Source organism: Humulus lupulus, chromosome 1 (genome assembly GCF_963169125.1).
Source record: "Humulus lupulus chromosome 1, drHumLupu1.1, whole genome shotgun sequence".
Taxonomy (NCBI): domain Eukaryota; kingdom Viridiplantae; phylum Streptophyta; class Magnoliopsida; order Rosales; family Cannabaceae; genus Humulus; species Humulus lupulus.
In genome coordinates, this window is record NC_084793.1 from 117,939,719 (window position 1) to 118,011,807 (window position 72,089).

The 72,089-nt window shown below is 39.3% G+C and overlaps 1 protein-coding gene across 1 annotated transcript; it reads left to right on the forward strand.

Annotated features, from left to right (window-relative positions):
* Positions 1-4,326: 4,326 nt before the first annotated feature.
* LOC133820457 (uncharacterized) lies at positions 4,327-50,522 on the forward strand. Its single transcript, XM_062253447.1, has 4 exons — positions 4,327-4,552; positions 48,658-48,701; positions 49,613-49,739; positions 50,353-50,522. Exons 1-4 carry the CDS (start codon positions 4,327-4,329, stop codon positions 50,505-50,507), a joined length of 552 nt encoding a protein of 183 aa, XP_062109431.1. The 3' UTR covers positions 50,508-50,522.
* The last annotated feature ends 21,567 nt before the right edge of the window (positions 50,523-72,089 follow it).

The window sequence follows — 72,089 nt, forward strand, 5'->3', positions numbered from 1 at the left end:
TGCCCTAAGGAAAGTTTCCCGCTTCCTAGGATAGACCAGTTGGTAGATGCCACAGCGGGACACGAGCTACTTAGCTTCATGGACCCATATTCGGGGTATAACCAAATACCCATGAGCCCTGCTGACGAGGAGCACACTTCGTTCATAATGGACAAGGGGTTGTACTGCTATAAAGTGATGCCCTTTGCTTTAAAAAACGCAGGTGCCACTTACCAGAGGATGGTGAACAAAATGTTCGCAAATCAAATAGGAAGGAACATGGAAGTGTACATGGACGATATGCTGGTGAAGACAAAAAAAGCGAAAGAGCTCACTAGCGACCTCATGGAGATGTTCAACACCCTTCGCAAGTATAGAATGAAGCTGAATTCGCTCAAATGCACCTTCAGAGTTTCTTCAGGAAAATTCCTAGGTTTCATGGTGAATTCCCGAGGTATCGAGGCTAATCCTGAAAAAATCAAGGCCTTGCTGGAAATGAGCCCACCACGGAGCAAAAAAGAGGTGCAGTGCCTGACAGGAAGAGTGGTAGCCCTCAATAGATTCATCTCCAGGTCGACCGACAAATGCCTCCCTTTTTTCAACATCCTAAAAGGGAACAAAAAGTTTGCTTGGGATGATGAATGCCAGGATGCCTTCACCAAGCCGAAGGAGCACCTTGGAAGGCCACCCCTTTTAGCCCAGCCAAAAAAAGGGGAGAAGTTGTACCTATATCTAGCTGTATCTGAGCATGCCACAAGCGCCGCCTTGGTCAAGGGGGAATAGAAGCTCCGCCTCACGAGTGCATGCGGCGCCTCACAAATACAAATAGCGCCTTGTGCCCATGTAGCCTCGCAGGTGCATGTGGTGCCTCATGCCCATGTGGCCTTGCAGGTGCATGAGGGTCTCGCGCACCCATGATAACTCGCAACCATCTCGCGAGACTATTGTCTCACCACACCTCGGCACACTTGGCAAGGACCTTGCCTCGCCTTGACGCATCCATCATCCACGAGGCCCCTCCCGCGAGGCCATCTCGCGAGGCCATCTCGCGAGGCCATCCACAGGGCCTCACCTTGGCTCAGCGCACTCATCATCTGCGAGGCCATCTTGCGAGGAAATCCCCAGGGCCTCGCCTCGCCTCAGCACGCCCACCATCCGCTGGGCCTCGCCTCGGCTGCGTCCATGCTCCAGCATCCGCGAGGCCACTCCCACGAGGCCGTCTGCAGAGCACGCCTTGGCTAAGCTCACACACCTGCATCCCCTATGATATGAGGATAGGCCCCGCTGATGGGGCCCTTCTTTACTCTCTAAGGAAGGTGTCACCAGCCGGGTATGACACCCCCCTGCTTAGCATACTCAAAGCTGCAAGTACACTTATATTTGGCAAGATGAAAAGGGGTTGGGGCAAGGGCATATCTTGGATACACGAGAGAGACCTTCAAATACAAAGCATGTGTATGGGAACAGGTTGTACAACCAGGAGGAGCACAGGGGCGTGATTATGGGGTCCGTACTAGACAGGTATAGGTGTACAAGTTAGTACCAATGGTAAAGGCACTACCTGTACGTCGTCGACCATGTGTCAGGGTCGACACCACAAACACTTGCACAACTACATCTGTTGCCACTTCTCCTGACACTCGTACTTGGCGAGTAGTGGAGGCACAATCAAGTACTAAAGTGGAGGTGCTCCCACAAACCCTGATCATGTACTGGAGCCAACACCACTACATCTGATACCACTCTCCTGACACCGTACTTGCGTACTATGTGGTCCCCTGGACCACATTGTATCAGGGGCCATTAGAGCCCACTATAAAAGGAATTCCACTTCCACTTGGAGGGGGGTTGGAAAAAACACTGTAGCACTACACCATAAGAAATAAAAATCCAGTTCGCCATTTTCCTTCTGCAATTGTTCTTTGAGTTTCCAATTAGATCTTTGAAGTTTTTCTTTTGATAATCTCTACATTTCTATTTTTCTAACTTAACTTTGTTGACGATTTCTCGCCGTCAATAGTTCTCATAGTTTTTTGTTAGACTAAAACTCTCTATTTCTTCTTTTTTATTCTAGCCATTCTCTGCCCATAATCCAAGTTCTCATGTATTGAGAAATACTTGTGATTCCTAAAATATAAACTCATGTTCTCTATGTGCCCACACACATCTTGAGGTGTAGAGAACACTCTGGAAGATCGTGGTTTGAGTGCTCAAAGCTTTGGATAGGAAGATTGTTAAAAATACAAAAAGACTCGAGGATGCTTGATAGACTTCAAGAGGTAAAAGTTTATGTTCTTGATTTTTGTGTTTATATATTCTATATAAATATATTGTATATTTATATACATATTTGTTGCATGATTAATAGTATTGTATGATAATGTTTCTGGATTGTTTTCTTGGTCATATAAATTGTTTATATGATTAATGATTTTTTTATTGTTGTTGTTCTGTTGTTTATAAACAACAATGGGCCCACAACGCAAAGCTTTCACTACGTGCTCTGAATGGTTTTCCAACAACTTAATGGCTAAATGACAAACAGAAGTGATCGCTTCAAAGTTGATCGGAGCATGTCAACCTAGGATGGCATTATATGTTTTTCGGCAGTCTATTACGATAAACTCGAGCATCTTGGTCATGGTCCAGATCTCATCTATGATGGTTACCACAAGCTCTGTAGTTCTAATTACTATCAGTATTTCCCCTAAAAATTTGTAGAGGGTCTTTGAAGAAGCTTTCAGGTCCCTGACAGAGAGTCCAATTTTTTCCAAGTTGGACATTAATAGCACATTTACTGAGGTCAAATTTTAGATCAGAATTCTCTGGACTCTTCTGTTAGATATCTGAACAATTATCGCAAGCATATCATTACGTGGAAATTGAACATGGTCGGTTTCCTCTTTTGTGAAGATGAACGGTTGTTTATCTGTTTTCTACTACTAAGGCATACATTGATCAAAGTGTATCATGGAATCTCTGCATACCATGTTTGGGAAGCAATCTGATCAAAGTAGATATAAGGCCACTAGAACCTACATGACCATTAATGAAAAATGGTGTTTTTGTGCGTGAACATGTCTTGAGCATAATCAACGTGATGCATGAAGTAGAAATACATGTGGCTGTCACTGATGATAATACTCAAGTAAACATCATACTTGAATCACCCAGTCCTACTTTCTCTGCATTCATAACCAACTATGTGATGAACAAGTTGGAGCTCAACATGACCCAACTATTGAATGAACTGCAGACATTTAAGTCTCTTAACAAAAGTATAACCAAAGAGGCGAAAACAAATGTCATCGAAGAGAAACCATCATCCTCTGAGGATAAAACCAATAAGAGGAAGAAGAACAATGACAAGCACAAGGGTAAGGGCAAAAAGTCCAAGAGAGGCAAGAAGGCACCAAAAGCCAAAGAGAACAAGATTGACAACAACTCCAAAAAGAAGGAATCAAAAGGAAATTTCTTCCACTTCAGGGTTGTAAGTCACTGGAAGAGCATATGTAACAAGTATCTCGCTTAGCTAAAAAAGAAAGGTAAATTTGATTTACTTGTTCTTGAAGCTTCTGTAGTGGAAGATGATATGTCATCCTCGGTCATTGATTCAGGAGCCACTAACCATGTTTGTTCTTCTACGCAGATACTTGAGTCATCAAGGAAAATTTCTATTGGTGAGGTGACCATGCACGTTGGGAACAATCCATTTATTTTTTGGGAACAATTATCTTGTTTTCAACAATTTTTATTTTATTCCTTGTTTTACTAGAAATTTAGTTTCCTTAACTTTGTTGCTTGAACAAAATTTTGATATTTCTTTTAATAATAATATGATTATTATTTCATAGAATGGTTTCAATATTTGTGAGGCTAAACAAAATATTTGACTGTATATGCTCAAAACAACTAACTGTTGGAACACTTCCTATTTCCGAATCCCATCTAGAAGGCAAAATGACTAAACACCATTTCTCAACGAAAGGCAATAGAGCCAAGGAACCACTAGAGATTGTACACAGCGATGTGTGTGGCCCAATAAATGTACAAGTTAGAGGTGTTATGAGTATTTCCTCATTTTTATAGACGACTACTCAACATATGGTCACACTTACCTAATGCTTAGGAAGTCAGAAACTTTTGGCAAGTTTAAAAACTTCAAAGCCGAAACTAAGAGGCGGTTAGGTAAATTACTTAAGATGCTTCAATAAGATTGAGGTGGTGACTATTTCGATTTAGAATTCAAATATTTCATGTTGGAGCATGGCATTCTGTTGCAACTCAAAGCCTAAAACGCCACAAAAAAATGGTATTTCAAAGAGATGAAACATAACCTTGTTGGACATGGTCAAGTCCATGTTAAGCTATTCATCACTTCCTCTCACATTATGGGGTTTTGCACTTAAAACAACGACTTACATTTTTAATGTAGTCCCTTCTAAGACATTATGCAAGACACCACTAGAGTTGTGGAATGGTAACAAACCAACTTTGCGCCATTTCTACATTTGGGGTTTTCCCACTCATGTTCTTAGACCTAAGTTAGGAAAACTTGACTCTAGGTCTGAAGGTGAATTTGGGTAGGCTATGCTCCATATACACAAGGTAGAGGTGACCATGTATTTTTCAACAAAAGGTATTTGTGTCAACAAATGCACCCTTCCTTGAGCATGACTATATGACTAACTATAAACCTCAGAGCAAGGTAGTTGTTGAGGAACTCATTGTTGATCGAAATTCCATTATCATCACCATTAAGGGCTAATCAGCAAACCAAAGAAACACTATTTCTGAAAAGGAAATCCTGGTGAAACGTCGTAGTAGGAGGGTTGTGAGATAATATGTTTGCCACGAACACGAAGCACACGTCCTTGTTTCTGACACAGACAAGGATGACCCATTGACCAATAAAGAGGCAATGGAAGACCCTGAAAATGAGAAACGGCAAGAAGCCATGAACTAAGAGATGGAATCGATGTATACCAATTATGTCTCGGAACTTGTAGACCCACCTGAAGCCGTCAGGCCCATTGCATGCAAATGAATTTTCAAGAAGAAAAATGGTGTTGAGGGAAAGTACAGACTTTCAAGGAAAGGCTTGTAGCCAAAGTCTATACACAGAGAGAGGTTGTCGATTATGAAGAGACATTTTCTCCTGTAGCCATGCTAAAATTTATACGCTCTTTTATCCGTAGCATCAACTTATTACTATGAGGTATGACAGATCGAGTTCAAGACAACTTTTCTAAATGAATTTCTTGATGAAAGTATGTATATGATACAACCAGAAGGGTTTATGCAAAAAAAGGGAAGATCATAAAATGCCCAAGTTGATAAAATCCATTTATCGAATGAAGCAAGCATCCAAATCTGTGAAATTACCTTTCATGAGACAATTAAAACATCCAACTTTGTATAAAATGTTGACGAAGCATGTGTATATAAATATATCAAAGGGAAAGTAGTGGTTTTCTTAGTTCTTTACATGGATGACATTATACTCATTGGAAATGATTTAGAGACAGTGTCAAATGTAAAAAAGTGATTAGCTTAAAAGTTCCAAATGAAAGATTTGGACGTAGCGAGCTATGTTCTGGGAATCCAACACCTAAGGGATAGGGAGAACAAGATCCTTGAACTTTTTCAAGAAAATTACATAGAAAAAGTGATGGAAAGGTTCTTCATGGAGAAATCCAAGAATGGTTAGTTACCGACCAGTCCTGGAATTACTCTTTCCAAAGAGCAATGTCCAAAGACACCTCAAGAAGAAGATGACAAGAGAAAGTATACCTATGCTTCAGTAGTTGGGAGTCAGATGCATGCTATATTGTGTACATGGCCCGACATATGCTATGCAGTGGATATTATCAGTTGCAGTAAAGCACTTACTCAACCATCTTCGGAGAATGAGAGATTCTATGCTTGTTTATTCTAGGGTAAATTAAACCCTACTAGATATACTGATTATGATTTTTCAATCAGACAAAGACAATCGTAAATGGATGTTTGGATCATTTTTCACTCCTAGTGGAGGAGTTGTAGTCTAGAGAAGTATTAAACAATCCAATATTACAGATTCAACCATGGATTCTAAGTATATAGCAGCTTCTGAAGTGGCTAAAGAAGTGGTTTGGCTCAGAAAGTTCTACATTGTTCTGGTAGTAATTCCAGATATAGAGAAACCACTAATTCTATATTGTTACAATGGAGGAGCAGTAGATAATTTAAAGGGACCGAGAAGCCACAAGAGAGGAAAGCATATAGAAAGAAAATACCACATGCAACCATTGAATTGAATAATTTAGTCTTCAAACTTGGAGTAACATCATAATACTTATACAAGAGGAGCATCGTTGTCAAAAATCTATATTCCAAGCCTTTCGAAAGTTGCTTGAGGGATCACCGAGATGGAATGATAAGTGGGATTAAACAAGCCTTTAAAACTCATACAAGTCAAGAATTTCTTGGTGAGTTTCTTGGAGAAAATATACGATCCTTCATAGCTAGAGACAGGGGTTAGAGAGAGAGTTGAAAAGTGTGATCAAGGCTTTTAAACTACAATAACCCTTATTTATAGTGTAGGCACCGTCATTAATTCTAACCAATAGGATTAAAGCTTTTAAACACATCATTTTGTAGCCAAAATTAGGCTTTCCTAAAAATCCCCAGGAGACATGTCACCCAATGGCATGCGACATGCCGTTTATCCAATGTCTTGTATTGGTTTCAAGCTTTGTGGCAACATTTCACCACCTAGGTTATGACATGTCGCTTCCCTACTACCTAGGGTGCCAAAAATCACCCTGAAGCACCTCCAGATGATTCCAAACTATTAAGGTAAGCTTAGAAACCTCATTGAATCACTTTAGACCCATAAAAGTCAACTATTAATTCCTACAACAAAAACTCATATTTTTACTACAACTTAAGTGAAACCGTTGAGTATTTTTCACCGAAATGTGTAAATAAGTTAGCCATTACATTTAACCAATGGAAACATGCCCCTACTAGGTTAAATACAATCATTCTTAACTCAAACAATATTAGTGTATAAAATAAAGCATCTTTCAATTTGAACTTTACCTTAGTGAAGGCACTACAAATCCTTATCGAAGTGATAAGTGCCTTAAAGATTGAACTGAGTACTCCTAGTAATAAGACAGGTAATACCTCACCCACCTCTAGTTGACCATTCATTTTCCCACTTTTAACGCTTTTCACTATTATGGCCATGTGCTAATCCATTTCATGAACTTTCCAGGGAAAAACTCCAACTCCTAGAGAGGTGGCACCACCTTTAAGTTTACATAGGTGAAACTGTTACAACATGTTTGCTACCTATAGAAATGCTTGTTACACTCAACTGAACTTCATTAAAATTCTTAGGATTAACCCACATGTCTGGTAGAAACGAACACAAACCATTTCAAATGGGACTCACAATTGTTTATTGTTGAAAACTATTCAATTATCAATGACTTGTTACCCATTGAACTCTTGCCCTTGATGTTCACAAGTTTAAAGTTGGGTTGCCATCATTGGTGAATCTCTTATTCTATAAGTTTCAGTCCCACACCTTTAGATGTAGAACTTACCAAATCTCTTTTAAGAGGTTTAGTGAACAGATCCGCTAAGTTCTCACATAAGAGATCGAAATGATTCCATCTTGGATCAATTGTCTAACATACTCATGTCTTAGACTTATATTTCTAGACTTCCCGTTATATATGCCATTATAGAATTTAGCGAATGTGGCTTGACTATCACAATGTATCGAGATCATCGAAACCTCATCCACAGAAATTTGAATATCTAACATGAGATCCTACAGCCACTCTGCCTCTTTGTCGGTTGTTACTAGAGCTAAAAACTTAACCTACATGATTGAGTGTGAAATACATGTTAGTTTTTTGGAACCCCAAGAAACTGGTCCTCCTTTGAGAATAAACACCCAACTGGTTGTGGAGAGATTGTTTCACACACTTGATATTGAACATCCATCAGAATATCCCACAAGTCTCTTAGGAAACTGTAGCACCCTGACTTTTCTATTATTTGATAATCGCACAATAATTATAAAAATAACACATATACATCAAAGAACAAACAATCTCTGCTTTATTTAATTTATTAAATGTTACTTAACGAAATTCCAAGTTTTAAAACCAAAAACAACTTAAAGATAAAATAAGTACTTTCAACAAAACATAACAGCGTAGAGTTTTTAACTAACAAAAATTCGGCACATTCTAGATCTCCCCATCAGTGATGCGACCCTCAGAGGATACACACAATTCTAGATTGGTAAAAATTATCGCATCCAAAACTCTTCACTTACTCTTATTTGTAGCATAAGGCAATAAAAGGAATGAGAAACTAAAGACCAGAAAGGAAGTTTTCTCAAATAACCACACATATATCATAACATCCTATCCTAGCAATTATACTACTTTATGTTGTACTCTAAAAAAATGAGCTCAATTATCTAGCTCAGGCCACATCTAACCTGAAATAAATAAAGGAGGCAAGACTTTGGAGATGTTTCATTAACTCCAAACCAAACAGATCGAGGTTGTGCCACTGAGTTCTGAATAGCCCAAGATCTTCCAAACCGTTAGAGAAGCAAATGACAGAGATAGAGGAACCCAACGTTCAGATCACATGCATAAAGACCGAGCATAATCTAAGTCAAGCCATCCTGTTCTAGTCATATCCAGCTCAAGAATGGAAACTAGATCAGGGTGGTTCACCGACACACATGGAAGAATCCTACAGACTCGGATGGCCAATATGTGCAATAAATGCATGCAATCATTGTTTACATTTATTGGTTGATGTAAATGGTAACAGGCTTAGTTAGGGTATTTAAATGTCCATTAATCTGGGAAGATACTCAATATTGAAAATTATCATTTATACTACTGTTACCCAATATTGTCCACCATAATTCCCTATAAATACAAGGGGAATGGACATTAGAAAGGACAAACATTCTGTATGCAAAAACTCTGACGAAATTGTCAAACAAAATTTCATCTAGGGTTCCTAAATAGATCAATAATAGTGACTCATGGACGAGGTGAATTTTAACCATTGAACCACATAAATTGTGTGTGTTTATATTTCCTTACATTTGGTTTACTGTAAGCTTAATCTCTCTATTTAAGATTTCTAAGCTTAATATGGGATACCTGATCAGCATTGAAATGGAGAATGCTCAGCTGAGGAACCACCTTGCCCAAGCTAACAGGCGAATAGACGAGATCGTGGCTCGACTACCTTCTCCTACAACCAATGAGAATGACGGAATGAGGCAAAGCTCTATGACGTCTGAATAGACTCATAGGAATAGCCCACCTGCTAATAATCACAGGAATAGACAAGCGGCTCACACTCATAGATTCAACCTTGCTAGGCAAGGCGAGCTGAGACCACATCGAGAAGGGCTGAGATCCCTGTGAATCCACTAGCGCCTTAGTGAGCCACTCAGATACAACTTAATAACTCTGTGTTGCCACCAACTTAGAAAATCGGAGTAGACAATGGGCGAGCGAATCTGGTCTGCCCAGATGGGACACTAATTACTTCACCAATAAGGCATCCTCCCTCACCTATTCTTCATCCAACACTGCCACGCCCACAGAGGAATGCTTCAGAGCACGGGAATGAAAAGATGCATCCCATACCTGTAGAAGAAACATATGCCTAGCGATCTCAGGCTAATAATAAAGTTCAACGACCTCAACCACAAGTAGTAAACTTCATGGATGGAAGTTAATGGACAGAGAGCCATCGTGGGGGCAGGACCGAGAATACCAGTAACATGAATGTCCATAGGCACAAAGGTGATTTGAGAAATCAACTAGTTTCAACTCATACCTTGTGCTCCAATGTACAGTCCGATCTGCGTGATCATCTAAACATGCAAAGAGGATAGTCAGCTCACTATCATGATCTGAGCTATACTCAATACAGGGGAGATCTGTCTACCGTGCGTGACAATGGGAATATCCCACCTAACCGAGCTTAAGCTTAGAGGAACAATAACCAACCTAACACACACAATAGGATGGGAGCTGGTAACCTGCTCCAAAATAACATAGAGACAAAGGATCCAACCCTCGAATGGCTGGCCCTATTGGAGGAGCAAATGAAGAGGCCCTTATGTAACGACCCAAAATTGCTGATAAGGCTTAAAAGCCTTGATTAGTGTGCTCGGAGGGCATAATTGGTATAAATGTGATTAAATGCATGATTTTGTGGCATGCATGATTATATGATTATATAGATATGATTAAATGCATGTTTATGAGTATTAAATATGCATGTGGGCCTTGTCTAGCTTATAAGGGAATATTTGTAATTTTGGCCTGTTGAGGGCATAAATGTGATTATATGTGATAAACTATTGAGACCACATTATTATGTGGATATATTTGCAGTATATGGCTCGAGACGGTCCTAGTGAGTGGATTGGCGAAATAGTCATAGCGGGGATTAATACCCGGCTCGGGAGAGCCTAGGGGTGTTCCCAGGATTTTAGAGAATATGTTGAGAATTATTAGATATTGAATAAATAATTAGTAATTAATTGGATGCCGAGATTAATTGGTAGATATTAGGAACATTTGAGGAATTAGTGGGAACTGGGGGGGAAATGACTCATTTACCCTTAGAATAATTAAAGGATTTAAAATGATGAGGAGGGGCATAATGGTCATTTTGTTAGCAACGTGATAAGTATAGTAATTCTTAGGATTAACTCAGAAAGTGGTGGAACTCTCTTCAACTCTCTCCTTCTCTCTCACGGTTTACTCTCTCTCACTCTCTTCCAATTTTCTTTGAAGGTAGGAAGGAAAGAAAGGGTAGAAGCTTAGGCTTCGAATTCTTGTCTTAGAAGGAAAGCTAGAGGGGATTCAAGCTGGGAATTGGAGCTGGAAAACAAAGGGAATTCAGTTATAATTGAGGCAAGAACTCTATGTTTTACCCTTGAATTTCGCTAGGGTCCTAGGTATAAATTAGTTATTGAATTTAGTTTAACTGAATAGAATTCAGCTGACTAATCCTGAAGCTTAGAGTAGGTCCAATTCTAGGTTCTTGGGTATGTATTGGGTGATGAATTATGGTTGAGTTGAGATAGTGATTGAAGTGTAATTGTTGAGGTTATGGTGTCTAAAATGGGTAGTTTAATCTTGAATTCGTAGCTGGTTTGGTGTTTAATTGAGGAGATTTGTTGGGGAAAATTATGGGTTTAATCTTGGTGTTCTTTGTTGGGATATGCATGTGAAGAACCCAAATTTTCTGGGTTTGAGGGGGGCGCGCGGTGGCGCGTTTGGCCATTTTGGCCTGGGCGTGGCTTCTGTCTTGGGGTCGCGCCACGACCCACTAGGCCAAGTCGGGGCCCGACTTCCCTTTGGCTTAGGTGCTTGCTCTCTGACTTGGGGGAAATTCGTGACCCACTAAGCCAAGTCGCGGCCCGCCTAGGGATTTTAGTGAGGCTCAAGGTTCGAACCTAGGCTCTCGGGACAATTTATACTACCCGAGTTAGTAGAAATTGAGTTCCCGGAGGCTAGTTTCTTTCTTCTAGGTATTTATTTGGATTAGAAGTTGATGGATACCCATTGGCCTTTGTGACTAGGTCTATCGTAAAGGCTCGGGGCTGAGGATCGTTCTTGGAACCATTTCATTTTCTCCGCTCATACTTAAAGGTAACTGTTTACCGAGTTTTTCGGAAACTATAATAATAAAAGATAAGAGAGATTAAATAGAAAGGGTTTAGAAGTTGTAAGCAAGATTTTTATGTGGATGGGGCATTAATGAGCCTTAGTCCATGAGATCGTTGTATTAGAGCTTAGAGAATCTATAACAATGGAGTTTTTCTCTTAGTTTTAGCAAAGTAACTGTATACATGCACCCAAAAATCCCCTTCCCCAATGCTCTGTTACATGTATTTATAGGTTCACAGGTGCACTGGGCATGGGTCGGGCTGACCCGACCCCAATAAAGGTATAAATACTGCTGGCTTCTCTACCGGAAGCCCAATACAGAAGAATTAAAACACAAAAGAAAAATGCTAACTCGAGCCCATTGGGCCAGCCGAAACCGTATCTATCATCCGAAAAATTTGAGCTTTTGGTCTGGGCATCTCGAGTTACAAGACAGATTCAGGGGACAAGATCGGTTAGAGAAGTGGTGGCACAGGTCTGAACCAGTGGCGTACAATCCCGAGGTGGCCTTTTCCGCAGGAGAAACGTGGGGACGATTCCCACGCTTCATGGGGAGAAGTTAGGGTCACAGATGCTTTTCTCTGCCAACCATGGGGACCCGACCCGGGTTCGTTTACCTTTGTCCCTCTCGGTTTACCGTGAGCCCGGATCATCCATCAGGAGCCCAGATAATTTACCAAGCTTCGGGACCGTTCGCACCGATCCCGACTGTTACCCCTAACCAGTTGTACTGTCTCTCGGATGACCATCCCGGACAATACTCCCCCGGACGCCTTCCGGGCCTAACCTAGCATTGGGCTGTCGATATCCATCATACTCCTTGCCATGGCCCGGACTGGCCCAACCTTAATTGGCCAGCTAGTGGGCCTGGGTTGCAGTCCCGGACCCATGACAGGAAACGGGGATAACAGTAAGAAAACTGCACCCTTGCATGGTTGTGTTGGGACTGAGATTCCCTATATTTGAATACAAATGTTTTATGATTATAATATTCCATTTGAACATGAAATAAACAACCTAATAGAGCTTGGGCTGGTAATTTGTGCACAGGATGTAGCTCGGCCACTGAGAGTTGGGGTCAGCTAGATAAACACTGGACTCAGCCTAAGGGAGTCGGAGCCAGTGGGTTAAATAGAGGATGCGGCCTAAGGGCGTCGACCATGAGTATTGTATGATGATTGTGATAAATTTTCGAATATGAATATGTTCACTATTGTTAATCTGATGGTTATGGCATGTTGAATATCTAGATGATAGACTGGTAATTCATTGATTATGTGTTTGTTATGGCTTACTGAATATCTGGTTAACTACCTTGTGAATTATTTAATTATCATTATTGATTATGCTATGCTATTATGCTTTTCTTGCTAGGCCTTGGCTCATAGGTGCTACGTGGTGCAGGTAAAGGCAATGGTAAGATGGATGAACCATGAGTTAGAGAGCTTTGGGGGAAGGGTGTACATTGTCAGCAGCTCGTCCGCCACGGCTGAGGGATTTGTATAGGGACAAAAAACCTAAAATGTGTATTTTTCCATTAGAGTAGCTTTTGATTGTATATGACTTTTGGAATTTTGTAAATTTGTTCTTTAAACCCTGTTTTTGGGATCCCATGTACTAAACATTTATGTTAATGAAAAATTATATGTTTATTACCAAAATATTTTAACCCTAACTTGTTTATGACTTTAAGATCACATATTTTATTCAAATGACTTCATTAGCAAGTCTTGCACTATCTTAAAGACATAATGTAATGTTCTTGGTTATCTAGGGCGTTACATATTGTTTGGGAAAAATATTGATGATTGTTATTCTGATGAAGAGCTCGAGCCTTTTGCCTCTCATATCGCAGCAGCTCCATATGTTGTTGGCTTCATGATGCCAACTATGCCCACTTATAACAGAACCACTGATCCGTCCAACCACATTGGGTCCTTCAACACTCTGATGATTGCCCACAATGTGAATGTCGACCTACGGTGTGTTCTATTCCCAACTACGTTAAACAAATATAAGAAACACTAATCACGTCCTGAAAAAATTTGTCCTCCGAGTTCAATAAATAGTTTCAAGCTGTAGAAGAGGTTTGGGTAGAGGCTGAGTCACTAGCCAACATTAACCAAGAACCTAATGAATCCCTGAAGGCTTACCTCAATCGATTTACTAAGGCAGTGACCCAAGCTAGAAGCACTGATGACAGTGCCAAGCTCATGGCCATGAGAACATGAATCACTATAGGAAGAGATCTGCGGAAGGAGCTCCAAAGGAAATGAGTGAAAAGTGTAGATGAATTCTTGGATCAAGCTCAAGAATGGATAAATCTAGAAGAGGTATATTCTGTTATCACAGGAACCAGCCATACCCTCGTTCAGCCCACTAGAGTTGTGGCAGATGCAGCAGCTGCTACACAGCCCGCCACCCAGAATTACCAGACGGGGGATAATAAATGAAAATGGAATGGTGAGGGCAACTAGAGTGAGTCCAAGAAAAATAAGAACGAGGAGAAGTACACTTCTATCTTCACCACATAAACTGACCTAACAGATACGCGAGAACATATTTATCTAGCTAATTCTTACTGTCTTCTAGGGAAGAAAGCCCGAGCCCATGAAGCATAAAAGGGAAAAGAGAGACCCGGATAAATTTTGTCGATACCACAATGATATCGAATACAAAAAAGATGATTGTTGTCAGCTAAAGAATTAAATTGAAACTCTCATTCGAGCTGGACAGTTAGCCCAATATGCTCGGAACAAGGTAGCTCCTAACCAACCGATGTGGAAGAACCCTCAATTAGCTCCGAGTAACCAAATCAATCCAACAAAATCTCAATCAACTCAAGGAAGTCAGATAATCCCTCCCCCTATTGAAGAGAGGGACATAGTCACCATTTTAGGCAGACCTCATCTTGCAAGAACGAGCAATGGTGCCAAGGAGAGATATATCGAGGAGCTGAAGACACATGATGGTATTGAGTTCGTTCCGAAGCAGAGGTTATATAAACAACAATAGTGGGATAAACAACCAATCACTTTTATGGAAGAAGACACTTTTCATGTCCAATTCTCTCATAATGATTCGCTGGTGATAACTATTCAACTAGGAAATTTGAGGGTGCACATAATATTGATTGACACAAGAGCTCTATGAATGTGCTATTCAAGTCTACCCTTGAAAATATGGGGCTATCTTTAGTCGATCTTAAGGCAACAATGAGGCACAAGCTATCTACAAGAAGCTCAATTTCATGGTAATTGACTGTTAGACTACCTACAATGTAATTTTGAGGAGACCTGCACTGATGGTGTTTGAAGCTATAACTTCAATTCACCACTTGGCCATGAAATTTCCATCATCCTCGGGAATATGTACCACGAGAAGAGATCAACTCAAGAAAATCATTGCCATGAAGGGAAAATCACTACCAGGACAATAAGCCATGGTAATAATCTAAGAGAATGAGGAACCCCAGTCAATGGTAATTGCTGGAGAGGCGAAAGAACCTTAGGAAGCTGGAAATGAGGTCGCCCAACCGAAAGAAATAAATATAAGATTAGGCGAAGACAAATATGAGTATCAGGCTTTAGAAGAGCCATAGGAAATCCTTCTTGACATAGAAGTACCTTCGAGGTTAGTAAAGGTTGGAAAAAATCTCAAAACCGAAAGAAAAAAAGAATCGGTCAAATTTCTAAGGAAAAACCTTGACGTCTTTGCCTGGTCACATGAGGATATGGTGGGAATCAGTCCAAGATTTATGATGCATACTTTAAACCTGGACAAAAACGTGTCTGTGAAGGTGCATAAACGTAGGTTGTTGGGGAAAGAGCGAGGAGAAACTCTAGAGGAAGAGGTAGCTCACTTATTAAAATGTGGGTTCATTAGGGAGGCTAAATATCCGACCTATATTTCCAACTCTGTTTTGCTCCTAAATCCAAACAGATTTTGGAGGACCTGCATCTACTTCTCTGACCTAAACAAAGCTTGTCCTAAAGACTGTTTCCCGCTACCGAGAATAGATTAGCTAGTTGATGCCACATCTGGTCACGAGTTCATGTTCTTCAAGGACATGTATTCTAGATATAACCAGCTCGCGATGAATCCTGCGGACCAAGTGCACACCATCTTCATATTCGAACATAACATATACGGCTATAAGGTCATGTCATTCGAGATAAAGAACATTGGTGCAACATATTAAAGGCTAGTCAGTAAGGTGTTCATCAACCAGATCAGGAAGAACATGGAGGTATATGTCGACAAATGCTCATCAAGTCAAAGACAACCAATAACCATGTATATGATATGGAAGAATGTTTTGGCATGCTGAGAAAGTACGACATGAAGCTCATCTCGCAGCAATGTAAGGCTTCATAGTTAACGAGAGAGGGATTGAATTGAACCCAGAGAAGAACAGGTCGCTATTAGAAATGCGTTCATCAAGGTCGAGGAAAGAAGTACAAATCCTAACTAGAAATGTTGCGGTCATAAATCAATTTGTATCAAAGTCCATGGACAATTGAATTCCCTTCTATAATGCCCTCAAGGGAAATAGACAATTTGAATGGACAGAGGAATGTAAATAGGCATTTCATGATCTAAAGATTCATCTAGCTGAACCCCCCGTGTTATCGAAACCAGTCGCTGGGGCATGTTTGTACTTATGCCTAGCCGCAACAAAAAGCATGGTCAATGTTGCATTAGTTCGAGAAGAAAATCGAACACAGAACCAGTGTATTATGTGAGTAAGAGGGTTTTGGGATCTGAATCTAGATATCCTCTAATTGAAAAGCTCACGTTTTGTTTGATTCTGGCCTCGAGAAAGCTCAGGCTGTATTTGTAACGACCCAAAATCACTAATAAGGCTTAAGGGCCTTGATTAGCGTGTCGAGAGGGAATAATTCAATTATGTATGATTTAATGTTTAAATTCATATTTATATGATATCCACGATTAAATGATTATATGGATATGTGAAATGCATGTTTATGAGTATTAGATATGTATGTGGGCCCTGTTTAGCTTATAAGGGCGTATTTGTAATTTTGGCCTGTTGAGGGCATAAATGTGATTATATGCAATATTAGTGCGAGACCACATTATTATGTGAATGTATTTGGATTATTCGGCACGAGGCGATCCTAGTGAGCGGATTAGCAAAATAGTCACATCAAGGTTTAATGACTAGCTCGAGGGAGCCTAGGGGTATTTTGGGAATTTAGAGAATACTTTGGAATTTATTTGGATTTGATGGGATTAATTGGTAAAAGGTAGGGACACATGGGGTATTAGTGGGAATCGGGTAATGATCGTTTTACCCTTAGAAACCATTTGAGGGCTAATAAGTTTATGGGGCCAAAATGGTCTTTTTGGGTTAAGGATATACACAGGAAAATAGTTGGGAATGTATCAGAATACACTAGAAATCTCTAAAACTCTCCCTTTCCCTCTCACTCAAGTTCTCTCTCTCACCCCCTCTTGTGTTGGGGCTTTCAATTTGCTGAAGGAAATTAAGCTTGGATCGAGGTTGGAAGTTGACAAGAATCAGCTAGGAAGGCAAGGAATCTAAACTCAAGGATTGGAGGATTGAAGCTAAGGATTTAGCTGCCACTGAGTTAAGGTTTCAGACCTTTAAGTTTGCTGAGTTTTAGTTGAGTTTGATTTCTGAATTTAGGTTTTGGGATGAAGTTTTAAATAATTTAAGCTTGGGAATTTGAGGAATTGAAGCTTGGAGTGGCATTGGAGGCAACCTAGGGTCGAATTCCTCTCTAAAGGTAAGGATTCCTTCAATCTTCTGAGAAGTTTTTTGGTTTTTAGTTAGTGTTCTTGAGCTTCAAATCTCAGTTTTGATTTCTGGGGTTGGTGAGGTTTTTAGCTAACTTTTGATGTTATTAGGTTGTTTTGGGTGAGCTATAGTGATTTATGGGTTCAATTATGTGTTTGGTTGATGATTGGGTAGGAATTTTTGAGCTTTGGCTAGGGGAGATTCGAAGAGAGAAACCCAGAAAATCGCATTTCTGGTAGTAGCGTTGTAGCGCTAGGTTGGGAGTGTTACAGCGTTAGGCTGCGATTTTGGGGGCTAGAGTCATTGACTCCTGCTGTAGCACCTAATAGGAAGCGTTGTAGCGCAACTCAACTTTCAGAACTTGGTTTTTGGGTACATTTTAGGGTTTTTGCTCAAGGGCCCAGAGGATGGTTTCACCACTTTGTTTGGTGGAATTGGGGGTTCCGAGAGCGTGATAGTGGTCCTGGGATTGTTCAATGGAATTTAAACTCATCGAAGTACCATTTATGGATTGTGAATAGGTGTACGCTAAGGCTCGGAACATGATCATTCTCGAGGGTCATTTTTATTAATCAAAGCACGCGGAATTAAAGGTAAGATAGCTGTAACGTTTTGTGTGGTTGTGTTGGGACTAAGGTTCCTTATATTGATTACAAATGTTGTATGATTATGATATGCCATGTGAACATGGAATAAATGGCCTAAGAGTGTCAAGAATGTTATTTTCGCACAGAACGTGGCTCGGCCACTGAGAGCTGAGGTTAGCTAAACAATCACTGAGCTCGGCCTATGCGAGCCGGAGTCAGTGGGTTAAATAGAGGGTGCGGCCTAGGGGCGTTGACCCTAAGTATTGTATGATGACTGTGATATGTTTACTATTGTTATGTTGTTGCTTATAGCTTGTTGAATACTAGTTTAAATGTCTTATGATTTGTTGATTTCAAGTACTGATTATGTGTCTGTCATAATATGCCTAATACCTAATTAACTTCCTTGTGAATCATTTGATTGTCTGGATTAGTTATGCTATGCTATATAGTTTTCTTGCTAGGCCTCAACTCACAGGTGCTACGTGGTGTAGGTAAAGGAAATAGTAAGGTGGACCAATCCTGAGTTGGAGAGCTTTGGAGGCGGGATATACATAGTCAGCTGCTCGTCCGCCACGGCCGAGGGATGGTACAAGGACTAGAAAACCTAAAATGTATATTTTTCCATTAGAGTGGCCTTTGCTTGTATTTAATTTTGAATGTTGTAAATTTGTTCTTAAATCCTTTTTTTTTGGGGGGGGATCCCATGTACGAAATGTTTAATTGAATGAAAATTTATCTATTTATGACCAAAATCGTTTAACCCTAACCTGACTATGATTCTAGGGTCACATTTTTAACTAAATGACTTAATTAGCAAGTCTTGCACACTTATAAACACATAGTGTAACGATCTTGGTTATCCAAGGCGTTACAACTTGGTATCAGAGCCGTCTAGGTTTATGGGTTCCTGAAGACTAGCTGGACATGTACACTCGCCGCTAAAGACAAGCTCGACTCAAGGTTTGGTAATTGTATATTCATGCTTATATTCTTAAGTGATTGAAAGGAATATGAATGCTTTTACTTGTTTGATTGATAGGAAGCATGAAATACTAATAAGGCCTGGCCCTTGACTGCTGTGTGATGGTATTGAGGCATGCTTATTAGCGTTGCTGTTGCATGTGGATGAATATTTGGATAATTGTTTATGTCTTGATTGCTGGCGATTAATTGTGTTCCTATGGTGGATCTTGGAAGGATTGTTACCCTGTCATCATAGTCTGACCGCTGAGTCGTTGATTGCATATTAACTTGGATAGCCATGCATCCAAGGCAATCTATACGACTAGCCGGCATTGGGTCCGAGGCTAGAGACGATGACCAAGGCCACAATCCTCTGCCAGTCCCTGAGAACTGGCACCAGATATTGGCAGACATGCAAGCCCGACTTCAGAGCCAAGAAGAACAGATCTTTCTACTAAGACAGTAGGCTCTGCCAAGGAGTGTTGCATCTATTGTGCCACCTGTTACGGCACCAGCTGTTCACGCACCTCAGATTGAGAACATGTGGGAGTCGTTGTATGAGCAGTTTAGGAGACAACATCCTCCAACCTTTGAGGGAGGACCAGATCCACTAAAGGTCAAACAGTAGATGAGTATGATTACTGCTATCCTAGATTTCATGAGGGTAGAAGGTAATGACCCGGTGGCCTATGCCATATTTGAGCGAGGATGCTCGCATCTGGTGGGAAGTGGCATCCCAGACTAGAGATGTTACTACTCTAGGTTGGGATGGATTCAAGGATTTGTTCAACCAGAAGTATTATAACATTGTCGCTAGGGCAGCAAAAGTGAATGAATTTGTGGGGTTGGTACAGGGCAATATGACAATTACAGAGTACGCCTTGAAGTTTGCCGACTTGCGAAGTTCACACCAGACCTTGTGCTTACTGATGTAACTAGGCAGGACAGATTTATCAAAGGGCTTAATGCTATGATAGCCCGAGATGTGAGGATTACAACAGTACCTGGGGGGACAACTTATGGCCAGGCTATTGAGAAGGCTTTTACCACTGAGGAGGCGGAAAAAAAGATTTGGAGGGAGAACACTGCGAGACGGCAGGTTTACAGGGCGGTGCTTCCATACCCAGAATCTGGTAGGGGTGGAGGCCCCAGTGATTTGAAGAGGAAGGCCCTTATCACTTCGACCGCTACCGGTCCTAATAGGAGAGGTCGAGGTGTTCAGGGTGGTCACCAGGGAGGCAGTGATGCATGGAGAAGCTACCCAGAGTGCACGAGGTGCAGAAGATGCCATCTGGGCGAACATCAGGCCAAGGTCTATTATGTATGTGGGGTGGTGGGAGACCTCAAGAAGGACTGCCCAACAGTAAAGAAAGGGGAAGCAAGGAAGGTTGACAGCTGGACTCCAGCTCCAGCATTCACCTTGACGCAGGCAGAGGCCGAGGCTAGTCCATCGGTGGTGACAAGTCAGCTTTCTAGTGCTGGATCTCCTTTTATTGTATTGATTGACTCTGGTGCTACACATTCACTTGTTTCTAGTATGGTGATTGATAGATTGTGTAGATCTAGTGAGTACTGTACTGCGGGATTTGGGACTATATTGCCTACAGGGGAACTCGTAGTTTCCAGGAGATGGATTAGAGCACTGCCAGTAATGGTTGATGGTAGGGAGCTATCAGTAGACCTGATTGAGTTAGGTATGGAAGACTTTGATATGATTCTAGGGATGGATTGGCTGGTTAGATATGGGGCTACCATTGATTGCAGGAAGAAGATGGTGACCTTTGAGCTTGAGAGAGATGATCCTTTTGTTTTTGTGGGGGTGGTATGTGGACCCCACATACCCTTGATATCAGCATTGGGAGCTAGGGACCTATTACAGGGAGGATGTATAGGTTTTCTGGCTAGTGTGGTGGATACTACCAGAGTGTTGCCAATAGGGCCGGGAGAGACTAGATTAGTTCGTGTGTTCTTGGATGTGTTCCTTATGGATTTACTTGAGCTTCCGCCGCATAGGGAGATTCAGTTTGTTATTGAGTTAGCTCTAGGGACAGAGACAATGTCGAGGCCACAATATAGGATGGCACTGGCAGAACTGAAGGAATTGAAGATACAATTACAGGAGCTTCTTGATTTAGAGTTCATCAGGCCTAGCTACTCGCCATGGGGTGCTCCAGTTTTGTTTGTGAAGAAGAAGGATGGGACACTTAGGATGTGTATAGACTACAGGGAGTTGAACAAGTTAACTATCATAGAATTTGGAAAATTGATTATTTTACGGCTTCATAAAGCTCGAATTTTCATAGAAATTTTGAACTTGAACTAAGGTAAAAAAATTCAAAGCATAACAAACAAAATCTTAGAATTTAACTAGGTTTAAAATTCTCAGAACTAAATCAGGTCCAAGGTCTGATCCCAAATAGGAGTACGCAACTAGGCAATCAAACTCTTGGAAATAACTAGTTGATCAACCAAAAAATTAACTGGGCGAGCCATTAGGAAAAATATCTTTATCTAAAATTACCCCTATAATTATTTGGATGTGTACTGACTCTGAATGTTCATAAACATAAATACTTGATATAAAAGGGGAGTGAACAAAAAATATTAGATATAACAAGTTAAAACATATTCTAAAATATGTAAATTATATTGAGGATAAAAATAACCTCGAGGTAAAGCCCAAAGGAAATTGTCTCGGCCTAAAAGGCCCAAATACAAAGGGCTCAAAGAGCCCAAACAAAGAAAACAATAAAAAAAAAAAGAAACATAAAAGAGGGACCCCATCATCCCTGAATTCTGGTAACTTGCTCTCGAGATGATAACATAACAATAACCCTACCCTCAGAACTTGTGGAGGAAACTACTACAATCAGTTCTGCATTATGGACCGGGCTGGATATAACCTCTAACTCTTGGATTATTGGGAGAAGGGGAGATTCTAGCCTTTCTACTTCATGGGAACTACTGGTTTGGGATCCTCATCTGGACTAGGATCATACTCGGCCTGCCAAATGCCTGGGGTAAAGGAACCATGACACAAGGAATGCCATGACAAGAGGTTTGTACCATACTATTTGAAAATTGTAACCTAAAATATAAAGTGTCATCAACTACTACAGTATAATTAGGACAAGAAAAATCATGGTGTACAACCAATTGGTCGATGCACTGATGTAAAGTCATAATCAGGTCCAGGTCTTTAGGGTGTAGGCTCATAAGCTGCCTCAAATTGAATCAAACTAGTCTAAAGATGGCAGCAACCCAGTTTATTTCTCTGTCTTGATTACCTTGGCTGGAGGTGCCGGTTGCTATCCCCGATTTGGCACGACCTTGGTTGGAATCCTGCCCACCTGCAGTGATCTTTCTTTACGCACCAACAGTGCAACCTCCTCTTCTTCCTCGACCTCCTCAACAGTTGGAGGAAACTCTTTGGGAGGAGGCTTGATGGCTAGTGTATGATCGTCTCTGATAAACTTGTAGGACACCATGATGGAATCATACACCACCATGTTTGGTATTGAACCCGAAGGGTCTCAGACTGCTCCGTTCTCTTGTAAATAGCTTCACAAAACAACAACTCTTTAAGAATAAGTAAAACTCAGCAAAAGAAGAAATACCTAGATCGGATAAAGATTTTAACAACAGAGATACTTAGGAGGTCGGTTGGAATAATGATAATCGCTGTTTTGAAATCTGTTTGACATAAAGAACTAGTCTTTAAAGTCATTCGGATGGCTGGGGAGGTCAATGATGCATGCAGACTATGAAAACCACATGAGGTAGAAGAAACAATTACCTCTAGTTTTAGTATCTGGAATAGCCTTCAAACAAAAAAAATTACAAAACATCCCCTAGAATGGGGACCTCCCACTTGTTCATGAAGAATAGATAATTTAACCCTACTAGGAGGCAATAGGAATTTGGTGGGAGCTGGAAATGGGCAGGCTTCATGTAATTCATGAAGTCTATGAAATATTGATGAAGTTGGAGGAAGGCACCTGCCTTCAGGTGTTCATCACTCCAGGCCCCAAAGTCGTCCTCCAACGGCGTGCAGCTTCTGTAACGCCCTACTTCCTTAGAGCCGTTACTAAGTGATTTTTAAGACAAAACAGTGTGCAAAGAACTCGCTAACCGAGGTTTTGAGACAAAAGTGTGACTAATTAAACTTTAAGGCTGTAATCTTAGAAAATGCGTCGTTTCATTTAAAACTGCTAGTATTAAACCTTTGGGATCCCAAAAATAAGGTTTGAAAACTATTTACATCTTGAAATAAGTTTACAGTTGATAAATCATAAAATCATAGATTATTACAGCCATTTTCAAATAAACCCCCAACCAAAGCAGTCGGGCAGGCCAAACATGTACGCGTCGCTTCACGCTCTCCGTACTCATGGTTGGTTGACTCGGTCTTTTCCCTACCTGCAACACGGAGCACCCGTGAGCCGAAGCCCAGCAAGAAAACCCATGCAGAACATAACATATGCAATGTATACAGTTTTATCATAACAGATAATCCACAGATAAACAAGTCAACCATTAGACTAAGCAAACACATGTATCCACCGGGCCCCGCCCTGATTATAGCATAACACATGAATCCACCGGGCCCCGCCCTGATTATAGCATCCCATGTGCTAGGTGTTACTTTCGGCCCACGGCCGCCCCGGCTTACGCCGTACTCGGCCCTTGCCGCTCATTTCATCATAATCACACATATAGTACATTCGAAATAATCATTCACACACATCATGATTCATTTAAGGTTTAAACATTTTCACATAATACAATCTGGGGCCATGCCCTAACCTCGGGTGTTATAGTTTTCTTACCTTAATTCCAAATGCTTTAAATAGAAAAATGACGGCCCCCGAGCACGATCCACTTCCCGAGCACTAGCTTAACACCTAGTCACAACCAAGATAATGGATACCAATAAGATTAATCTCCAATGAGTTTCTAAACCAAGTTCTAGTACTCGGAACGTTGAAATTCACCAAACATTGTAAAAGACTCAACCCCGAGCACCCTAGGTTAAATTCCCAAGCCCAAATTCTCAAAATCCCAAAATTCCTTAAGCGCCCCGGCATGGCCCAACCATGCCGCGGCATGGCCCCCAAACAGGGCCACAAAAACGCCCAGAAACAGGTAAGGGCCGCGGCCCTACAAGGACCATGCCGCGGCCCGCCCTCCATCCTCAGCACAACTTAGCCTTCAAGGGCCGCGGCCCTCCAAGAACTATGCCCCGGTCCGACCCTTCGAACCCAGAAAAACCCACCATTTTCAAGCTTAAAATCTCACCTAAAGCCATCCCAAAGCTCCCAATTCAAAACCAATTAATAATCACAACATTAGGATGGTTTAAACAACGCAATTCCACCAAAAATCCAACCTAACACTCACCAAGATCCAAATTCCAAATTTCTGAAATTTCAAACCTAAAACTCAAAACCAACCATAGAAATTCTAAATTTCAACCATCAAACTTTAATTTAAACCTTACCTAAGTTGTAGAATCGTTTCCCAAAGGATCCCATGACCTATCTTCAAAGTTTCAAGCCTCAAACTCCACCTTGAATATCAAAAACCCATAAACATTCACAACCCAACAAAATCTCAGAAATTTAACTTGAGAAAAAGAATTAATTGCTTACCTTTACCCTGATTTGTTCTTGGTTAACTCTTGAGCTAAACCTCCAAATCCCACCATCAATTTTAAGAAATTCAAGCTTGATTTCTCCTAAGATTTCTGTGGATTTCATGAAAGAAAGAGGAAAGAAAGAAGAAGAGGAGAGGGTGGAGGCTGGGTCGGTTTCTCTAAGTCTCCAAATGGTTTATTTGTTTTGTTTTTATAACTTAAGTTGGTTACTTCAAGGTTCGGGGTACCAAAATATCCCCGAGGCAAAAATGGTAAAATCCCCCAGTATTCCCGCCTAGACATCCTAACCTCAAATATATCTCCAATTATTTATTTTCATAACCCAATATCAAAAATACTGCTTGACTTGCCCAAAGTAAATTATAATGCCCCGTTGTGACTTTCCCCGCTATTCAGCTCTAGGATCGCCTCGTGCCGAAAGTTACCAATCACGGAAATACCCACATACCACTGTGGTCTCAACAATCATCACATAATAATACAGTTATGCCCAACATGGCCAAAATTACAATTATGCCCTTCACACACAATCCGGGCCTACATGCATACTAATATACATAGTCATGCATCTCAAATAATCAAATAATCAAATAGTCACATAACATGCTTTAAATCATAATCATGCATTTAATTCCTAAAACCACACATAAATCCCAACCTGCCCTCCTGGCACACTAATCAAGGCCCTTAAGCCTTATTAGCGAATTTGGGTCGTTACAACTATCCCCTCCTCATAAAAATTTCGTCCTCGAAATTTATCCAAACCCATCAATCAGGAAACTCGCAAATCTGACCCTGAATCCCAAGGTCCACCGCCTTTACTTTAGTTTCCAACAACTCTCTTCCAGGCGCAACAATCTTGCCCCACAAGATCTTGTCTAACGGCCATACACTCGATAGCCTCTTATTTACACCGCAACCCTGCTGAAGCCTCAGGGTCTGCCTAGATTACAATGACCAATTCGTTGTCTTATTCCTGATTCCAGAGATACCCAAAAGTCATCACCTCTACCAGGTGGGATCAACTTGTAGGCCCCGCTGGCCTAACCCTTAGTACAAGTTCAGAATTTTATGCTGAATCAAGAGTCAGAACTCCCCCTTCTTTCTCTGAACACCTTACAGATCCTCGTCTGTTATTGTGCAGAGATGCAGCTCTTTCCTTCCGGAGCTTTGTTTCCTCATAATTTAACAATTTACCAGCTCTTATGCTTTCAAATAGGCAGACACTCCTGCCTTAAGAGTTCCAACAACCTTTTCGACGCTCTCTCTGAACCAATGCCAAATCGTAGTATTCACTATCCTTCACCTCTTACCATGTCCTATGTCGTGTTACTTTAACAAGACGCCAGCATTTGCCACCACGACCAACTCAACAGGGATTACACTTCCCTTAATACCTCAAGTATTCGCCTACTCAGCGCTTAATTCCTTAAGATATCCGATAAGCTTTCAGACTGCCACTTCACTTGCAATCAACTGATAATCCCAGATTCCCACTCTGTTCTTTTCGTTCTCTAAATCCATTCCAAAATTTAAAATACTATAGGGTCTCAATTCGATATCATCGACGTTCTATCCCGAAACCAGTTCACTTGACCCAACAACATTAACTCAAACAACCGAGTTAAAACTTTTCATGTCCAAACGCCTTACTTAAGGTCTATTGTGGTTTATTCCCACGACACACCACCACATCACCTAACCCCTCAGGGTCCAAAGGAAAACACTAGATTCTGTCACCCGCTCGACCCTCCTGGTACGACGTACCCAAGGAGGTGGAATGATATCCATTCAAAATTCTCATTCAAAAATCAAATCTAATTGGATCCTTTATCCATTCCTGGTATCCCAACTTGTACTACCTTAGCAGGGTCCTTCCCTGCTTCATCTCAAGCCAACACTTTGAATTCCATAGATCATTGACACTCACCAGCTAATCATACCTACTAGCGTTACGCCAAACTCAGTCGTCGCCTTGTCCACTCTATTACAGTCTATGGCGCTATCCCCTGACTGACACACGCCTCACAGCTAGGAGTTCCGTCTCCAATTATAACTCCCCTCGCTCAATCGAGGATTTCAAACACAGATCATCTGTCCGTTACTTTTCACCACCTCTGTGTCTTCAACGCTATCTTTCTTACTAATACCCAATACTCAAGCACCTTTTGATATGCATAACTGTTAACTTAACGCTCCAAGTATATCAACCACGTTCATTCTTTCACCTCCCGCCAGGTTCGATCCATCCTCGCGTCAATTATTCCTGGGCGTGTCCAATCATGGTACACTCCCACATATCCATAACCCTACCATAGATCAGGTCCTTTATGCAATCACTCTTTACTTAACCAAAACACACGCAAATTCCATCATCGTCCGTAACCAATCAAATCTTACCTTGTCTTCTGAATTTCTTTCTGATTTGACACCACTCAATCCGTCTAACCTCAAGTTTTACTGTTCTCCTCATCTTTGATGTAGAAATCACCGGAGGTGCTTATGCAATAGATGACGCGCTTACCAGTCTTGTTGTGCTTTCAATCCTTCAGACGCTCTTCATTAGCTTCTTTGCGGCTTCAGATCAATTCTTCTCTTACCTGTCCTTTCTTCTTGCAGCTATAATCTGAGAACTCCTGACGACACCCAACTAACACTCCGTAGAACCTTACCTAAGACTCTGCCTTCTGGGTACTAACGTCTTCAGCATAATAATCAGTTGCTCACCATTTCCGTCTGGGAGTAATCCACATGCACTGCTCGTGAGCTTGAAGGGGACTTGCCCACACCGTTCATGCATTCTCTGTCTAAAGAACTTACCTGTGCCGCTGTAGCTTGAACCATTCCAGAATCTTTGTTACCAACTCCTCACACTCTAGCCGGCGCAAACTAGACAATCCACGAAATATCTCTATCCTTAGTTTCCATCTGGTAATAAACAAGTCACAAATCAACTCTTGGGGACATCGTCCCATCTTGCATCCAACATTGTACTTTTCGTCCTAACCCGACGATACTAGCAATCCTCGCAGTATAACACACTAGCTACACCAGGCTCAGATTCCTTCGATTGCTCCAATAGACTTTTTGTCGGCCAAAACCGTCTTCTACATCATCCCTTATACCAATCCTATCTGTAGTCTGACCTTGAAGTATTCCCTAAATCTTTCTTTGCATACTCACATAACTTTTCCACTGGTTAGCTCTGTCTCCTTTACGTACTCCAGATGATATCCTCAACAATCCATCTGCCAGAGTTTCTAATTCCTTCTCAATAAGTATTACTGTCCTCAGCCTCTCAAATGGCACCATTGAGGCAACCTCTCTATGTCCATCTCCCTCTCGGAACATTCTCAACACCGAGCCCTTCCAGTTCGTTACATGCCCAACGCATAAGCTCGTCAGTTAAATACTCATCCTTGAGGACTCAGCCTCGAACCTCGAATGTATCGATGCATTCCAGTTCTCCGTTTCCCGCACCATGGGAAATCCATCCTAACATCTCGAGTCATTCTACGTAGAAGTCATGCCCTCACCTGACCTCCTCTCAGGTGGCATCCTCTTCCTCATGTGCATACCAATTAACCTCCTGGTTCCTGTCGCCATCCCGATAACTACCTTTTCGATCCGGCTTCTTTCCAATCTCAATCTAGGTGCCCAAGCACTGTCTGGAGTCCTTTTTCCCTCAAAATTGAGAATCCGACCTCACTGCGTTCTATCAATACAAGTACCATCTCATCAGTCATACTTTTCCCCTATTTCTTGGCAATCCAGAAGCCACAACACTAACCGGGGTTCTTTCAACTTGATTATCACGAATCTATCTTTACTAATTCCATCAAAGGGAGCACCGCCCTTGCGGCTCTAGCACTCATGCTCTAATCATCAACCATCAGTTCCTCGAACAACATGGCCCTCTCCGCCATCCACATGCAAACGCAAAATCTTTCCTCAAAGCAGCCCAATGCTTTAGACTATTCCAGATCTCATGTCCTTAAATGGGTCGCCACCAATTCCAGATACATCCATTTGTATAAATTTCTGAAATGAACTATCCAATTCCCCAACCCATTGATCTACGCTGTCGTTACCCCTAACAGTCCAAACCAGACTTAAACATTTGCCCGCCTCCACGGTTCTAATCATGTCTTTAAAATCTCTTCTAACCATTCATCATCTAGGTTCTTTCCAACCCATTAAGCCAGTACCTCAGCCCAAGTACCAATTCCAGGCATCCCTCTGCCTCAACATTTAACATAACCCTCTAATTAGGATCTCTCATCCTCTTAACCATGGGTGGAATTAACTCTGCTCATCTATTGATAAATTCCTTGTCAACTCGAATTCTCCTCAAAACCCGAGGATAACACCCTTTAAGCCTTTCATATAGTACCCTTATCTGTCCATACTTCACAGTAAACCAACACTGGTAACCTTACTGTCAAAACCTCGAAATCAGCTATTTCCCCAGAGAAATCCGCTATCCTTCTATCCCGTCACAACTGACAAACTCCACAGCTTACTCACACCCTAGTGACCCTTTGCTGCTGCTTTTTGGGATAACTGGAGATCCCAACTCCAACTTATACCTAGAATCCCTCTCTCCACACACTATCAGGTCCACAAACCCTTCTAAGAACCAACAACACGAGTTCACCTGTCAAAACTGACCCAACTCCTGAACTCTGTGGTCCCTACTCTGAACCAAACCACCACTAGGTCCAAACATCCACAGGTATAATGCACACACAAGCATATACTAGGTCAAATCCATAATGATATACATTTAGCTACCAAATTCATCATCTCCAAGTATACCCAGATCTCAACATGCTTCACACAAGCAAATAAACAGATATAACTAATGAATTAATTCAGAAAATTAACCACATACACTCAATATGCGAACCATTATGCCAATATTCATCCATATGCATAATAGTATTATTCAGCATGCATCAATCTCAACATGCAATAGTCAAGGGCCAGGCCCTATCAGTATCTCATGCATATGTCATCTCATTCCTCATGCTCCATATAAATAAGCAGGAAAACAGGGCATTCAAACATATATTCAGTCATGTCAATCATTCATACCAACCAACCCTGAGTCGAGCTTGTCACTGACAGCGAGCGTACATGTTCGGTCGATCTCCAGAACCAATAAACCTTGGCTCGCTCTGATACCAAGTTGTAACGCCCTACTTCCTTAGAGCCGTTACTAAGTGATTTTTAAGACAAAACAGTGTGCAAAGAACTCGCTAACCGAGGTTTTGAGACAAAAGTGTGACTAATTAAACTTTAAGGCTGTAATCTTAGAAAATGCGTCGTTTCATTTAAAACTGCTAGTATTAAACCTTTGGGATCCCAAAAATAAGGTTTGAAAACTATTTACATCTTGAAATAAGTTTACAGTTGATAAATCATAAAATCATAGATTATTACAGCCATTTTCAAATAAACCCCCAACCAAAGCAGTCGGGCAGGCCAAACATGTACGCGTCGCTTCACGCTCCCCGTACTCATGGTTGGTTGACTCGGTCTTTTCCCTACCTGCAACACGGAGCACCCGTGAGCCGAAGCCCAGCAAGAAAACCCATGCAGAACATAACATATGCAATGTATACAGTTTTATCATAACAGATAATCTACAGATAAACAAGTCAACCATTAGACTAAGCAAACACATGTATCCACCGGGCCCCGCCCTGATTATAGCATAACACATGAATCCACCGGGCCCCGCCCTGATTATAGCATCCCATGTGCTAGGTGTTACTTTCGGCCCACGGCCGCCCCGGCTTACGCCGTACTCAGCCCTTGCCGCTCATTTCATCATAATCACACATATAGTACATTCGAAATAATCATTCACACACATCATGATTCATTTAAGGTTTAAACATTTTCACATAATACAATCTGGGGCCATGCCCTAACCTCGGGTGTTATAGTTTTCTTACCTTAATTCCAAATGCTTTAAATAGAAAAATGACGGCCCCCGAGCACGATCCACTTCCCGAGCACTAGCTTAACACCTAGTCACAACCAAGATAATGGATACCAATAAGATTAATCTCCAATGAGTTTATAAACCAAGTTCTAGTACTCGGAACGTTGAAATTCACCAAACATTGTAAAAGACTCAACCCCGAGCACCCTAGGTTAAATTCCCAAGCCCACATTCTCAAAATCCCAAAATTCCTTAAGCGCCCCGGCATGGCCCAACCATGCCGCGGCATGGCCCCCAAACAGGGCCACAAAAACGCCCAGAAACAGGTAAGGGCCGCGGCCCTACAAGGACCATGCCGCGGCCCGCCCTCCATCCTCAGCACAACTTAGCCTTCAAGGGCCGCGGCCCTCCAAGAACTATGCCGCGGCCCGACCCTTCGAACCCAGAAAAACCTACCATTTTCAAGCTTAAAATCTCACCTAAAGCCATCCCAAAGCTCCCAATTCAAAACCAATTAATAATCACAACATTAGGATGGTTTAAACAACACAATTCCACCAAAAATCCAACCTAACACTCACCAAGATCCAAATTCCAAATTTCTGAAATTTCAAACCTAAAACTCAAAACCAACCATAGAAATTCTCAATTTCAACCATCAAACTTTAATTTAAACCTTACCTAAGTTGTAGAATCGTTTCCCAAAGGATCCCATGACCTATCTTCAAAGTTTCAAGCCTCAAACTCCACCTTGAATATCAAAAACCCATAAACATTCACAACCCAACAAAATCTCAGAAATTTAACTTGAGAAAAAGAATTAATTGCTTACCTTTACCCTGATTTGTTCTTGGTTAACTCTTGAGCTAAACCTCCAAATCCCACCATCAATTTTAAGAAATTCAAGCTTGATTTCTCCTAAGATTTCTGTGGATTTCATGAAAGAAAGAGGAAAGAAAGAAGAAGAGGAGAGGGTGGAGGCTGGGTCGGTTTCTCTAAGTCTCCAAATGGTTTATTTGTTTTGTTTTTATAACTTAAGTTGGTTACTTCAAGGTTCGGGGTACCAAAATATCCCCGAGGCAAAAATGGTAAAATCCCCCAGTATTCCCGCCTAGACATCCTAACCTCAAATATATCTCCAATTATTTATTTTCATAACCCAATATCAAAAATACTGCTTGACTTGCCCAAAGTAAATTATAATGCCCCGTTGTGACTTTCCCCGCTATTCAGCTCTAGGATCGCCTCGTGCCGAAAGTTACCAATCACGGAAATACCCACATACCACTGTGGTCTCAACAATCATCACATAATAATACAGTTATGCCCAACATGGCCAAAATTACAATTATGCCCTTCACACACAATCCGGGCCTACATGCATACTAATATACATAGTCATGCATCTCAAATAATCAAATAATCAAATAGTCACATAACATGCTTTAAATCATAATCATGCATTTAATTCCTAAAACCACACATAAATCCCAACCTGCCCTCCTGGCACACTAATCAAGGCCCTTAAGCCTTATTAGCGAATTTGGGTCGTTACAACTATCCCCTCCTCATAAAAATTTCGTCCTCGAAATTTATCCAAACCCATCAATCAGGAAACTCGCAAATCTGACCCTGAATCCCAAGGTCCACCGCCTTTACTTTAGTTTCCAACAACTCTCTTCCAGGCGCAACAATCTTGCCCCACAAGATCTTGTCTAACGGCCATACACTCGATAGCCTCTTATTTACACCGCAACCCTGCTGAAGCCTCAGGGTCTGCCTAGATTACAATGACCAATTCGTTGTCTTATTCCTGATTCCAGAGATACCCAAAAGTCATCACCTCTACCAGGTGGGATCAACTTGTAGGCCCCGCTGGCCTAACCCTTAGTACAAGTTCAGAATTTTATGCTGAATCAAGAGTCAGAACTCCCCCTTCTTTCTCTGAACACCTTACAGATCCTCGTCTGTTATTGTGCAGAGATGCAGCTCTTTCCTTCCGGAGCTTTGTTTCCTCATAATTTAACAATTTACCAGCTCTTATGCTTTCAAATAGGCAGACACTCCTGCCTTAAGAGTTCCAACAACCTTTTCGACGCTCTCTCTGAACCAATGCCAAATCGTAGTATTCACTATCCTTCACCTCTTACCATGTCCTATGTCGTGTTACTTTAACAAGACGCCAGCATTTGCCACCACGACCAACTCAACAGGGATTACACTTCCCTTAATACCTCAAGTATTCGCCTACTCAGCGCTTAATTCCTTAAGATATCCGATAAGCTTTCAGACTGCCACTTCACTTGCAATCAACTGATAATCCCAGATTCCCACTCTGTTCTTTTCGTTCTCTAAATCCATTCCAAAATTTAAAATACTATAGGGTCTCAATTCGATATCATCGACGTTCTATCCCGAAACCAGTTCACTTGACCCAACAACATTAACTCAAACAACCGAGTTAAAACTTTTCATGTCCAAACGCCTTACTTAAGGTCTATTGTGGTTTATTCCCACGACACACCACCACATCACCTAACCCCTCAGGGTCCAAAGGAAAACACTAGATTCTGTCACCCGCTCGACCCTCCTGGTACGACGTACCCAAGGAGGTGGAATGATATCCATTCAGAATTCTCATTCAAAAATCAAATCTAATTGGATCCTTTATCCATTCCTGGTATCCCAACTTGTACTACCTTAGCAGGGTCCTTCCCTGCTTCATCTCAAGCCAACACTTTGAATTCCATAGATCATTGACACTCACCAGCTAATCATACCTACTAGCGTTACGCCAAACTCAGTCGTCGCCTTGTCCACTCTATTACAGTCTATGGCGCTATCCCCTGACTGACACACGCCTCACAGCTAGGAGTTCCGTCTCCAATTATAACTCCCCTCGCTCAATCGAGGATTTCAAACACAGATCATCTGTCCGTTACTTTTCACCACCTCTGTGTCTTCAACGCTATCTTTCTTACTAATACCCAATACTCAAGCACCTTTTGATATGCATAACTGTTAACTTAACGCTCCAAGTATATCAACCACGTTCATTCTTTCACCTCCCGCCAGGTTCGATCCATCCTCGCGTCAATTATTCCTGGGCGTGTCCAATCATGGTACACTCCCACATATCCATAACCCTACCATAGATCAGGTCCTTTATGCAATCACTCTTTACTTAACCAAAACACACGCAAATTCCATCATCGTCCGTAACCAATCAAATCTTACCTTGTCTTCTGAATTTCTTTCTGATTTGACACCACTCAATCCGTCTAACCTCAAGTTTTACTGTTCTCCTCATCTTTGATGTAGAAATCACCGGAGGTGCTTATGCAATAGATGACGCGCTTACCAGTCTTGTTGTGCTTTCAATCCTTCAGACGCTCTTCATTAGCTTCTTTGCGGCTTCAGATCAATTCTTCTCTTACCTGTCCTTTCTTCTTGCAGCTATAATCTGAGAACTCCTGACGACACCCAACTAACACTCCGTAGAACCTTACCTAAGACTCTGCCTTCTGGGTACTAACGTCTTCAGCATAATAATCAGTTGCTCACCATTTCCGTCTGGGAGTAATCCACATGCACTGCTCGTGAGCTTGAAGGGGACTTGCCCACACCGTTCATGCATTCTCTGTCTAAAGAACTTACCTGTGCCGCTGTAGCTTGAACCATTCCAGAATCTTTGTTACCAACTCCTCACACTCTAGCCGGCGCAAACTAGACAATCCACGAAATATCTCTATCCTTAGTTTCCATCTGGTAATAAACAAGTCACAAATCAACTCTTGGGGACATCGTCCCATCTTGCATCCAACATTGTACTTTTCGTCCTAACCCGACGATACTAGCAATCCTCGCAGTATAACACACTAGCTACACCAGGCTCAGATTCCTTCGATTGCTCCAATAGACTTTTTGTCGGCCAAAACCGTCTTCTACATCATCCCTTATACCAATCCTATCTGTAGTCTGACCTTGAAGTATTCCCTAAATCTTTCTTTGCATACTCACATAACTTTTCCACTGGTTAGCTCTGTCTCCTTTACGTACTCCAGATGATATCCTCAACAATCCATCTGCCAGAGTTTCTAATTCCTTCTCAATAAGTATTACTGTCCTCAGCCTCTCAAATGGCACCATTGAGGCAACCTCTCTATGTCCATCTCCCTCTCGGAACATTCTCAACACCGAGCCCTTCCAGTTCGTTACATGCCCAACGCATAAGCTCGTCAGTTAAATACTCATCCTTGAGGACTCAGCCTCGAACCTCGAATGTATCGATGCATTCCAGTTCTCCGTTTCCCGCACCATGGGAAATCCATCCTAACATCTCGAGTCATTCTACGTAGAAGTCATGCCCTCACCTGACCTCCTCTCAGGTGGCATCCTCTTCCTCATGTGCATACCAATTAACCTCCTGGTTCCTGTCGCCATCCCGATAACTACCTTTTCGATCCGGCTTCTTTCCAATCTCAATCTAGGTGCCCAAGCACTGTCTGGAGTCCTTTTTCCCTCAAAATTGAGAATCCGACCTCACTGCGTTCTATCAATACAAGTACCATCTCATCAGTCATACTTTTCCCCTATTTCTTGGCAATCCAGAAGCCACAACACTAACCGGGGTTCTTTCAACTTGATTATCACGAATCTATCTTTACTAATTCCATCAAAGGGAGCACCGCCCTTGCGGCTCTAGCACTCATGCTCTAATCATCAACCATCAGTTCCTCGAACAACATGGCCTTCTCCGCCATCCACATGCAAACGAAAACTCTTTCCTCAAAGCAGCCCAATGCTTTAGACTATTCCAGATCTCATGTCCTTAAATGGGTCGCCACCAATTCCAGATACATCCATTTGTATAAATTTCTGAAATGAACTATCCAATTCCCCAACCCATTGATCTACGCTGTCGTTACCCCTAACAGTCCAAACCAGACTTAAACATTTGCCCGCCTCCACGGTTCTAATCATGTCTTTAAAATCTCTTCTAACCATTCATCATCTAGGTTCTTTCCAACCCATTAAGCCAGTACCTCAGCCCAAGTACCAATTCCAGGCATCCCTCTGCCTCAACATTTAACATAACCCTCTAATCAGGATCTCTCATCCTCTTAACCATGGGTGGAATTAACTCTGCTCATCTATTGATAAATTCCTTGTCAACTCGAATTCTCCTCAAAACCCGAGGATAACACCCTTTAAGCCTTTCATATAGTACCCTTATCTGTCCATACTTCACAGTAAACCAACACTGGTAACCTTACTGTCAAAACCTCGAAATCAGCTATTTCCCCAGAGAAATCCGCTATCCTTCTATCCCGTCACAACTGACAAACTCCACAGCTTACTCACACCCTAGTGACCCTTTGCTGCTGCTTTTTGGGATAACTGGAGATCCCAACTCCAACTTATACCTAGAATCCCTCTCTCCACACACTATCAGGTCCACAAACCCTTCTAAGAACCAACAACACGAGTTCACCTGTCAAAACTGACCCAACTCCTGAACTCTGTGGTCCCTACTCTGAACCAAACCACCACTAGGTCCAAACATCCACAGGTATAATGCACACACAAGCATATACTAGGTCAAATCCATAATGATATACATTTAGCTACCAAATTCATCATCTCCAAGTATACCCAGATCTCAACATGCTTCACACAAGCAAATAAACAGATATAACTAATGAATTAATTCAGAAAATTAACCACATACACTCAATATGCGAACCATTATGCCAATATTCATCCATATGCATAATAGTATTATTCAGCATGCATCAATCTCAACATGCAATAGTCAAGGGCCAGGCCCTATCAGTATCTCATGCATATGTCATCTCATTCCTCATGCTCCATATAAATAAGCAGGAAAACAGGGCATTCAAACATATATTCAGTCATGTCAATCATTCATACCAACCAACCCTGAGTCGAGCTTGTCACTGACAGCGAGCGTACATGTTCGGTCGATCTCCAGAACCAATAAACCTTGGCTCGCTCTGATACCAAGTTGTAACGCCCTACTTCCTTAGAGCCGTTACTAAGTGATTTTTAAGACAAAACAGTGTGCAAAGAACTCGCTAACCGAGGTTTTGAGACAAAAGTGTGACTAATTAAACTTTAAGGCTGTAATCTTAGAAAATGCGTCGTTTCATTTAAAACTGCTAGTATTAAACCTTTGGGATCCCAAAAATAAGGTTTGAAAACTATTTACATCTTGAAATAAGTTTACAGTTGATAAATCATAAAATCATAGATTATTACAGCCATTTTCAAATAAACCCCCAACCAAAGCAGTCGGGCAGGCCAAACATGTACGCGTCGCTTCACGCTCTCCGTACTCATGGTTGGTTGACTCGGTCTTTTCCCTACCTGCAACACGGAGCACCCGTGAGCCGAAGCCCAGCAAGAAAACCCATGCAGAACATAACATATGCAATGTATACAGTTTTATCATAACAGATAATCTACAGATAAACAAGTCAACCATTAGACTAAGCAAACACATGTATCCACCGGGCCCCGCCCTGATTATAGCATAACACATGAATCCACCGGGCCCCGCCCTGATTATAGCATCCCATGTGCTAGGTGTTACTTTCGGCCCACGGCCGCCCCGGCTTACGCCGTACTCGGCCCTTGCCGCTCATTTCATCATAATCACACATATAGTACATTCGAAATAATCATTCACACACATCATGATTCATTTAAGGTTTAAACATTTTCACATAATACAATCTGGGGCCATGCCCTAACCTCGGGTGTTATAGTTTTCTTACCTTAATTCCAAATGCTTTAAATAGAAAAATGACGGCCCCCGAGCACGATCCACTTCCCGAGCACTAGCTTAACACCTAGTCACAACCAAGATAATGGATACCAATAAGATTAATCTCCAATGAGTTTCTAAACCAAGTTCTAGTACTCGGAACGTTGAAATTCACCAAACATTGTAAAAGACTCAACCCCGAGCACCCTAGGTTAAATTCCCAAGCCCACATTCTCAAAATCCCAAAATTCCTTAAGCGCCCCGGCATGGCCCAACCATGCCGCGGCATGGCCCCCAAACAGGGCCACAAAAACGCCCAGAAACAGGTAAGGGCCGCGGCCCTACAAGGACCATGCCGCGGCCCGCCCTCCATCCTCAGCACAACTTAGCCTTCAAGGGCCGCGGCCCTCCAAGAACTATGCCGCGGCCCGACCCTTCGAACCCAGAAAAACCTACCATTTTCAAGCTTAAAATCTCACCTAAAGCCATCCCAAAGCTCCCAATTCAAAACCAATTAATAATCACAACATTAGGATGGTTTAAACAACACAATTCCACCAAAAATCCAACCTAACACTCACCAAGATCCAAATTCCAAATTTCTGAAATTTCAAACCTAAAACTCAAAACCAACCATAGAAATTCTCAATTTCAACCATCAAACTTTAATTTAAACCTTACCTAAGTTGTAGAATCGTTTCCCAAAGGATCCCATGACCTATCTTCAAAGTTTCAAGCCTCAAACTCCACCTTGAATATCAAAAACCCATAAACATTCACAACCCAACAAAATCTCAGAAATTTAACTTGAGAAAAAGAATTAATTGCTTACCTTTACCCTGATTTGTTCTTGGTTAACTCTTGTGCTAAACCTCCAAATCCCACCATCAATTTTAAGAAATTCAAGCTTGATTTCTCCTAAGATTTCTGTGGATTTCATGAAAGAAAGAGGAAAGAAAGAAGAAGAGGAGAGGGTGGAGGCTGGGTCGGTTTCTCTAAGTCTCCAAATGGTTTATTTGTTTTGTTTTTATAACTTAAGTTGGTTACTTCAAGGTTCGGGGTACCAAAATATCCCCGAGGCAAAAATGGTAAAATCCCCCAGTATTCCCGCCTAGACATCCTAACCTCAAATATATCTCCAATTATTTATTTTCATAACCCAATATCAAAAATACTGCTTGACTTGCCCAAAGTAAATTATAATGCCCCGTTGTGACTTTCCCCGCTATTCAGCTCTAGGATCGCCTCGTGCCGAAAGTTACCAATCACGGAAATACCCACATACCACTGTGGTCTCAAAAATCATCACATATTAATACAGTTGTGCCCAACATGGCCAAAATTACAATTATGCCCTTCACACACAATCCGGGCCTACATGCATACTAATATACATAGTCATGCATCTCAAATAATCAAATAATCAAATAGTCACATAACATGATTTAAATCATAATCATGCATTTAATTCCTAAAACCACACATAAATCCCAACCTGCCCTCCTGGCACACTAATCAAGGCCCTTAAGCCTTATTAGCGAATTTGGGTCGTTACAGCTTCGCTCACCTTCCAATGGAGGTCAAGCATAGAAGTTAGGATTCATCTCGATCCCCTAAAATAGCATATTATTATTCACTTTGGGTTGAGAATGAATTCAAGAAACAATCCTCTCGGCCTCAATGAAACTATCAGGTCCTACCTCGATCTCCTTCTCCACCACTATACCAAAGTGGGGAATGGGGATCTTGGGGGTGACCTTCTTCTCCTTGCCTTGAGAAGAGGAGACGGTCACCATCTTTTTCTTTTGAGGGGAAATGACGAAGATTTTAGTCAGACATAGTGGTTTTGAAAAGCAGTTTAATGCAAAAACACTCCAATACCATGACCCTTAAGCTACCCAAAAATGAACCTCAAGCCCTTGAGTCTTCAAGCCCACAAATTTAAATATTCACCCTTTAAACCCAGAAAATAACCCATTTTTTGTACATTATTTCTAATTGTTTCTAGTGCTATTGTTTTTAGCCTAGTAAAAACCTAAACTAAGCTCGTACAGAACAAAAGTGAGGCAATAACACCAAAAAATTTCATAAAAACTTATTGAAATTATAGATCACATGGGGCGTCTCCAACGGATGACTAGTAATATTATGGATCCCATGGGGACAAAACTCTTGCCATTGAGTCTGTATATCGTGGTGGTGCATGGCTGTACATCATGAGCTAACAAGTTCATCTTTTATAGGCAAGATTTTCATAAGATATTGACTAGAATTTTATTAATGATCAAAACCTGCAATACCTTCATGTTAGTTATCATAATTGATATGAATAATGGGTCGTTATTAGAATAATGAACGTGCTTGCAATCTTCTCACATGAATGTTATGCTTTGATCTTCTATACGAGGTGTATTGATTGGCCTCTCCTTGTTAACTATAACCTCGTCGGGCTCTTGGCGTAGTTCTTAGGTATATTTTCCTCATGCAAATACTCTCTCTGCCGAGGTGAGGACCCTCAAAAATGGTTCTCACAATTTCTATTATGTCGAGTACTTTTCCTAAAAAAATATACCCGAGTCCAAAGAATGCTTCAGAGATTAGAAGTTTCTTGGGATTGGCAGGTAATTATAGACGCTTTGTGGAGGGTTTTCCAAGATTGCATCACCACTGGCAGAGTTGAAATGCAAGAATCAGAGGTTTATATGGTTAGACAGATGTGGGATAGCTTCCATGGACTGAAGAATAATTTGACCATCGCTCCAGTTTTGCGTCTTCCTACAGCTCAACACAAGTTTGTGGTTTATTGTGATGCCTCGAGACAGGATTTAGGTTGTGTCCTTATGCAAACTAGAAAGGTGATTGCCTATGCATCACATCAGTTGAAGGAATATGATCAGAGGTACCCCGCACATGATTTAAAACTTGAAGCTGTGGTTTTTGCACTGAACGTGTGGTAGCACTACTTGTATGCTGAGAAGTGTGAGATATACATCGATCATAAGAGTTTGAAATACTTCTTCACCTAGAAGGACTTGAAAGTGGGACAGAGGCGTTGGTTAAAGCTGGTGAAGGATTATGAGTGTGAATTCCTATATCACCTCGGGAAAGCCAAGGTGGTGGAAGATGCCTTAAGCCAGAAGGGTCCAGGACATCTGTACACTTCTAGGCATATATCTAGAGAGTTGGCAAAGAATATGACTAGAGAAGGTATTGAGCTAGTGGTGGGCCAGTTAGCCAACATCACCCTTTAGTCTACTCTTTTAGAGAGGATCAAAGAGATACAGTTGAGTGACCCATAGTTAGGAAAGATTAGAGGGAAAGTCCTGGCTAGAGTGGCTAAGGACTATACAGTGTCAGATATGGGTTTGTTGAGATACAATGATCAGATTTGTGTTTCGATTGACACTGGGATCAAATGGGATATTCTAGATGAATCTCATACTACCCCTTATTCTCTACATCCAGGCACCTTGAAGATGTACCAGGATCTAAAAGCTTTATATTGATGGCTTGGGATGAAAAGGGACGTGACTGAGTACACGGCAAAGTGCCTGACCTGTGAGCAAGTCAAGGAAGAGCATCAGAGATGAGTAGGCCTACCACCACCTTTGGATATCCCAGAGTGGAAGTTGGAGGACATCACGATGTATTTCGTGGTAGGGTTGCCCAGAACGGTGGGCCAGCATGATTTAGTCTGGGTCATCGTGGACAGGTATATGAAGTCAGCTCAGTTTTTACCAATGAGAATGAACTACACAATTGATCAGTATGCAAATCTCTATGTGAGAGAGATAGTACGCCTTCATGGGACTGCGAGGTCTATCATGTCAGATAGGGACCATATCTTTACTTTCAATTTTTGGGTAAATTTATAGAAGGCGACGGGTATACACATGAATTTCAGAACAGCTTATCATCCTCAGACTGATGATCAGTCTAAGAGGACTATCTAGATATTAGAGGACATGTTGAGAGCATGTGTATTGGACTTTGAAGGGTCCTCAAGTAAATATTTGCCTCTAATAGAGTTTTTCTATAATAACAACTACCAGTCAACTATTGGAGTGGAACCTTATGAGATGTTGTATGGTAGGAAGTGTAGATCGCCCATTCATTGGGATGAAATTGGTGAGATGAAATATTTGGGTCCTGAGGCAGTTCAGAGGACAACTGAGGCTATTGAAAAGATTAGATCTCAGATGCTCACATCTCAAAGTAGACTAAAAATTTATCCAGACCCAAAGTGGAGGAATGTGGAGTTCCAAGAGAGAGACTATGTCTTCCTTAGTGTTTCACCACTGAGAGGGGTGAACAGATTTAGAAAGAAGGGCAAGTTGAGCCCTAGGTTTGTTGCATCATTTGAGATCGTAGAAAGGATCGGTCAGGTGGCCTATAGGAAGGCCTTACCCCCGTCACAATCTAGTGTGCACAACGTATTTCATATTTCTATGTTAAGGAAGTATGTATCAGATGAGACTCGTGTGTTAAGTTACGAGGATCTGGAATTGAGACAGATTTATCCTATGAGGAGCAACCAGTTCAGATTTTAGACAAAAAGGACAAGGTCTGGAGAAACAAGACTATACCTTTTGTTAAGGTATTATGGAGGAACAGCAAGGTCGAGGAAGAGACCTGGGAGCTAGAGTCAGATATGCGGGATCAGCATTGCGAGCTGTTCAGGTAAAAATTTTGAGGACGAAATTCGTGTAAGGAGGGCTAGTTGTAACGTCCCCAATTACCTAATAAGGCTTAGGGCCTTGATTAGGAGGCCAAGATGGAAAATTATGGAGAGTTATTTGAATATATGTGATTTAATTATGCAATATGTGTTTATGTGATATATATCTGTATCATTATATGATTACGTGAGTTATATTATAATATGACTAGATATGCATGTTTAGGTGCGTTAAATATGCATGTGGGCCCGTTTCTTATTAGAAGAGAAATTTTCGTAGTTTAGCCCATTATGGGTATATTTGGTGTTAAAGTGTTGAGTTGATTGGGAACTTTGTTTTTGAGAATTGGCTATGTTTGGTTGGGTTTTGGGGGAGATTTTGCTTGAAGAAAACGAGGGACAAACTGGGTTGTCATGTCGAGTCGCGACCTTGTTCTTGGGGCACCGCGACACTCATGAACGAAAAGGAGAAGGAGGTGTTAAACCTCCAGTTTGAGTCGAGGCGCGAGTGTTCCAAATGAGAGCCCTTGGGCTCTCTACGTAGGGGTCTTATCGCAGCTCTTCGACCATGGGACGCGACGCTTGAAGGGCTTTTGAGCCCCAAGAAGGTCTTGAGTGCGGGAACTCACACTTAGGGGGTTCGAGGTTAGAACTCAGTTCGGAAGCCTTTAGTCTCTCATTATTGACGGGATTCTATATTATTGTTGTGACTAGGTTACCGCCACGGGCACGAAACCAGGATCGTGCTTATTATACATCGCACTTGGACTTGAGGTAAGAAAACTGCACCCAGTACGTGTTAAATGTTATTATCTACGTGATTAGGGCTTGACCTCATTAAGGAACATGGTTATTACTATGTTTTTATTTAATTGGCATTAATATGTATGCATTCTTGTATTATGAAAAGTATTCTTATATATATCTGATTATTTGTTTTTCTTGTTGTCTGAATATCTGGTTAAGGCATTGACTTATTGGTCAAGGACGAAAATAGCGCGTTGTGTGCTGGTCGAGAGGCTTAGGCCTAATCAGGGACATACTATACGTTGGGCGACCCTATGTTCGTTTTCAAAAACGAAGCGCATGGCTAGCTCTGTGGCTAGTTACTCAGAGGTAGGGCAAAGGTCCCCGGATGACTCTATGGTCACTTAGCTAGGGCATAGGGCCCCGGGTTGACTCTACGGTCATCTATCCAGGGCAGTGGGACCAAGATGATCCTATAATCATTTATTTGTAATTGTATGCATGCATAAGTAGGTTATTACTACTGGGCATGCTAGATATGCATTTTGAATCTATATTTACTTTTCATGCACTTGTTTACAGTTTCTTGTTGAGCCTTGGCTCATAGGTGTCGTGTGGTGCAGGTAAGGGGAAGGAAAAGCTTGACCACCCCTGAGCTGGAGAGCTTCGGTGGTGGTGTGTACATATGCGGCTTCCCAACCACCACGGTCGGGGTTATCTTTGTGGAAATAGGGTTGTATCCCCTATTTTGCCTCCTAGGTCGGCTTGGCTTGTATTTTGACTTGTATATAACCTTTTGAACACCTATTATGTTATTTTGGGATCCCATGTATATACTAAACTTCTAAATGAAAGCCAACGTTTCTTTTTGACCAAAAATTTTAACCACAACCCTTGTCATTAACCTTAGTTACACGTTTATAACCAATGGACATGATTAGCAAGTCTGACACTATTTATAGTACATAGTGTAACGGTCTTCGCTATCTAGGACGTTATATCTTAAGTCTCTCAAAATAAATCTCGACCGTGGTAGCCTAGCTAATTGATTATGTACAAGCTGCCCCTAGAGCTCTCCTACTCATGGCTTGTCCAATTTTCCATTGCCCTTACCTGCACCACAAAGCACACGTGAGCCAAGGTCCAGCAATAAAATTCAACAAGTCAAACCAAGTATTCAAATAAGCATTAACATCAAATATATGCTTCATTGATTATAAATTAACTCACATTAACTTTCCAACAAGTTATAAGGCCTATGCCGAATAGGTTCATACTGCAACCCCGTAGTGGCCCTGCCATAACGTCCTACATTTTTCTTGAATACTGCTGATTACGGCCCTCTTGTGGATCACACAAAAACAAATATATGACAACAGAAACGACTGATGCAATCACAATAACATGAATACATAATTCTAATTAGAATTAGTACATGGTTATAACCACGTTCAACAGTCAGAGCCATTGCCCTAATTACAATGCATGTGTCAGTTTTCTTACCTCAAGTCTTGTGAAAAAGATGAAACAACTTCGAGTGCGATCCTTTCCTAAGCCTTGCGGAAATCCTAGTCACAAAATGAATGATATACTTATTAGGGATTAAGTGTAAATCCCAAGTTGAAATCAAAACCCTATCCTTTGAGACCACTAATTCTAGTCAACGAGGTAATGAAATTGACCCTCGAGCCTCCAACAGGGCCCCCAAAATAGATCCTAGGAACTACGAGTCTTTTTTCCTGAAATTAAGAAAACTCATGTTTCTGGGCACCTAAAGCGATGGTGCTTGCCTCTAGTGCGGTCGCACACACATAAATAATTAGGTTTCTGGGATACTAGAGTGGTCGTGCCTGGCCCTGGCAAAGTCGAACCGGTGGCCTGGAAACCCAAAATTCAACTCAAAGTCTCCTACTTTTTGGGACACTAGCACGGTCGCGCTACACCCTAGCGCGGTCGTGGTAGGTCACCAGAAACCCAAAATGAGCCCAAAATTATTATATTCATTCCCAAATCAATCTTGCGACTTTCACCTACAAACTCATAATAAAAACTCGACCTAAACAAATTGTCCAATATATCTTTTTACCACAAATCACCTTAAACTTAATAGTAAAACAAACCCCAAACTTCAAAGTACTCATTACTTAAACAAAAACACACTAAAATCACAAATTACAATTTTGAGCTTTGAACTTAGAAATTTACCCCAAATCAGAGAATCCAAGCCAAATTTGTGAGTTTCAAACTCAATCTCAAGCTTAGAATAGCCACCAATCACTTTTTCACCAACAACAACAATACCAAAAACACCCTAGAAGCATAAAACCTTCAAAATTTACATAATCCTAAAAATCTTATCAAGAACATGAAAAACAACAAAAGAAGCTACAACAAGGAACTCACCTTGCTGTGATTTTCAAATTCCCTATGTGAAATGGACTCCCAGCAGCTGCCAACTCCAACTAAAGATTACACTTCCTCCAATTTCCTCAAGGATTAAGCATAATCCCAAGCCTTGATTAGTTAGATATTCTTGTGTATGTGTGTTTAGCAAATTGAGACTAACCTAGAATAATAAGGAAGTGTCTCATGTGAAAGGAACCATTGCTACCCATTTTTCTAATCCTTTGGTCAAATGACCATTTTTCCTTACCTCTCATAACTTCTCTTCAAATTACCCAAAAGGCAAAATGGTCATTTAGCTTAAATTCTCACTAAACCTCAAATTACACCTTAATTTCCAAATTCAATTCCATAATCTTACAAACATAAATATTTTCCCCCATAAATATTTCATTTACCAATAATTCCCAAAATAGTGCAAAATTCCCAAAATAACCCTAGGCTCGACGTGAGTTGGGAATTTATCCCAATTAAGACTTTTCTAGCTAAAATCACTCGAAAGGATCCACTTATGTTGAATATCACATATATCCACATAATAATCTGGTCCCAAGCACGTAACACATAAAAATTACTATTATACCCTCAACGGGTCAAAATTACAAAAAATGTGCATTTTTAACAAAAGCATGTCTTTAAACACATTAAATACACAAAATCATGCATACTCAATCCTATCATCATATAAATCACATAAATCCATTAATTCACACATAATTACTCCACATGTCATTCTGGCATGCTAATCAAAGCACTTAATTCTACTAGAAGTTTTGGGATGCTACAACTATCCCCTCCTAATAGAAATTTCGTCCTCGAAATTTCTCCCTAGTCGCATATTCTACTTTAATGTTCCTCCATAATACTTTAACCAAAGGAGTAGTCATGTTCCTCAAGAATTTTTCCTTCCTGTCTAGAATCCAATCCGGTTTCACCTTATAGGACAAATCGTTTTGTAACTCTAGGTTCTCATAACTCAGCACATGTGTTGTATCCGATACATGGAATACATCATGAACTCCTGACAAAGCTGGCGGCAAAGCCAATCTGTAAGTTACATCCTAATCCTTTCTAGGATCTCGAAAGGTCCCACGAACTTAGGGCTCAACTTGTTCTTCTTTCCACATTGTTTTACACATTTCATTGGTGAAGCTCGGAGAAAAACGCAAACACCGACTTGGAACTCAACATTCCTACGTTTGGGATTAGCGTAGCTTTTCTGTGTACTTTGTTAGGTGAGCATTTGAGCTATAATCTTCTCAATGGCATCACTGGTCGCCTGGACCGCTTCAGGACCCAGATACTACCTCTCACCCATTTCATCCCAATGAACGGGTGATCTACATTTCTTACCATATGAGCACTACAAGAAAAAACAGTATTCATAACACTTAAAAACTGCTAACCGGGACTATTGATAGCACTTCTGAAAATGCTAACGTAGCCCATGTTATTAAAAGTCCAGTCTTTTCTATAACAGTTTTTGAATGTTATGTTCGGTGTTATCTTAAACTATTCAATAACACATTTTTAGGTGCTATAATATTCAAATAATAACATTTAGATAAAGTTTTTGGTTATAAATTTGAAGTTTAATCTTGTACTTTTTTCATAACACTTTTCAACTGTTACATTTGATTATTTTGATAACATTTTTAGTTTGTTATATTATATAAACCATAATGATTTTTTACGCTTATAATATGTTTTTAAATCATAACATATAGTAATAAAATTTTAAATTTTATTTTGATAAGTATACTTATATGGTTTTTTTTTAATTAAAAGATTTTCATTATTGTATTTTGATAAAAAAAAAATTCAAAATTAATCATAAAATGTAATTCTCAATAGATTGATAAACCATAAGTATTACATTAAACAATAACTAATTCAAACCATGAATGTGTCTACTTCATGAGATCTTAGTTCTAACTTAAGTTTGAAAGCATAACATAATAAAGTTTTATAATCTTGAACAATTTTTACTTCAAAAATGAAAAATAGAAACATTACAAGATACACAAAAGTAAACCATGCGTGAAACTTGCTCCATCCTTCAATTCATCATCCTTTGTGCACTTGTCTTTGTTGTGAGTCCATTTGTTTAGCTACAACAAAATTTAAATAAGTAATGCTTCAACTTAAAGTTATAGTAAACTAAAAGAGTACATAAAAAAAGTTATAGTAAATATTTTGCATTTTGAGCCAAATGTGTGGTTCTTGACACTCTAACAATATATCAATATAACAAATTCAGCAGCAGTAAATGATTTTATATTGAATATTATATGTTTTAGATTTTATCATTTTGATATAATTAGTATCATAATTACCTGAGTGGAATGAACATGAGAATTTGATTGAACATTGACATTTGATTGCTCCTCGCTCTGAGTAGATGTATTCTATTTACAAGTAAGATAGAAAGACATGAATTCAACATCAAAATTAAAAAAAATACAAAAGTAAAGACTAACCAAAAAATTAAACATGAATCTTAGTTATTATTGCAATTCAGCCACATGAAAATATAGTTTCAGCATCAAAATACTTACTTGATTTTTCATTAAAGAAACAATGAGTTGCTCCATGTGTTGCATTTTGTCTTTCAAATCTTTGCATTGACCTTCTATCTTCATCAAATGGTCATCTTTTTCTGACACAATTTGCAACTTTGACCGAGTAACTCCTCTTCCGAAAGCTCTCATGTATGAATATTTTTCAGGACCAAGGACTTTTGTGAGGATGTCTTCATTAACACTTGTAGTTGAAGACATAGCAGGATCTTTCTTATATTCTTCAACCAATTCCTTCAAAAATAAATATTATCAATAAATGTATTCAAACAAATGAGTAAGTTAAAACTATAGTCACATGATTTTGAAAGGGCAAGGTGTATACAAAAGCTTCAGCCACTTCTGAATTTACTGGTTCACCATTTTTCTTCTTATGTGCTTTGGTCCAAACATCAACTCTAGAAGGTGGTGTATTGGTTTCACTATGGTTCATCTATCAAAATAAGAAATAAATTAAAAAAATATCTAAACCAAATTCTATAATAAAACAACTGTAAATATGTTTGGCTTTACCAATTCATCAATCAATCTTGCATAACCTTTGTGACTACAAGTGTGGGGTAGTTGCTTTGTCCGTATTTTTTTTGAATTTCTCGCTTGTAGCCTAAGAATATAAAGTTAATAGAGTCATTAAACTATAAATTTTAATCATAAATATATTTGGTTATAAGATGTTAAGAATAAAATACCTTAAACTCAGCACTATTTGTTTGTTTATTTCTTGAATACGGTTAAGCTTGTTTGAAAAAATTGATGTAATTTTCTTATTGCTGAGTTCTGACATTGTCCCCCTGATTTACCTCAGACCCATTTCACGAGGTGAAAAGAAAAAAAGACAAGAAAAAAGAGGTAAATTATGTCTTTGAGTATGTATTTCTATTTTTAGACTTGGTAGTTTATATTTTTCTTGTCACATACCCTTACTACTTTTTTAGCCTTTTATTACTGTATCAAGATTGTGTGCTTATATATTAGAATTATTGTTGTATTCTGCATGTTTATGTGGTGGACATTCTTATGTAAAAAAGTAGAATACTTTCTTAGTGTTTTCTTAAAAAAAAAACGCCAGTGCAGCGGCAAGGAAGGACCTAAGTATGTCTGACTTTGGAGACATCTCAAGTTTGATTTCAAGTAGCTGCACAAATCTAGATTCTCTCTCGGTACCTGGCTATGGGGCATCCCCTGTGGGATTTAGTTGGGATGGGGTCTGGATATCCACTGCTATGAAAAAAAATCAGCTACTCTTTTTGTATCCTTCTCTCTATGTCTTCATATGAAATTGATTTTGTGAATGATAAAAAGCATTTTGCATTATGGTAATGTGCTCTAAGCTGTGTTTTAACTATGAATTTGCTTTCCCACTCTGAGAGTTGAGACATTGTGGACGTTGTTCTTTTAGTTTTTCTACATATTTATTTTTTAGTTTCTGTTGTTGTTTGCTGGAATAGGGAAATTTATGCCACTTTTAAATACTTCTAGTCATAAGCACTTAATGAGCAGTGTTAGAAGTAAAATGGGCAAAACAAGTTTGTTCCTTTGTTCTTAAGTTGGTAGTAAAATGATATTTTTTCCTCTTTTTTTAGGAAGCAAATGCTTTCTATTTTGGGTATCATTATTTTTCAAACATATGATAATTCCTTATGTTGGTGGTTTTGTAATCATCATAAATAACAATATTTGCAGTTTGTTAAGAAAAAAGTGCTTTAGGAATGTTGTTGAAGTTTTACTGATGAATGTTATATGTGTGCTTGTGGTTTTAGAGTGTAGGGTATGAAGGTTCAACGGAGCCACGGAGACATTCTGAGCTTGTAGGTCAAGAAGTGAAAGCAAGTACACATTCTGATCGTAATTCTCGCAGAGGAGGCTACTCTCGGAATGCTTTACCTGGTAATTCAGGAAGTGTTTAACTACTAATCTAAATATAACTGTATTTTTATCAGTGTAAGCTGGCCTTGACCTTGGCATTAGATATTACTAAGATTTAGAATGTCTTGAGCGGTCATTATATGCTTTTTATCTGGTTTCTTATGAAGGATACTTGCACTAATAGATTGTTTAAGTGAATTTGAAATTTTTTCTTGAATTGATGTGTTTTTCTCTAATATGAGATGTACTCCCCTTTTGTAATTTTAGAAAATGTCAAGCTTTGTTTCTTGTTGGTCTAAAAAGGGGTTAATCTTTTTGTATGTGTAAATACCTTAAGAGATAGTGATCTGTTTCTGATCAAGCTATGCCTTCATCCTTTTGTTTGTTGTCTTTTATAATTTTTTTGTTGGAGTAAATTTAAAGTATTGTCTTATTGTACTCTTTTGTTCAATCAAGTCATGTTACTTGAAGGATGATTTATTAGTGTGTTATTTTTATTTGGGAAATCCTTAATTGTTTTTCCTTTTAATTGATCTTGAATATTTTTTGGAACTTATTGTTTATTAGGGAATTGTGGCAATATATCTGTATGATGTTCTTTCAATTGTTTGACACAGAATCATATTACATGCAGGAGTTAGCAGAGAGTTTCGTGTTGTTAGAGACAACAGAGTTAATCGAAATATTAATAAAGAGTCGAAGCCTGCTTCAATGCCTGCTGTAACATCAACCATTGAGAGCATGTCAAGTGGTACTGGAAAGGGGTATGCCATTGCATTTCTATGCTAACTTACTTTTCTTTTAATTGATAAATACTGAGTTGCTTTTTACCACAATATTTCATTTAGAATGCTAGTCATAAAACTGACTACATATTTTTTGAAGGAGTTTCATATACTTATAAAACCAGCGAAGTAAGGCCTAGGTGATTTATATCCCTAGATAAAGAATTTGAATGATACTTGTAAGTTGTGACACCAGAAAAAGTGGAAAAGTGAATAAAAGATTGTATTAAAAAAATCTTGGTATTGCATGAAATTAAGCTGTTTCAAGAATCTGGGTTATAATTTATAACTTATAACTTCTTATAAGTATGTTATAACTTATTATTACCAGATGTCAACTTACCATGCAACTATTTGGCAGATATCTGGGTTCAAGTTTTTGTCATTTGTGTGCACTCATGCGTGTGTAGTTTTTCCTTTGAGATGTATGCATTTGGCATGGCATCTACGGATTTTAAGGTCTAATAAATGTTCACATAAATTACCCATACACTTTGTTTCTTGGGATTCTGGTAAGCATAAATGGAAGGAAAAGACAGTTACACAGGGAAGGTTTTATACTATCCTGTTTTTAAGCATGCCATAATCCAGAGGATATTTGCTTGTATAAACCTAAAGCAAACCATGTTAAATTTGCTATTAAAGGGGGTTTTGACATTAATCTATGGAGGCCACTTTTCTATTATTAGGCCTTTAATTTTAGGGTGTAGGTATATGTTATACTTTTACTTTTTAAAATTTTGTATATGGAGGATAAGACTACCTTGGAAAAGGCGTGGTTAAGGTGACGAACACTTTCCTAGTTTCACTGCATACTTAACTGATCTATTTGATAGTTTTTTTTTATGTGTATTTAATCTGCTCGTTTCTGTGGTACATGTAGGATGTTGAGAATGTGAATGCTATTATGGGTCCTTCTTTGATTGGAAAGGTTGGTTCAATTTGTTTCCATTTGATATGATTATTACCTCTTATTGTTGAACGCAATACATTGCAAAACTTGCTGGAAACAAAATCTTTGTTTTGATAAGTAAAGGTAGCCATGTTTTCCTATATCATATTTAAATGTGATTATTTGATTTTTATTTTTGCTGATTTTTCTACAATGTGATTAAATGTATTTTATTATTGTAATAACAAAGATGCAAAGTATAAAAGGAGTTGTTTTAAGCAGTTATGGATTATGGTTGTTTTTGCTTGCTGGTATTATTTTAATTTGATATTCATGTTATTGTTGTTTGTCTTTGTTATTTGTAATTAATAAAAACAGTTCAATATGACTAAATCTGTCTGCCAGTTGTGTTTCATATTTGTAATTCACATTATCCAGATAAAGCTACATTTTATTGTAGAGCCAAGCTTTTAGCTTCTATTTGTGGGTTGATGGTTAAGGAGTTCAATGACTTTCCTTTCTTGTTTTATTGTCTTAGCTGGAAGGATTTAGTGTTCAACAATTATCAATTATCTTCTGAGTTTGCCTATTGTCCTTTTCTTCATTAAAAAAGTTTTGCTTTGTGCACAAAAAATGGAAGACTTTACTGTTAGTCACACTTCAACAGTTTCTCAACTGTTTCAACTTGATAGCTTAGGCAGCTGGGTGTGTTAAAATAAAGTTTATCAACTGTTATTTTTTTCTCTTGATATTTTATGACTAAAATAGAGATGCTAATGTCTCTGAATACCAGTTTAGAAGCTTTTAGGAGTTCTTATCACTGATTTTTTTTTATGGATCATGTCATCTCTGCTAGGTGTATGGTTTTTATGACGAGTGCCAGAGGAAGTATGGAAATGCTAATGCATGGCGATATTGTACAGATTTTTTTGATTATTTGAAGCTTTCAGCAATCATAGATGGCACTGTAAGGTTCTCTTGCTTTACACACACTCACACATGATGTCACATTCTAATATTTCCTGTTATTTATGCATAGTTTATACACGCACTTATCATATGTTATTTGGTTGCATAGATGCCTGGGTGCTTCAGTTATGTAATAATATATTATTTTTCTCTCCAGGTACTTTGTGTTCATGGCGCTCTTTCTCCTGATATTCGAACAATTATTCTAATATATTTTTGAATTGCAAGAAGCTATTTCTATAATTATTCTAATATATTTCCCCACATGGGTTTCGATTCTACTTTCAAATTTCTATGGTTTTTGAAGTTTATTAGATATACATCAAATAACTAACAGAAAATCAGAAAACATTCCAGCCATATTTATTAATCAACCATCAATCATTATCAATTCAAAATATTCAATCAACACACAAGTTTTCTTCCTTATCTCGCCGCAGCACACAAATTTCTCAGAACCTACTTCACTAATACACACAAGTTCTCAACCTTCCGTTATCACCGCAGCACACAATAATAATAATCTCATAACCTACTTCACTATGGATGAATATCTAAGATATTCAAACTCCTCTAACATTTGCAAAGTATTTTAACAAAAATAAAAGAAAACATACCTCTTGCAAACTGCTGCAAATAAAGTTCCCTCCAATTTTGAATTTCTGAAAGAGTTAAAGAAATTTAGAAACTTGTGTAGAGAACCCAATAAATCAAAAAGTCATGTCACAATTATCTCATATTGAAAGAACAACATGCTTATAAGATCAAAATAAAAATTACATGAACAAAGACATAGATATTATTTACATACTCAAATGATCATTGATTAAAAAATATAATAACCTCCTTTAGTTCAGCTCTTATTCTGATTTTTTTTTTTTAACAAAGAAAACTAAACCATCTTATAGATTTCAATGCTCAGAAACCACTGTCTCTGTGATCACTCATTCTATGATCTTTCGGATGTTGGTAGCTAAGTCAACAAATTATACACAGTAAACAAATTGACTATATCAAACAAATAATAAGCATATGAATTACATATGGAAGAGCATGTAAAATAAAAAGGTTAAAAAAAAGTATTATTTACCATTCACATAAGCATACATGATGGAGATAAATAAAAATATAGAATAAACAAATTATATAAATTTATGAATTAGTTTAAAAAAAAATACCTTTAAATATACCTTTAAAAATACCTTATGTGGAGGTGACTCTTAGTCTTTAAGGATCCAAGATATTTCACAATATTTTTGTGGTTCAAATTCTGCAAAAGAGAATAAGGTTTATCAGTCTCTGACCATTCACCTTCTTCCAAGGATGCTAGTTGTAGGATTCAACTCAAGTGAAAGAACATAACAATGAAGTGATAGCTATCCATGGTGTTTAACTAAAATGGAAGTCCTCAGTTTATATCTCAAAAGTTTCATTGCTAAGCTGCAGGTTTTGGCATGCATCAACCAATCTTTCTTATTTGTGAGTTCAAAACTGCATAATTAATACACGCTACTTGAGTCATACAAGCAAGATAACAGGACTAGTGTATATATGGATATCAATAAGATGATTGAATGTAAAAATTATTGAGAGAGAGAGAGTTGTGAGAGGTTAGTTGGAATGATTTTTCCTTGTGAAAAATGTTCAAGTGATTAGCTAGTATTGATCATCATTATTAATAAGCTTTCTAACTATTTGGGAAAGTAAATAATATATAGTTATGGATATGGGCCATCGTTGCTGCAACAAGCAGAAAGTGAAGAGAGGCCTTTGGTCACCTGAAGAAGATGACAAGCTCCTTACACATATCACCACTCATGGCCATGGCAGTTGGAGCTCTGTCCCAAAGCTTGCAGGTTCTGTTTCTTTTGCACTATCTGTAAAAATTAGTGATTTTAAAGTTTACATCATCTTTTCCTATATTGTGAGATGTATAATATTTTAAATATGTATATATATATATTTCAATAATTTGTAAATATAAATGAATAGAATGAGTACTAGAGTGCAGGATTACAAAGGTGTGGGAAGAGATGTAGATTAAGATGGATAAACTATTTGAGACCAGACCACCTCATTTTGCTTCATTGTTAAAACATCCTTGCTCTTGCCATCTAGTGGAGATAACAACAAGAAGTTAGACAGTGTTCGATTTGACAAATCATGTCTGTAGATGGCTTAACGCAGGCTAGTGGGAATCATAATCTAATTTATACTGAGTATATTGATATAAAGCAAACTGCTTATGATTTCTATACGGATAAGGGGGAGCATGCAACAGTACTCTATCAACCAGTGAGAACATAGCAAAATAACTTAAACTCTTATAAGTACAACCCGACTCTCAACTCTCAAATCTGACTATGCATATCATAAAAATTTATATCAGTTGACAGCATATAAAAAGCACAAATTTCTCCGAAAAGAAACACACACACCAATGCCATTAATTAAAAAAAGAATGGGTAACTTCTTTAGAAAGGTTAGTCTCTACCCAAACAAGACAAGAAATTTGTGTTATGCTTTTTAAAAAGTGAAAATTTCACCAGATACAGTCATGCATAAGAAGAATCTAATTCCTTAAGCGTTACATATTTATAAAAGTCCACGATACTAATCTCAGACATGAAGCAAAAATTACAAATATAGAAGAAACCCATATCAGACTACCAAATAATTCAGCAACCCACGAAGCTATATCAGCCAAAACATAAATGTTCAATAAAAATAAAGGAAGATAGATTGAGAGAGAAACCTGTGAGATCACCAGTGATGAGAACCAGAGAAGGGTTTATTAAGATTAAGAAAGGCTCCTTCACACAAGAAGAAGAACAAATCATTATCGATACTAAGGATCCATGGGAAATCAGTACCTTCTCTTGCTGTAAAGTTACGTGGGCGTGAGGCAGAGAACTCGTGAGGCAGAGAAGCTCCACTCTGGAGCGTGACTTCGTAAGGCGGAGAAAGAGCTCTACTCTGGAGCGAGTCTTTGTGAGGCAGAGCTGAGTTCAGGGTGGAGAGACTTCGTGAGGGCGGTGAGGGCGAAGAGACTTCGTGAGGGCGGTGAGGCAGAGATGAGTTGAGGGCGGTGAGGGCGGTGAGGCAGAGATGAGTTGAGGGCGGTGAGTCTTCGTGAGGGCGGAGAGGGCGGAGAGGGCTTCGTGAGTGAGAGATGGAGGCTGAGAGAAAGGGTAACTTAGAGAAAGGCTGAGAGAAAGGGAATTTGGCAAAAATTCATTTTGCCGCCTGAGTTTTTAGTCATATGGCGCCAAAAACAGACCGTGTGTTTTTAATCCCCACTATTCAGTTCCGTGTTTTTTAATCCCCCCACTTAATAATAGCACTTCTAAATATATGCTATTCTTTAATGTAATATATACTCAATATTGTTGTAGTGGAGGCCACTTCATTCGTTGACTGGTAACTGTTACAGTGGGAAAACTCAATCAAAGGAAGATACTTAGTCCAAGATCCCTCAAAATCCAATACACATGCCTGAAGCATGTCCTCCAATATCTGAATTGTCCTCTCAGATTGCCTATCTGTTTGAGGATGATAAGCAATGTTGAACTTCAACTGCGTTCCCATAGCCTTCTGCAAGCTTCCCCAGAACTTGGAAGCAAAAGGGGGATCCCTATCTCACACTATGGACTTTAAAGCCCCATGGAGACGCAAAATCTCCCTCATATACAATTTTGTCTACTAATCCGCAGTGAAATTCATTCTCATCGGCAAGAAGTGAGCCAACTTGGTATATTGATCCACAATCACCCATACAGAATTATGCTGCCCCACCACCTTTGGCAACCGAACTACAAAGTCCATAGTGATGTCCTCCCATTTCCATTAAGGGATATTCAAAAACTGTAGAAACCCCACTGGCCTCTGATGTGCCACCTTTACCTGATTACAAGGTAGGCACCTAACCACATACTCAACCACATCATTCTTCATCCATGGCCACCAATACAAAGATTTTAGATCCCGATACATATTTGTGGTACCTAGATGCAGCGAGTATGGAGTAGTATGAGACTCCTCCAAAATCTCCCACCTGATATCAACATCCATCGGAACACAAATCTTATCCTTGTACCATAGTAGGCCCACCTCAAAAACTGTAAACTCCTTAGTTGCTCCAGCTAGGACGTCCCCTTTGTGCTTCACCAATTGGGAATCACCCATCTGACCCTCCTTTATTCTCTCCAGGAGTGTAGACTGTAAAGTAATTATAGCTAACTAGCCCACCACAAACTCTATTATCGTTCTGGTCATATCATCTGCCAACTCTCTTGATATCTACTTTGAACAAAATAATTGTCTTGGACCTCTACGACTCAAAGCATCTGCTACCACATTGGCTTTCCTTAGGGGTATAAAGAATCATACAGTCATAGTCCTTTACCAGTTCTAACCAATGTCTTTGTCGCATATTTAAATCATTCTATTTGAAAAAGTACTTAAAACTTTTCTGATATGTATATATTTTGCATTTTTTCCCACGCAGGTAATGTCGCCACACCTTCAGTGGAAATACCACCGCCGCCAACTCTAGGTCATGAGTAAGGTATCATTGTTCATACTCCTTCAATTGTCTTGAGGCAGAAGCAATCAACTTACTAGCCTGCATTAAAACACAACCTAACCCCTGCCTCGAAGCATCACAATATACTACAAAGTTCTCCTTATCTGAAGGAAGACTGAGAATTGGTGCAGTAATCAGTCACCGCTTCAACTGGTGTCAATTAATTCAAAGGTGCTGCAATCCTAGAGAATCCTTGAATAAAACATTGATAATATCCCACCAAACTAAGGAAACTTCTAATCTTTGAGGCACTCCTTGGCCTTTGACAATTCATCACTGCCTTTATCTGGGTCAGATCCACCATAATCCCATCTTTACTAACAATATGACCGAGGAAATCCACCTGACGTAACAGAATCTCTCAATTCTTGATTTTGGCACATAACCTATGTTCCCTCAATCTCTGTAATACCAAACGAAGATTTTGCTCGTGTTCTGTCTATGATTGAGAGTAGACCTGTATGTCGTCGGTGAATACAATCATAAACCTATCAAGATAATCCTTGAACACCTTATTTATTAGATCCATGAATGTTGCTCGAGCATATTTTAGTCCAAAGGACATAACGAAAAACTCATTATGTCTGTACCTCGTGTGAAAGGCAGTCTTCAAAATATCCTTCGCTTTGATTCTCAACTAGTGATAACCAGATCTAAGATTAATCTTTGAAAACACTACCTTACCCTGCAACTGGTCAAACAAGTCATCAATTCTTTGCAGTGTATACTTGTTCTTGTTGGCTTATTCAGTTCCCTGTAATCAATACACATCCTCAACATCCCACCCTTCTTCTTTACGAACAACACAAGTGCTCCCCAGAGAGAGAAACTAGATCTGATGAACCCCAAGTCAAGTAACTCTTGTAACTGTACCTTCAATTCATTTAATTTCGATGGTGCCATTTTGTACAGTGCATTGGATACGGGTTCTGTTCTCAGTGCCAACTCAATAATGAGCTTGATCTCCCGATGCATTGGTAATCTTCATAAATCCTTCGAAAACACATCTAAAACTCACAGACCAATCTAGTCTCCTCTAGGCCGACTGGTACATCTTTCGTGGTATCCACCATGCTAGGTAGGAATCCTGTGCAAACTCCATTCAATAGGTCTCTAGCCTGTAGTACCAAGATCATAGGAATGTGAAACCCATTCACAGCACCTACAAATACAAGCGGATCCTCTCCCTCCGTCTCAAAAGTTATCATCCTCCTTTTACAATATATGGTTGCCCCATACATAGCCAACCATTCCATACCTAGAATCATGTAAAAATCTTCCATTTCCAATTCAATCAAATCTACATGCAACTTCCTACTATCTACCTCTACCTGTAGTTATCTAACCCATCTCGTAGAGGCTACAAATTCCTCAGTTGGCAGCAAAGTCCCAAATCCAAAAGCATACACATCAGAAGGTCATCAAAGTCTGTCTATCACCCTTCTAGATGTAAATGAATGTGTAGCACCAGAATCAATCAATACAGTCTATCACCCTGAACTAAAGCTTATGTCTCAATATTTTGTGAGACTAGACTAATTTTATGGCTCAAATTTTTTTTGTTGGCTAGACAAGATAAAGTTCCTCCTCGCAACATTGAAGGTTTCGTTTATTTTGGACAAGGACTTGAAGGGATTGGGTCCACCAAAAGAGGGTGACTCTCAAGAGGTCATCAAGCTAAGGAAGAAACTTGAATAAGATGAGCTCATATGTAAGGGCCACATCCTCAATGCTCTCTCAGACATCCTCCACGATCTCTAGACTACCACTACACCGCCTAAGGAAATATTAGAAGTAGTTGAAAACAAATACAAAGTTGAGGAAGAAGGTACCAAGAAATTCCTTGTAACTCAATATATAGAATTTAAATTCCTTGATGATAAACTCACTCTCCCTCATGTTCATGAACTACGTATTATTGTGAATAGGTTCTTTACCTTGAAGATTACCTATCGAAACTCTTTTTAGTAGGTGCAATTGTAGCCAAGTTGTGTCCATCGTGGAGGGGATATAGGAAGAAAATTCTTCACGAGAATGAGGAGATTTTCAATGAGAAAATTCTCAAGAAATATAAGGATTGAGAAAGAGTCTCGTTATAGAGACAAGTGTGTAGATTAATCCATAGGAGGGACCTCGAAGGCTAATGCCATTGAGAAGCCTACCCAACCTACGGGAAAAGGTAAGAATGAAGGACAATTCAAGGGCACCATGGAAATTTTATATTTTTGGGGCAAAGGTGGCCAAGGGAATGCATGTTCTGGAAATCCACTACTAATAGGGCTAAGGCCAATTCAACCGAAGAGGAGTTGATTGCAATCGTACGTGAAGTGAATGTCATCCAAGACAAAGTGCAAGGATGGCGGTATGATACTTGTGCCACCATTCATGTTACTTATGATAGGTCTCTCTTTAATGCCTTTAAGGAAACCAAGGGTGGACATGGGATCCAAATGGGCAATAAGAATAGGTCCAAAGTTGAAGGCAAAGGCAACGTGGATCTCTACTTTACTTCTGCATAGAAAGTGCTCCTCACCAATGTCCTCCATGTACTAGATATGAGTAGAAATCTTGTAAGTGGAAATTTGTTGAGTAAACTAGGCATCAAAGTGATGCATAAGTTTGGTAAACTCATTTTTTCCAAAGGGAACAATTTTGTGTGCAAAGGGTATGCTTGTGATAGGGTGATTAAATTGTGTACTCCTTATTGTTTTATGAACAATAAAGGCATGAGTTAAATTCTATTACGTTGTGGCATATTAGTCGATTAGTGTGAGCTATATGTTAGATAAAATATGACTAAACACCATTTCCTAGTGTTGAAAGAAATACTAAATTGATAGATTTAATACATAGTGATTTTTGTGAAATAAATGGCATGGTGACAGAAACTGGAAATAGGTATTTTATTACATTCATAGATGATTGCTCTAGGTTCACATATGCTTAATTGCTTAAGAATAAAGATGAAACATTTAACATGTTTAAGATATATATAGGCGAAGTTGAAAATCAATTGAAAAGGAAAATAAAAGTAAGAAGAAGTGATTGGGGTGGTAAATATTTTTCCAATGAAGTCAACTTATTTTGTGAAGAATATGGAATAATTCATGAATCTACAGCCGTTAAATACCCCGAACAAAATTGTAAAGTGGAAAGGAACAATAGAACTTTTGTTGAAATGGTTACTGCTATGATATTACATGCTAAAATGTGTTTTGCATAATGGGGTGAAGCCTTGCTATCCACATGTCGTATTTTGAATTTAATTCCTTTAAAGAAAATTCAAATATCTCCATATAAGATATGGATAGGAAAGAGACCTAATCTGAGTTATCTCAAAGTGTAAGGGTGCCTAGCTTATTGCAAGAGCACATGACCTAAAAGGACCATGTTGGGTCCTAGGAAAATAAGGTGTGTATTTTTAAGCTAGAGAGCCTATATTAGACATGGAGTCTAATGTAATAATTCAATCAATAGAAGTACAGTTCTTTGAAAATATATTGTATAGTGGCGAGACACCATCAAGGGTTGTTGAGCAATTCATATTTCCTAGAAAGAACCAAAGGCTCAAAGAGTTGGGAACAAGTTAGAAGTGCATAGAAATTGAAACACTCTATCTAGTAGAAGGTGACCAGAAAGAAGCCACTTATAAGTATCCTATGTTACTTCAAACTGAAGATGATCCCAAAACATATCAAGAAGATATGTCCTTGAAAGACTTCGCTTTTTGGAAGGATGCAATAAATGATTAAATACATCCAATTATGTTTAAATATTGGTTGACCTTCCACAAGGGTCAAGACCAATAGAATGCACGTGGGTGTTTCGAAAGAAATATCGCACTAATGGCACCATTCAAAATTTTAAAGCTAGATTGGTAGCTAAAGGCTTTACACAAAAGGAATGAATAGATTACTTTGACACATATACACTAGTAGCTAGGACTAGATCTTTTACAATTTTATTTGCCTCATGATTAATTCATAATCTTTTTTCTCACGAAATGGATGTCGAAACAACATTCTTAGATGGAGATCTCAATGAAGTGCTCTATATAGAGCAACCATAATGTTTTGTTCTAAGAGAGAATGAACATAAAGTATGTAGCCTTATAAAATCATTATATGGTTTAAATTTAGCACCTAAACAACGACATGAGAAGTTTGATGAAGCTATTATTTCGAATGGGTTCATAAACAATAATACGAACAAGTACTTATATTCTAAGACTTGTGATGAATACGTCATCTAAGTATGTCTATGTGTTGATATTGAGTAATGACATGAAAGTTATAATAATAATAAAAAAGAGGTTTCTTTCTTCTAATTTTCAAATGAAGGACCTTGTAGAGGTCGACGCATCTTGGGTATTAAAGTAAGAAGAAGTCGTGAGGAACATGCCTTAAGTTAAGCACACGATATTGAGAAAATTCTTAACAAATTTAGTCATCTAAAAATTAAAAATGGAAATACACCACTTTATTCAAGTCAAAAGCTATAAAAGAATGATGCAATAGCATTGGCTCAACTAGAATATGAGTGTAATAGGTAGCCTAATGTACTTCGCTCATTGCACTAGAGCAAATGTTGCATATGCGGTTAGTAAACTTAGTAGGCTTATTAGTAATCCAAGTATGAAGCATTGGAAGGCTATTGAGAGAGCTTTTCGGTATCTTAAGAGACCAAAGAACTTAGCCTCCATTACACAATGTTTCGTAAGATACTTGAAGGATATACCAGCATAAGTTGGATATCAGGTGTTGAAGATAATCTCTACACTTTCGACAGGGTCTTCGACCTTGGTGAGGGTGAAGTTTCTTGGGGTTCAAAGAAACAAACTTGTATATCTCACACAACCATGGAGTCCAAATTTATAGCTCTAGCAGTAACTAGCAAAGCAACCGAGTAGCTTAGAAATATCTTATTGGAGATACCTTTAATTGTGGTTGATGTATTAATGATCTTGATACACTGTGATAATCAAGATACTTTGGCTAGAGTATATATCAAAGTGTATAATGGAAACTTTACAAATATAAGTCTAAGACATGACTATGTGTGACAATTGATTCAATAATGAATCATATCATTCTCCTATGTCAAAACATGTGAAAACTTAGTGAATCCATTCACCAAACTTCTTACAAAGGACATGGTGTGTTCTACATCTAGAGGGATGGAACTGAATTTCCTTGAATAATAAAGTAACCAATCAAGAAGGGTGTGGGATCCTTTTATACTTGGTCTAACAATCAAGAAAGGGGCCGCATTTTCTCTAAGTTGGACATGGTGTTTGCTAATGAAGCCTGGCTTGACTCATTTTCGTTAGTTATTGTTGTTTCTCAATGGGAGGTTATATCTGATCACTGTTTTATTCTTCTTAAATATCTTCCTGCTTTAAGGATGGGGGTGAAGCCATTTCGTTTCTATAACATGTGGATCTCTCATCCTAAATTTAGGGAGACAATCTTGGCTAACTGGTCTAAACAATTATAGTATAAGGGTAGTGGCTTGGAGCAAATTAGTTGGAAGCTTACCCGTCTTAAGCATGTCTTGAAGGCTTTTAACTGGACGGTTATGGGGGGATGTTGCTTGTAATTATGAGAGAAGTAAAAGTTTATATGAACAGGCCCATTCAAATTGTTTTGCTGATCCGAATAATAGCAGGTTGTGTACTGAGGATATAGAAGCCTTTCTGAAATTTAAAAGACAGGAGAAAATTTATGCTAGTTTTCTCTACCAAAAGAGTAAAATAGCTTGGCTGCGATTTGGTGATGACAACTCCTCTTTCTTTCATGCTAGTTTAAAGATGAGGAAATCAGCTAATAGGATTGTGTCTTATGTTACTGATGAAGGTCAGGTTGAGGATGATTATAATAAGGTTACTCATCATTTTTTTAAGCATTTTAAGAACATCATGGGTGTAGCTAGTAAGGCTTCGGGAAAAATTGATTCTCAAGTTATTGCTTATGGACCGGTTTTGGGTGTAGAAGCTCAATTGGGATTAATCAAGTCGTTCTCTGCCCATGAAGTTAAAGCGGCTATGTTTAGCATTCACCCAATTAAAAGCCCAGGTCCGGATGGTTATGGGGTGGGTTTTTTCAAAGCTTTATGGAATGATATAGGCAAGGAGATTTCACTGGTTGTTCTTGATTTTTTTTTATTTAGGTAGTATTCCTCAGAATCTGAATAAAATGATCATTTCCCTTATTCCTAAAGTGGATCATCCGGTTAATGCAGCTGATTTTAGACCTATTTCTTGTTGCACTACAATATACAAAAGCATTTCAAAAATGTTGTGCAGTAGGCTTAATACTGTTCTTCCTTTTCTGATTAATCAAAATCAAGGGGCTTTTATCAAGCAGCGATATCTTGCTTATAATATTCTCATCCTTGAAGACTTGATTAAGGGGTACAATAGGAAAAATAGTTCCCCTTGGTGTCTTATGAAGATTTATATTAGCAAGGCATATGACTCAATTGACTGGGATTTCTTGGAGAATCTTCTGAATGCTCTTTGTTTTCCGATTAGATTCATAAGGTGGGTTATGGTGTGTTTAAGGGGTTCATCCAATTCTTTAGTGATGAATGGTAGTATTCAAGGTCATTTTCAAGGAGCCAAAGGGCTCAGACAAGGTGATCCAATCTCGCCTTTACTTTTTGTTATTGTGATGGATTATCTTACCCGCTTATTGTTAAAAGCTTCTAAGGAGAAAGATTTCAGATTTCACCCTTTGTGTAAGTCTCTAAATCTTGTTAGTCTTTGTTTTGCTGACAATCTCATTCTGTTTTGCAAAGCTAATCTGAACTAAGTTATGATTCTTCATCAATCTTTTGATGAGTTTACTTTATCATCGGGCCTGTCTATCAACCAAAGTAAATCTCGAATTTATTTTGGAAGGCTAGCTGCAGTTGATAAATCTCCCATATTGTTGTGTTCTAATTTGATTGAAGGGAACTTTCCTCTGAAATATTTGGGTGTTCCTTTGTGACCTACTAAATGGAAGGCTACTGACTGCGACATTATTCTCAAGAAGATTAGAATGCGATTGAATGTTTGGGCTAGTCATCATCTATCATATGCTAGTCGAGGCCAGCTGGTGCATTCTGTGTTGTTGGGGATTCGCTCTTACTGGATGCATATCTTTTTGTTACCTCATGGTGTTATGAGAGATATTTACTGCCTTTGCAAGAGATTCCTTTGGGGTAAGAAGGGCAACAAGAGAAAATTTCATCTTATCTCTTGGGAGCATGTGTTGTCGTCCGAAGTGTTATGGAGGTTTGGGTTTTCGGGAGGGTCCTACTTAGAATAAGATGCTATTAGCTAAGTTCATCTGGGCTATTTCTTCTAAGCAGGATCTTTTATGGGTGAAATGGGTCAACTGTATATACTTAAAAGGAACTTATCTCTGGGATTATTTGTTAAAACAAGATACCAGCTGGTATTGGAGGAAGCTTATCAAACTTTGTCAATCTCTTTCCAGATCTGAGTTGGAGTTTGCGGTTGTGAATGGGAAGCTTCAGCTGGGGAAGCTTTACACTTTATTTCTGCCAGGCGAGTTGGTGTTCTATGAGAAGGCTGTGCGGTGTAGGCTTGCGGTTCCTAAACACAGGTTTATCCTGTGGCTAGCTGTGAATCAGAAGCTTCTCACAAAGGACTTACTTCATCATTGTCATTTTAATATTCCATCTCTATTATGCCCTGTTTGTTCTTGAGAAGATGAAAGTCACTCTCATTTATTTTTTGAGTGTTTGTTTTCTAGGAGAGTTATGCAGAATCTTTATGGGTGGCTGGGAGGGGTTATTTGGCATGTTCAGTATGTGGATTGGTCTCACTGGTTGATAGGGCATCACAATGGGTGGGTGTTCTTTGTGGTGGCATCAACTCTTGCAGCTACTATTTATTTTATTTGGTTTAATAGAAACTAATGCTATTTTGAGAAGAGTTGTTTTTCTGTTTCTAGAATTGATAGATTGATTAGATTTTCTGTTAAGGCTAGAGTGCAGAATCTAAAAGATCGAAATTGTTAGATTTTGTCAAAAATTTGTAATCTGGGTGGAGTTTTTTCTCCAGCCTTTTTTGTTGTCTCTAGTTTGTTTGATCAATAAAATTTTCTTTTTGATAAAAGAAAAATAAAGATAATACCTATCCAGTCTATCCACACTACAAAAAGACAAATCTTCCACAAAGAAAGTGTTGGTGGAGGCCTAACATCAAGTACAGAAAATGTGGAAAGATTGGAAACATGGAGCGGATTTGCAAGTGCCAACAAAAGGAAGAGGCAAAAGCTTCTCCTAAGCAATATGAAGATAAGCAACTTTTTATTGCAACATGCTTTGCGATAAGCAATCGCTCTAGCAATTCCTAGTGGATCGATTGTAGCTATACAAATCATATGACTAATGACCTAAAGCTTTTAAAAGAGCTTGATAAAATAGTCATTTCCAAAGTAAAAATTGGATATGGTGAATTTTTTTCAGTCAATGGAAAATGGATTGTTGCTATAGAAAGGTTAACTATAACGCCCTACTAATCCAGGATTGTTACATTGCATATTTAAAATAGTACTTAACTCGTTAAGCGAGTAATTTAGACTCAAAAGTGTAATTTAAGTAAGATAAAGGTTGAAACGCTAAAAATTTGATCAAAATGATTAAACTTTTTCATTAAAGTTATAAAAGTTTCACATGGGATCCCCTAAGGTTTAAGCAAAATATAATTACATTTAGTGTTCTAAAAATATAGTCGGCCTAAGCAGACTTTTTAACCCAAGTCCATCAAATATCCCGACCCTTACGACCAAGAAGGTTGAACATGTATGTGCCACTCTAAAGCCCTCCAACTCATGGCTGGTCTACCTTCCCTTTTCCCTTACATACACCATAAAGCACCCATGAGCCAAGGCCCAGCAAGAAAACTTAACAAGGAATAATGAACATCATATTAATGCTTTACATGTTCTAAACATATTCATTTCAAACTCATAGACAATTTACACAGCCTATGCAGAGCAAGGCGCATCACTGGAGTACCAAGCTTACAACCTATGCCGAGTGAGTGTGTACAACACTCCCATAATGGCCCTGTCATCACGGTCTACATTTTGCATGATTATCACCGAATATGCCCCAATCTGGTCAATCACAGACAACTAAATACAAATAACCCAAGCAAATATCATTATACAAAAAAGGGTACTCAACCCTAAACAAATTCAAATGCACGGTCATAACCGCGTTCAACCCTCGGGCCATTGCTATACTCTATGTGCATATGTCAGTTTTCTTACCTCAGATCTAATGCAAGAATCAAAATGACCTTGAGTGTGATCCTCTCTTGAGCTTCTAGGAAACCCTAGTCACAACGTTCGTTCAATGCTCATTAGGAACCAAATCCAAATGCGATCTCAAGAATTAAACTCTAGCTCTCGGAACCTCTAATTCCATTCAACAGGGTAATGGAATCGTCCCCTAAACTCCCCAAGCAGGTCCCCAAATCGAATCCTAGGAACTCCAAGCTAACCTCAAAAAATTAGCAAAATGCATTTCCAAGTCACCTGGAGCAATCGCACCTACCCCTAGGCACGGTCACGTTATCCGAAAGTTTAGGGTGTCTTGGGAACTAGTACGGTCACACTAGATCCCCAGAAATGCTAATCGCAGCCCAAAATTTCCATTTTCAACCTATGATAACTCAAACCCAAAAATCGACCCAAGACCATATTTCAGTCAATTTTTGTGTCAAATCGGACCCCAAATTAGTAGTACAACTAACATACAACATCAAAACACCTCTTAAACTTTCAATTGCACATTATAAGAAAAAAAATTGGAATTCTAGGGTTCTAAACTAATTTTCTTTCCCCAAATAAAAAATTAACAAAATTCAAATCAAATTCAATTAAATTAATGGGATGGAAGCTACAATTCGGTTGCTTAAGTTGTTTCTATCATAAACAAACACATACAAATACAAAATCAACCCAAAATTCCAATTCTCCCAAGAACTCATTCAGAACATGATGAACTTAATGAAAAACAGAGAAGAGAAGAGCTTACCTCTCTGAATTTTTGAAATTCCTAGGTCATTGGTGACCTTAGCGTCTCTTAATCCCACTTAAAAGATTAAATCTCTCCTAAAAATCCTCAAAATTGATGATCTTCAACTTAGCTTCAAGCTTCGTGGTGGAAGAGTTGAAGAAAATACTTGAAAAGGTAAGAGAGAGAGAACGAGAGAGTAACGTGAAAATTCATAGGGTCATCAGCACTTAGCCATTTCCTCTATTTTATGGTCAAAAGAACAGTTTTCCTCTACCTTTACTTAGCCTCTTAATCAACCTCAAGGGCATATTTGTCATTTGCGTATAATTCCCACTAAAATTCTAGTTACACAACAAATCTTCAATTTATTAACTAAACCCAATAAACATAATTATTCCACCAATTAATATTATTTTACCAACAATTCTCAAAGTATGGAAATTCCCAAAATACCCCTAGGCTCGATTCGAGCTGGGTATTGTGTCCGTTGGGACTTTTTTGCTAAAATCGCTCAAAAAATAACACATATCCACATAATAATGTGTTCATAATGCACATAGTCCATAATATTTACAATTATACCATCAAAGGTCAAAATTATGAAAATGTCCCTATATATCAGAAGCAGGTCTTTAAACATATTTAACACACATAGTCATGCATACTAAATTATATAAAACTATAATTCATCAAAATTTCATTCATACCCTCCCAGCATGCTAACTAAGGTACTAAATCTTATTAGGAGTTTTGGTACGCTACATTAACATGTTTTGAAATATATTACTGATGTTTTATACGTGCCTAATATTGACTAAATCATGTTTAGTGTTGGCTGGTTGATTTAAAAAGGCTTCAAAGTCATATATGAAGATAGATGGTGCTTGATCAAATATGTGAAAGGCAAGGTTTTATTCAAGGTGAAAATGAAATCAAAAAGCTTTTTCTTTAAATCTATCAGAGGGGGAGCAAATAGAATTTTCAAGTGCTGAAAGTAATACAAATTTATGGCACAAAAGCTCGGGCATTTCCACCATGATGGGCTTCTATATATGTAAAAACATAATTTGGTGAAAGGTGTTCCTTTGCTAAAAAAAATTAATTGATTGTGTGGCTTTTCATTATGGAAAGCAAGCTAGAAAAACTTTTCCTCAAGCAACATGGAAATCAAATACAAGCTACAACTTGTACACACAGATGTTGGAGGACCTTAGAAAACCTCATCTTTAAATGGTAGTAAGTATTATATTGTATTTATTGATGATTATACTAGATTTTTCTTGATTTATTTTCTCACATTCAAATCTGAGGTTGCTAATATATTTTGCAAATATAAAGCATTGGTAGAAAACCAAAGTGGTTGCATGATGGAGAAGAAAAGGTCTGATAATGAGAAAGAATACATAAACAACATTTTTGACGAGTTTTGTGAATAATATGGCATTGAACATCAACTCACAACTCCTTATAAACCACAACAGAATGGTGTAAGTGAGAGAAAAATATAAACATTATGGAGATGAAAAGATGTATGTGTTAAGACCTAAAAAAATAAGCAAGAACAAAGCAGAAACCAAGCGCAACACTAGCAAGACAGTAAGTAATTGAAGCACAAAAGTTCTGGAATTTCTATTAAGAGGAATAAGCAAATACACTCTCACAGCCACTGGTGGTATTCGAGAGACCATCAACTCTCCACACATTCAACAACTCACTCTAGGATACCCTTACAAACCAAGCCCTTACATATTTATAAAATAAACCACAACCTATTCCCATTCCAAAACTGACAGCAATAACACACAACTTAAATAACATAATAGTAATTAATAGCAACCCATTACAATTCTATAACCCCAGAATATGAATCCGCACTTCTGTTTCTTACGTCTAACATAAGTGATGTGAGTTGGAGACCTAACTTGTAATGCCCTTGATAGCCAGGACCGCTACACTGTGTATTTATAAAGATGTGAGGCTTGCTAATCAAGTCATTTAATCAAAACGTATCACTAACTAAAGAGTTCTAGGGCTAAAAGACGTTTTGGCCTCAAAAGATACATTTTATAAGTTGTAAACAGTTTATAGAAGGGATCCCCAAAATCAACAGTGTTTAAAAGCTGGTTTACAAAATTCAACAGGTAAGAGTAAACAACAGCCATACTAAGGAAAAATACAAGGTTCTGGTCCTCTCGTCCCTGTAACCTCCTCAACCGTGGCGGTTAAGCGGCCTGATATGTACATTCACCCTGCAGAGCTCTCCAATCAAGGTTGACCGATCTTGCCCTTGCCTTTACCTGCACCACGCAGCACCCGTGAGCCAAGGCCTAGCAAGAAAACATCATACACAATATAAACAACATTATCAAACAGACATTCCAGTAAGCATGTTCAGATGTTCAGTCCACAGCATATAAGCACACTTCAAGGTACAAGTAACCTCAACTATACTCAGGTTATTCAGCAATCTCATTAATCACATTCATAGCCCAATATAATAATCAATTAACACATATACTAGAGTCAACACCTTAGGTCACACCCTCTGCTTAACCCACTGACTTCGGCCCAGCTTAAACCGAGCTCAGTGCATAATAAGCTGTCCTCGGATACCAGTGTCCGAGCCGTGCCAATTGCACAAGTTAACTGTGGCACACTTAGGCCATTGGTTTACAATTTACATGGCATAATACCATTCTTTCAATCATATATACCAGGGAGCCCTTAGTCTCGTTCAAATATTCAACCGGGTGTAGTTTTCTTACCCTTAGCTTTCAGATGACTTAGCTACGGGCGATACTCCTTGAGCGCGATCCGATCCTCGAGCCCTAGCTTAACACCTAGTCACAACCATGATAAAGGATACCATTAATAATCTTAAATGAGTTCCCAAGCCAAGTTCTAGTACTCGGAACATTGAAATTCACCAAATATGGTAAAAGACTCAACCCCGAGCACCCTAGGTTAAATTCCCAAGCCGAAAATCTCAAAATCCTGAAATCCCTTAAGCGCCGCGGCATAGGCCACCCATGTCGTGACATGGCTCCCAAACAGAACCTTCTAAGGCCCAGAAACAGGTAAGGGTCGCGGCATTGCTTGGGCCATGCCGCGGCCCGCCCTCCTTCCTCAGCAAGCAACAACTTCGAAGGGCCGCGGCTCACCAAGAACCATGCCGCGGCCCGTCCCTTCGAACCCAGAAAAAAAACCACCATTTTCAAACTCTAAACCTCACCTTAAGCCACCCCAAAGCCCCCCAACTCAAGACCAATTAATAATAACAACATTAGAATGATTTAAGCAACACAATCCAACCAAAAATCCAACCTAAGACTCACCAAAACCCCAATTCCAACTTCTGAAATTTCAAACCCACAAAACTCAAAACCAGCCATGAAAACTCTCAAATTCAACCACCAAACTTTAAATTAAACCTTACCTCAGCTGTAGAATCGATTCTCCAAGAGTCCCCTGACCTATCTTCAAAGTTTCAAGCCTCAATTTCCACCTTAAACACCAAAATCACAGATACTTAAAACTTAGCCATTTCTCTAAATTCCCCAACCTTAGAAATGAAAATTCAAAGCTTACCTTGGCTCTATCTCAGATCTTGATCAGTTCCTGAGCTAATTCTCCAGACTATTTCCGCAAGTTTCAGCTTAATTCCAGCAATTCCCTCTCAAGTTTCAGTAGTTCTTCCTTTGCTAAGAGAGAGAAGGAGAGTTAGGGTCGGTTTACACTTTCTGTCTAATATTCCTAAGTCTTCCAAGTATATCCTTAGATTATTAGACTAAACCCAAAGCTCGGGGTACCGGAAACACCCTCGAGGGCAAAATAGTAAAATCCCCCAATAATCCCGCCTAGACATCCTAACCCCAAATATATCTCCAATTATTTATTTTCATCACCCGATAGTCCGATTCACTACCCGATACCTAAAATACTCCTTGACTTGCCCAAAGTCAATTATAATGCCCCGTTGTGACTTTTCCCGCTATCTAGCCCTAGGATCGCCTCGAGTCGCCGGCCGCAGAATTATCCACATAATAATGTGGTTCTCACATACACAATATGTCTATTTCATATTATCACATAATATCACCAATTATCATATAATGTCATTTAAGCACTATTTATCACATAATATCACATTCAAATAAGTACTATTCACCCAAATCCCATTTATGCCCTCCCGGCACACTAATCAAGGTCCTTAAGCCTTATTAGCGAATTTGGGTCATTACATAACATTACCAGCCATCCAAACTCGAACCTTGTCCTCAAGGTTGAAATGGGGAAATTGCTCTGTAAGCACCTCAAAGCGCTCCCAAGAATCCTCAAAAGCTGGCAGCCCCTTCCACCTAATGAGAACCTCAGAACCCGTATAGTTGGGATGTGTGGAGGATCGCACACTAACCACCTCAAATGGTTCCACAAAAAGCTCCATGTCAGAAGAGAGATGAATAGGAATAGCAGGAAAAGATGCATGCTTACCCACTGCTAGCTTAAGCTAACAGACATGGAAGACATCATGAATCTTGGATGTAGGGGGTAACTTAAGCTGGTATGCGACCTTTGCAATGCGGCGAAGTATCTCAAAGGGGCCATAAAATCTGGGAGCTAGTTTTTCATTGATTTTGCGAGCGACGAATAGTTGTCGATAAGGCCTGAGTTTAACATAAACAAAGGTCCCGAACTCATAATTCACATCACGATGTTTCGAATCAGCAAAGGATTGTATCTTTTGTTGGGCTCGAGAAAGGTGACACTTTAACTTCGTCAAAATTACATAATGTTGAATCATTTGTTGCTCTACTTCAGCATTAGCAGCAGAACCTAACTCATAATGGATCAAGGGCGGAGGGTCATGAACATAAAGAGCTTTAAAAGGTGGCATGCCTGCCGAAGAGTGGAAAGATGTATTGTAGCTATATTCATCCCAAGATAGCCATGCAGAACAACGAGAGGGTTTATCCAAAGCAAAACAACGCAAATAGGTTTCTAAACCCCGGTTGACCACCTCGGATTGGCCATCAGTTTGTGGATGATAGGAGGAGCTTCGTCTGAGTTCAGAACCTTGCAAAGAGAACAACTCTCGCCAA

Excerpts from the sequence above, each read along its gene's own strand:
- LOC133820457 (XM_062253447.1), top strand. The coding sequence starts at position 4,327 with ATGGTCAAGTCCATGTTAAGCTATTCATCACTTCCTCTCACATTATGG. Across the intron at positions 4,553-48,657 it reads ACTTGACTCTAGGTCTGAAG|ACCCATTTCACGAGGTGAAA; the intron begins GTGAATTTGGGT and ends GATTTACCTCAG. Across the intron at positions 48,702-49,612 it reads AAAAAGACAAGAAAAAAGAG|AGTGTAGGGTATGAAGGTTC; the intron begins GTAAATTATGTC and ends TTGTGGTTTTAG.